This window comes from Coptis chinensis, chromosome 9 (genome assembly GCF_015680905.1).
Source record: "Coptis chinensis isolate HL-2020 chromosome 9, ASM1568090v1, whole genome shotgun sequence".
In the NCBI taxonomy this organism is placed as follows: Eukaryota; Viridiplantae; Streptophyta; class Magnoliopsida; order Ranunculales; family Ranunculaceae; genus Coptis; species Coptis chinensis.
In genome coordinates, this window is record NC_141464.1 from 54,120,973 (window position 1) to 54,193,061 (window position 72,089).

Below are 72,089 nucleotides of genomic sequence, written 5' to 3' on the forward strand. Positions count from 1 at the left end.
ATACCATAGTGCAATGACTACTAATAAGCTTTTGACCTCTAACAAGAATGACGAATCATCGAGTAACCTCTTGAGAAAATGAAGATTGTTTTGTGTTTAATAAACCAACATCAGATAAAATGTTGCAATAGTTTTGTACATCAAGTTTATCAACCAAATTTGTGCACTTCCTCAGTTCCTCTTAGCAAGAAAAAAACCTGAAAAAAGAAAACAATATAATGAAACAAAACGTTATTTACTACATGGCCATTGTGTCGAGCAACTGAATTGCTATCTAGGCATCTAATGGCTGCAAATCACCAATGTATCACTCTCATTCTTGGTATCTGGTTCTACCATTGGGCGAGCCATCAAGTCATCAACCATCTTATTTGGTTGGAAAGTTTAAACATCATCTCCAAATGACACCGGAATAACGATACCAACAAAATGATACCGTACCAATATTTTTTTCCCCAAATGACATGACTTCAATTCGCATTGAACAACAATACAATCAAATGTCCCCCACACGTCGCTAGTAAGTTCAAACCCGCAACCTCCATGTTGGTCTCGTGCCACACAAAGTGCACAACCGTTGAGCCAATGACATGACCAACGAGCACTCATGTTGCGAGCTAAAAGAAAAGAAAAATGGTCCCAAAGATTAACTACAAAAAAAAAAAAAAAAAGAGAAAATGAAGATAAACAGTTAACCACTCCCTTAATCAGTAAAAGAAAAAAACACAGAAGAAGACAATTAACAACAGTATAGCAACAGGTAGTACGGTTGTGTCTGTGAGAGAGAGTGTGTGCAGCAGAACACTTTAAACAACTGTAGTAGTCTCCTTTTAACTCCATTTACAGAGTGCCCTCTCCCCAGAACACATCTTAAACAACAAAAAGAAATGATTTTGAAACCAGCCCAGTCCTCAAAACAACACCAAAATCTTTGAATTGTTGAAAACAAGTGTTTTTCATGGGAGTTGAAATTGATCTTAACAACACCATAACTGAAGAAGATGAAGATGAAGTTGTGTCTGCATCCACAACAACTTCATCTTCTTCTTCTTCAACAGCTTCACTTGCCACTGGTACAGTTACTACTACTACTACTGGTGTGCCTGTTGTTGTTGTTGGGGTTGGTGGGGCTAGTTCAGATGTGTGTTTGGAACTATGGCATGCTTGTGCTGGTCCACTTATTTCATTACCAAAGAAGGGAAGCATTGTTGTTTACTTTCCACAGGGTCATTTAGAGCAGATTACTGATTACCCAAGTTCTAATTTCTATGATCTTCCTTCTCTTGTGTTCTGTCGTGTGGTTGATGTTAAACTTCATGTAAGTTGTCATTCTTTTGAGAAATTTGATTCTTGGTGTTTTGAGTTTTTGTAATTTTAGTTGAAATATGGAATATTTTGTCTGTTTCATAGGCGGAAGTTGCAACTGATGAGGTTTATGCACAAGTTTCTTTACTTCCAGAAAGTGAGGTAAGAAGTTTTGGTGTAAAAGATTTGTTCTTTATGCTTGTTTGAGTTGTTTTGTTGTTGGGCTTTTTTAACATTTTTGTGAATTTGAAGGAATTTGAGCTGAAACTGAAGAAGGGAGAGGTGGAAGAAGAGAGTGAAGAAGATGAAACTGAAGGGTTGGGGAAGTCGATTACGCCTCATATGTTTTGCAAGACGCTTACGGCTTCTGATACTAGTACACATGGAGGATTTTCTGTGCCTCGACGGGCTGCTGAAGATTGCTTTCCACCACTGGTAATATTATTAGTGTGCTTGGTATTGAATAATTATGGTTTGTATGAATATTGTAATGCAGTTTCAGCGTTTGTGAATTATGAAGATTATGTACTGGGAATTTTTGAATTTTAAACTATTTGATTTAGGACTACAAACAACAAAGGCCTTGGCAAGAGCTTACTGCAAAAGATTTGCATGGGGTGGAGTGGAGGTTTCGGCATATCTATAGGGGTATGTGTGTAGGAAAATTAGCTAAATAGATTGGTTCTTGAATTCCTACATTTGATGATGCTAGAGTGTGTAATCACTTTGTATCTCCATGCTTTCTTTCTGTATCGGTTGCAGGTCAGCCGCGAAGGCATTTGTTGACAACTGGTTGGAGTGCATTTGTCAATAAGAAGAAGCTAGTTTCTGGGGATGCTGTGCTTTTTCTTAGGTATAGAAACATAAATATGAGGATCTTGAATTCTTTTCGAGTATCACCTCTTATGTAGGGTTGATTTGAGCAGGGGTGACAACGGGGATTTAAGATTGGGAATCCGAAGGGCGGCTCAAGTCAAATGTGGGGTTCCTTTGCCAGTCCCTTGTACCCAGAACTTGAATGTTAGCACCCTAACGGCTGTACCAGCGGCTATATCGACAAAGAGTTCCTTCAACATTTACTATAATCCCAGGTAATATTGATGTCAAATGATAAGGTTTTTATTTTTATATATTTATTTTATTTTATTTTCATAGTGTTGTTTTTAAAGAGAAACTTTTAAGTCGATATGTTCTGACACAACAACTAGAGGATGTTGCTTGACAGTTTAATGGGCTTATCTTTTCACCTTTTTATTACTAGTGGAATGTGGAAGCACACATTTTCCATTTTTTCTTGTGATAACAAAGTAGTTGTGACAATTGAATTAATTTTGTTGTCCAAGTAACATATTATAAGAAAATGAATTGGTCACATGATAATTTAAGTTGTGGATGAGTTACACAATTTTTCTTGCATAAAGTAATATGCTTGTCTTCTTCTACTTAACATCAATTTGAAAGAGACAATGATTACTATCGCAATGGATTGGTCACATGATAATTAAAGTTATGGATTAGTTAAACAATTTATCTTGCGTGGAATAATATCAATGCACATCGCATGATATGCTTGTTGAATTTGTTTTGCTAATAAGAAAAGGTGTGGCAACTTTAAAGATTGGAATAGATCATCTGGACTTAGCGCATATTGTCTCACTGTTACGGCTGAGTGACTGAGAGCCTAACACAAAGTAAATCTAATTTGATTGATCCACTGATCAGTCTCTAATTACCTCTTAAGTGTCAATTGAGTGTAAAGACGGCAAGTGAGTGCCAAAGTTTTATTTGGATTTCAAGATGTAATTCATGCCGAATTTGCAATTTGTGGATGTAGTGCATAAAGTTCAAGACGGCGTGTTCGAGCAACAACTAGAAGATTGTGTCTTGTGGGTTTAGTCGTTTTTGCTTGCTGACCTTTTGTACTCACTAAGATTGTCAATGGTAGAGGATAGAGATCCTTCTTTACTTTCTAGCCAGTGAAGAAGAAATATTTGTAAGACATTGTTGACGCCAGTTGAACTTTATAAAGCTGAATTTAAGAAACCAGGAGACATTTTGAGTAAGAAAAAAACTCCAGTAGATTGCACCATGATGTGTGGATATACCAAGTTGGAGAACACATGACCCTAAAATAATATGGAGAAATTTGCTGAGTGTGCACATTTGAGCAAGGTCCAAGTTGAAAATGACATGATCCTAATATGGTATTGAAAGGAAGTGCTCTAGGTTAGATGAGACTATGATGATTGACCACAATGAGGATGATGATATCATGAGAGCTTAATGGCATGATGGATGATAATGAGATGTAGCAATAATTCACTTGAAGGGTCTCGATAAATCTATATTTTGTTTAGACAAGTTTTCTCTTGTTGGAAATTTAGTGCTTATGCTAATAGTTCAATGTATTTTTGTTTTCAAAGTCAGATGAATCAATTCGTTCTGACAAGTCTCTTTTAAGATACACCCCATAATCTGAGGATTTTGAGAATGTCTGTTGTGTTTGATCGTGTAACTACTATAGCAAAAGTTCCTTTCTGAGATTGGTTTTATTAAAAGTACAATTGTTTTTTTGTTAGATAACTAGTAGTACCAAAATTGATAATCAATTTGTCAATTATGATCATGATGTCATGAAGCTGAGCTTAATGCTAGTGAAACATGGTTTATGGACTAGGAACTTTGGATTGGTAACTGGTTTGTTTTTTTATATGATTGAGAATGTCAAAGTTTTCAAGAACTGATGGTTATGCGTGTCTTTCTCAGCAAATTTTTTTAGACACTGTTTTGTTTTGTTTTGTTTGTTTGTTTGTTTGTTTTTTTTACATAAATATCCATATGTAGGTTTCCTTGTTTTCTGAGGGCAATAAAGATCTACATTGACCATGTAAATGATTTTAATTTATTCTGATGGTGCTTGCGTTTCTTCTTTGAGGTTGTTTGCTTATTGCCCTTTGGTTTTAGTAATGTGAGTGACATTTACTGTTCTATTAATGTGTGGGCCATTCTGAGGTTGCAGTTTGATGCTTTGGATGGCGCATGCCTTTCTTTTTGTGGTTGTTTGGTTATAATGTGTAAAAATCACTCTTCTAACAGTGCTTCTGCGACTACAATATGATAATGCAGGGCAAGCTCTTCTCAATTTATTATACCCTTCCGTAAATTTTCTAAGAGCCTTGATCATCCAATTTCTAGTGGGATGAGGTTCAAAATGAGATTTGAAACTGAAGAGGCAGCTGAGCGAAGGTTTGGCAAGTTTTATGTGCATTTTAGTAATGCGTGTCAAAATTATGAAACATTGAATATTCAATGCTGCATTCATCAATATTTTGTAGGTACATGGGGATAATAACTGGTGTTGGTGACTTGGATCCTATGAGGTGGCCTGGTTCAAAATGGAGATGCCTTGTGGTATGTCATGCTTTAGTGCCCATCTTATTCATTGTATTTTGCTAGTCCTGTATCTGCATCTGTCCAAATCTAAAGCCCTACTTAGATTTGTTTGTACTTAATGGTTTTCATGAGTTGGACTCCATTTCCTATATTTCTAGCTACATTTTCTTCCAGGAAGTGAAAACATAATTTACTTATAATGGAATGAAATTGTGCAGATGTGGTCTGTGTCAATGTGCTTCCCAGTAAAAACTAAAAAGCAACTACTGTTACTGTTTTGCAAAAAAGGAAATAAACTTTTGATAGACTTCCTTGATTTGGGCAGAACTTTCTGTGGAGTTCGTTTCTCTTAATATTTGAATGAAAATGCATCCAGTCGTTAATACTGATGTGACATCTATATTTGACTTGTTCAATGCAGGTCAGGTGGGATGATGATATCGTGAGAAATCGACAAAATAGAGTGTCACCATGGGAGATTGAGCCTTCTGGTTCTGTTTTAGCTTCAAATAACTATATGGCACCTGGTTCAAAAAGAACCAGGACTGGTCTGCCTCCAGCAAAATCAAGCTTTCCAGTTTGTAGTAAGTTTTTTACATTCCCTTTTGAAAGTTATTTTATTGATTGAATCTAACTGTTTTTCCATTTATTGTTAACAATGAGCTTCCTTTTCACTATTTCCATCAGATCAGACTGGGTTATCAGACTTCGGGGAATCTTTGAGATTCCAGAAGGTCTTGCAAGGTCAAGAATGTTTGGGTTTTACCAGTCCTCACACTGGTACTATTCAAAATCATCACGAATCTGAAGTCAGGAGATGCATTCCTGGTTGGAACGATTCGGGGATGGCTAGGATGGGGAGTGGCATTTTAATTCAACCAGGGAGCTCTTATACATCCTACAAGGGCGTAGGCTTTGGAGAATCTGTTCGATTCCATAAGGTCTTGCAAGGTCAAGAAATATTTCCAAAACAACCACAAGAAAGAGCCCCAGTGGATAAATGGGTGCTAGACAATGGTGGGTTTGGAATAAGTGATAGGGCTCGTAGCTCTACTGTTGAAAACAGATGGTCTTCATTGATGCAGGGTGTCAATGCTCATGTGCAACATTCTGCACCATCTATGCAAGCGTCCTCTCCATCTTCTGTGCTAAGGTTTCAGCAAGCAAATACTCAAGTCTTCTATCCTAACTCTATGTATGGAACGTATAATCAAGATGGGGAGAACAGAAACGCTTTTGGTTTATGCAATAGTTCCAAAACCTTAGGTGGGAAGCCCACATCATCGTCAGTTTATCAGCCACAAGATAACATGGATGTTTTGGAAAGCTTGCATACTTTGAAATCTACTGAAGATAATAACAGGATAGGTTCTTTGCTTCCACCTGCTTCTCCTGTGACTCGAAAGAATCCAAGAGACAGTCAAAATCTGCCTACAGGTAGAAGTGCTTGTAGACTCTTTGGATTTTCCTTGGCTGGGGAAGCTGATGTAGGCAATGAAGTTGATACCACCACTCCAGTTACATCTCCATCTTTAACTGATAACTTGAACCAGGGCACTTTACCTTCTGACGTAGAGCAGTTTCAGTTCAGGCCTCCTGTCTTAATTGAAACAGTTGGACGTAGTTGCACCAAAGTAAGCATTTCTGATGCTGTAAGGCCTTCTGATACTGCATTATGTTGTACTTCATTATGAGATAAGAACTGCAGGTTCACAAACAAGGGAGTCTTATAGGCAGGGCAATTGATCTCACAAAGCTTGAAGGATACGATGATTTGATATCCGAGTTGGAGCGGCTCTTTAATATGAAAGGACTTTTAAATGATCCCAATAAAGGTTGGCAAATTGCTTACACTGATCATGAGGATGATACAATGGTTGTTGGAGATGATCCATGGAAGTAAGTAGTATGCCACAACTCTTACTCTTATCAACTATGTTTCATCTTCATGCCACAAATCTAGAGTCGCATGCATAGCATTATTTTCCCATTTTTTTTTATCGAAATGACAGGTTGATCGTTTTCATTTCTGCTTCTAATATATATTTAACTTTCACCTTACACTTAAGTTTATTTGTGCAGAGAATTCTGCAACATTGTTTCTAAAATTCAAATATATACGCATGATGAAGAGGCACTGATGGCTGTGAAGGTGACGGACTGTGATGCTCATAGTTGCTCAGAAGAAGTGGCCGGTGAGATTGGCATGTCTGATATTTTCAAGTGAATATCATAGTTTGTCCAAGAGTATTGTATTATTTTGTTCCTTATGTTAGACGATTTCCTTTGATTAATTGATACTCTGTCTTAATTCTGTCAGAATCTTGCAGCTTGCATATGAGTTAGCATTGTTATTCTTGCCCTAACATTGTTATCTGTTCAAATTGGATCTGGGTATATGTATTTTGTTCTTAGTTTACTGGATTTGTGGGTTAAGACAGTACTTTTAGAGCCCTCATTTGCTTTTTTATTGCTGGTACATATTTCATTGTGCATCTATTGAATATAGCTGCGACTAAGAGCTAGATACGTGGGCACTCCTTGGGAACATTATTAAACTGTTTTGCTCCAACTCCTCCAAGTACTAAATTTCAGACTGCAACTAGTTAGTGAAAATTTGTATTTCTAATATAATGGAGCGACTAGCAGAAAGTGCCATAATGATTTCCGTTGAAGTACAGGATTTAGGGATGATCTCATTACTTTAATATAAATACGGAGGACAGCAATCCATTGATAGTTGTCTGCCGTACATATAAAGTACTGGTTATATATTTATAGCTGCTGTAGTTTTTTAGCTACTGCATACTTCTCATATTTTACTTTTTTGAATTGTTTGCAAAGTTTTTAGAGGTTTATTTAGGGGTGTCAACGTATAAAGTATTTGTTTGATAGTTGTCTGTCTTACATATAAAGTACTTGTTTTTAGAGGTTTATTACGACACCAATCAAGTTGTAGTTTATAATCTGCGCCAGATGGATGAACAATATGGAGGAGATTATGGTAGAAAATTGCGTTTGGAATTGGGACTTCTAACATCAATAGCTTTAGCTACCCCGCCTAGAAGAGGCTGTAGTATTTTGTAGTTCTTATGATCTGTAATTGGGAATAGGATGGTACTTTCCTCCTTTTTGGAGGTTGCTTCTCTATCTAAAGTGACTTCTTACCTGATTTTATTCGAAATGACAAAATGTTGGTCTAATAGAAGCATATATCGTGTCTTCTTTCTCTAGTTATAATTTTCTCTATTTATGTTAAATCCTCTGAAATTAAACGATCAAGTATTTTGAATTGATGGTGAGTATATTAGCTGGGGCATATATCTGTCTGCAGGTTCTCCCAAAACATAGCATGTGCATGGTCTATCTGTGGCATGTTAGTCACTAATATATATATGATTACGAAATTAAAGCAGACATTATGGAGGGTTTCAAGAACATTATATTTTGGTATAGGGTTATTATAAGAACATTTAATTGAAACATATAATTGATACCTGTAGCACCAATATCAATAATTTTGTGTAACGCCATTAATCTGTCCAATGACTCAATGAGAGAGAAATACAGACAAGTCATTTTTTTGTGTAGTATTACTTCAACAATACATTCATGCAATTTGAGATCAGATATATCCTTCTGACCTACTAAACTTATTGTGTGTTGCTGTGCATTGATCCGCCTAATTAAGCCCCCTACCTCAGTGTCCTCTCACTCATGGACTACGTTGCTATTAAAATGAGGGTGCTTTGAGTTCCTTCTCGGTAGTAGTCATGAGTACCCGACTTCCTGGTCTCTTTCCTCATTGAAACCAATCGCCACTTCTATAACAGATACACAACATAAAAGAGGGCTCATGTAGTAGTACTACTAAACCAATAAAAGTCCTTCAGTTACGAATTTCAGTCGAGATATGTGAAAAATAAAGAATGGGTTTGAATGAAAGATTTATTTCTACTAATATTTTACACTGATGTAAGGACAGGTCTTTGCTCACTGCCAGTAGTGAGCTAATCATCCTTAAGAGATGAACCTAGGTAGCAAACATGATTCCCTTAAGTTTCAGAGACTGATTCCCAGTTCCCGCAGGTAGAGCAAAAGATTAAATTAAAGAACATACTGATGTAGAATCACTTCTTTAACAAACATACGTCGTCATCTTTAACCAACTCCCAAAATTTTTTATATACCTACTTGGGTTAACATTGATACTCAAACTTATTTAGATGCATAGTTAAACCAGGTTAACTAAAATAATTGACAGTCATTGTCAGATGGAGTACTCTAGCACTCCTGACGCATGTTAGACGCAACCGCTCTCGCCCAATACTTCAGTTGTTTCTTCATGTCTCCTACAGAACCATGGTCAATCCAGTCTGGCATTACTGGAGTGGATCTTTGTACAAGCCATGCTTCAGATAGATAAGGTCTCCTTACCATGTCTTCATTCCAGTTATCTGGTTTCTTGCTTTGTAAACCAGGAATTATGTCAACCACACTTGGGTTTATATCTATTTTGTCAAAATCAAAACCTAAGTCCTTAAAACCTTGAACTTCTTCGATTTCGAGTTCGCTTGGGCTCTTCGAATTCTTATTCTGACTTAGACTCCTATGCAGCATTTCTTTAGTAAGATAAGGACGTGGTTTGCCCTCCTGCTTAAAGGTGCCTAAATCCTTAGAACCCTGAGCCTCCTCGGTGTCGACTTCACTTGGGCTCTTTGAAATCCTTTGACTGAGACTCCTTTGCATGTCTTTGTTTCTGTAAGGACGCGGTTTGCTATTCTGTATCGTGCTTGCCACCACCGGTTTTCTTCGAGCTTGGTGCTTTGGAATCTCAGGACTTGGTGATGTGCTCTGTAGATTAATATTGATAAAAACATTTGAGATAGAAAGATGATTGAAACTACAGAATGACATATATTCAATCTTTACTAGGTGACACTGTTCATTGACTGAAATGATAAATCAATACATATGAAGATATGACCACAATCTGATTAGCTTGAATATCTATAAGCCTAGTGATTCTGTTCAAAGGATAGAATAGAAGGATGAAAGTTACAAAAGAGAAAGGAAGATTAAAGAGGTTGAACAAATTTAGTGGCAATGCCACTTTGAATCACAAGATAAGGCTTAAGATAGGATTCAATAACGCAACGCTGTTTGTTTATATGGTCTTCGACATTTAGAATAAGCTGATCATTTTTTATGCTGATATAGGGAAGTACTACATATGTGGGATGTGGCATACATGCCAACTCTGGCAGTACGAACAATATGCCAATATATTGATGTCTATATCCATAACACATCGAGTCTATTTCCATTTAACTACAAGTCTAAAGAATTCGGAAAACTCCAAAAAAACTTCAGAGATATTGATCATGTTTATTACCTTGGAAGCACGTAATGGAGGTAAAACGTTTGAAGAGCAAAGTGAGGATTGCCGAATCAGTTTGTTTGATCTGCTTACAGTTTCCTTCTCTTCGACATCTTTTTCCCTCCCTATGCTTAATGGTAACGATGGTGTTCGCAGCAAATTCTGACGAACCAAAGTATTCTCCTTCAAGTGATGAGAGGAATCTGAAGACCCCTTGTCTTTTATCTGAACAAATACTTCTTCCATGCTGTTTGAGGAAGGATAGGGATCAGAAGAAGATCTAAACATCCTATCTTTTTTGTAGAGCAAGTTCTGAAAGAACCAGTAGTCATCCAAGAGCTCCACAGGCTCTACTTCATCATCTTTAGTAGTTGAAGACTTGGTATGATCAATAACATCCATAACTACAAGTTTCTCATATGGATTTTCCTTATGTACGTCTCTATCCTACATGCTACATGAAGAGGTTAAGTTATATTAAATGGAGAGCACAAGAGGGAACTAGAGAAGAAGCCATGTGAAATACAGCAACAAGTGATTTGTTAGTTCTAATATTTCTCTGTGTACAGTACTACAGTATACTACGTATTAAATACATAGATAAGACTAAGTGAAGCAGTTTGATCTAATCATGAGAGACAGAGAGAGGAAGAGAGAAGATTTGTGGACAAGGTGCAATGGTGCATTTAATACAAACAACTATGAATATGTAAGGATCATTTAACTTGGATGTGAATACGTGATGATAGGTCATGCCAGCAAGCAAGCCATGTGCTTGTCTTTTGTTTATAAAGCAACTATAGAGAGTCTTTGTATTGTTCTTATTCTTACATCTATGATTAGGGGCATCAACAAATTGAATAATAACAGAAAGTTGGTTTCGTCAGGTTGGTTTGAAGCAATAGAAAAGGCTTATTAAATAAGTTTCTACAATAGACGTCCAGGATTTAGCTGTAATATCCATTCAGTCCTTTCTAGTTGTATACAAAATTCTTAGGGTGTTGCCGTGTTGCGGCCTTAAACATGCCAGAACATTCATCCTACTGTCTCTTCTTGGCTACGTATCCGTGCGACTGCACCTAATCAACCTACAAGGGTACATCAATAGCTACTAAAGGGCGCTAACACCACACCAATTGACCAATAAACACCACAGGGTTGTGGTGTTCAAGTTTGAACGCTCTATATAAGTGAAAATCTAACCCTGGAGTGTTGATTGGAGATAAAACGAGGGGATAAGGGTAAAATGGTAAATGGATTGTACATTGAGCCCCATGGACTTGTTCATACCAAACACAGGGCATGTTTAATATTTTCTGACTTTGATGCTTCATGTTGCAACCAGAGAATTTCAGTAGATTTTTCAGGACAAATCTTAGGAAGTTATTATACGCAACAAATCCATTAGTTTTAGTCTGAAATCAATGTAACAGTGATAAAACCAATATTATATTGTCTGAAATGTCATTTGTATTATTTGCCTATTGGCCAGTTCACATGATGGGTTCTTTTTAAATATAGAATGTTTTTCATGGAAGTATTTATTTTACTTTTTTCATGTGAGCAGAGGAGTACATGTTACAAAGTTCAGATCTACTGTTCTTCTTTAAGCCGCCTACTCAAGCCCATTGGACAACAATACCAGCAGTTTGATTGGTTCCAGTGTTCCATATGTCAATTATTGCACCATATTTTAATCCGTATTTTAATATTTCAAATAAATATCGGATTTAGCTAACAGACTATGGTCTCTTGACTCGGCAATCACGTTCATAGTTGCAAATTTTGTTTCTTTATATTTAAAACAAGCTTCCAATTCTGTAAGAACCAAGCGTCTAAAGCACCAAGTTGATAAGAAGTTTTGGACTTACAAGGCACATTTGGCCATTTGGGTAAGGTTCACAAGAGATATGTACTGAATACACGGGATAAAGGAGGCTGAGCACACTCAATCTTTTTTGGTGTATAGTTGAGCTTCTAGAATTTAGGGAGTTTTGAGTATAGAAACACTTCAATCTGAAATGTTGTAAAATGATTCAATTACCGATGCTATTTGATGAGTGTGATATTATCAAAATCACTTTCAAGTTCATCACAGGAAAACAATCAAAAGTGTTTCCAAGGGTATGCAATCCCGAGACACCAGAGAACAAGTCTTCCCTATGCCTACGTTTTTTTTTAACAGGTATATTCCACTTAAGTCTACTGAAGTTTCCTCTTCTGGTTACTTCAGAGTTCAGAACCATACTCTTTGCTATGTCCGTATTGCTCCCTGTAGTAGTTTTGGTCATCGTTTCTCATATGAGACTAGCTCAGTAAGTGTATTCTACTCAATAACAGAGAAGAAATGAGGCGCTGAGCTGAACCTCAGGCACTTGGGATATATCTCGCATCTTTCAGAAATCAAATTAAACTCGACACATGAAATTACTTTATTTCTTAAACAAGTCACTCACTCTCAGACAGTTTTTCAGTCACTCACTACTTTCCCAGGGATATTTTGCCCAGAAATGACATAAAAAGATCGTGTCAAAAGTATGCCTATTTCACTGTCTCCTTTCCTCTTATGGCTTTCCACAACTCTTGATTCCAAAAACCAACACGAAAAAGTTCTCACAACTTAAATCTCAATTTGGCAGCCTAAACGCCATTGCAAAGACATGTAATCACTCACTGATTTATTTATTGAATTTTTGTTTTTTTTCCTCATCAAGGTAACAAGTTTTAGACGCTCAAGCCCTTGCCTATATAACACTTGGGAACCATCTGTATCAAACCTACTGCGAAAGGAACATGTAACTGAAAGCACAAAAATTTAGCTGTTTTTTTCCCCATCTGGCACTTAGTTTTGTTTGCTCTGATATAACTACCTATGTGAGCACTACGTTTCTTTGCCTGTCCAAACCATGATAAATGAGATGTGTTGCATCAGATCGATAACAAAAAAAATTGTTCGAAACTCATGAAAGGCCAAATTTGAGCATGACAATGGTGATGTCTCTCTCAACGACTACTTCCCGATTGCCATTTCTGCCCTCTTAATATGCTATTTATACAGTTTGCTGGAGATTAAGGATGTATATTAAGTATTGAGAATAACATGGAGACTGAAAGCCATATGGAGAGTGGTAGGCTGGTAATCATGGAGGAACATGGTGTTTCAACGATAACATCAGTGACCTATCAGAAAGTGATCAAGTGATCATCCTAAAAAACAAAATAAAATAGATCTATCTACACGACTCAAAGAATTATACTATCTACACGACTGGACAAAAGGCACTCGAAAACATCGGCCTCGAAAATGATTTTTGTTTTCTTCAGAAACTTTGGAAGTTTACAACAAACCAGTCCAAGATTTAGCAGGCATTTACAGATACGAAAATAAAGGAACGAGATTAAACTTCTGATCATTCATAAAAAGTAACCCCAGACAGAAAATTCAATGATGGAACTACAACTTTATCACAAGTGATTTCTAATGAGCTCTAAAGTGGAAACACAATGGTTGTCATAGTTATGCCTGTTGATGGGGACGACGGATCAACGATCCCCTATAGTTCTACAAGTAAACTTAGAATACATCCTTCAATTCCGTTTGTAATAATAGTATAACAAAGCCTCTGATTTATAGACTACTGCACTACTTAGGAGATGCAGAAAGTTCTACACTGGTTGGGAAAACTAACAAAAATTGTTCTAACTTATGCACCAGGGACCAAACTTAGAATAAGCTGTTACAAATTTGTCAATGTATGTGCATAACATAAACCAAGTACAGAAGGATTTGCAAAAGTCAGAAGAAGTTAGACCATTTCAAAACACGACTACAGAATTGTATGCACAGAAACGTCGACAAGGCGATGATCGCCACAATTAAAGCGTATGGAAGTGATAGTCTTCAGGAAAAACTGGGATAATTAACACCACGAAGAAAGAATAATGCCATTCAAATTATGTAAAAAATTCATTGCAAGAAAAGCACATAACTAAACAAAATTAACAGTCATTTTCGCAATGGTCAGAAATCAACTTTTGAAGAAGGCATGAGGCAATGGATAAGCTGTAAAGGAAATTGTCAACATGACTACCATACTTTAAAGGCAAAAACATGGTAATTATATATATCATGGAGAGACTAGGTGATATTAATACTGGTACGTGTATCGATACCTAATATTGAGGTATAGAATATAGAACCTTCAAAAGCTCCGTGCGCTGTATCGATATAGATCCGTTGTTGAGTATCCATTACGATTTTATTTTTTATTTTTTATTTTAAATATAGTGGCAATGTTACATAACGAAGACACAGTACAAAAGGTTTAGTTGTTTTCAGAAGTCTGGGTCAGAAACACCCTTTTTTCACTAGTTTTCAATCTTAAACTCTTAAAGTAATTTCGAGAAATACAAACGTATTGAAAAAATTTATTGTGATACTCAACAACGGATCAGTATGGATATGGCACACAGGTGATAGTGCAACTAAAACCTCTTGGGGGATATAACTGAGAATCTTCATCATGACTTTATAAGATTACTTTTGATATCACCAAATGCAAGAACAGAATAATAAACACAACCCCGCGTAGCATTACACAAATTCGCCTCAAACTAATTGCAAACAATATTGAATAAAAAACTCAGATTCACTCAATTCGATATGCAACAATATCAACTAGTCATCGAAAAATACTTGGATCAATAATCCCATGAACAGAAACAATGTCATTAAAAACAATGTTAAAAAAATCCAGTTAAACAAAAAACATAACCACATAACTAATAACAAAATCAAAATATAATTTGATCTTGACTTATATAACAACAAAATCACCTATACTTTCCTTTTAATCTCACCATCTAAAAATGAGTAGAAGAACCATACCGTCCACCGCCACCCGAACCCGGCCTATTCCCACTCCCACTCGAAGACCTGGGACGATTCACATCCCCCATTCCACCATAACCACCACCTCCTCCATTTCTTCTCATCCTTTCATACCCACTACCTGATTTCGGTCTCCCATTTTCATCATACCCATTATTATTATCAGTATTACTACTATTAACTGGCCCTATATTTCTCTGCCCATTTTGCCCCACCAACTTTTCTTCTTTCCCTACAAACCCTGGCCTTAGATGTGGTGGAACAAATGCTTCTGGCTTGAAAACAGGAACAACTTCCTTCTCTCTCTCTTGGGTGGTAGTTGGTGTTAAGGTAGAAGAAGCAGTTCTACCCAGTGGACGAAGTGAAATGGATTCGGGTTTATGTTCAATGGGTTGAGTTTTGGGATGTTGGGGTTGTATTGGTTTGGGTGAAGGACGTGTTAAAACAAGCATGCCATCATGGTTGCGTAAAGAAGTTGTAGAAGAAGAAGAAGCGGGTTGTTTCTTGTTGTTGTTGGATTTTGATGAGGAAGAGGACTTTTTTTCGAAGAGGTCGTTGAAGTTAATGGAGGTGTACTTGTTGGTTCTTGCCATCAACCTTTGATGATGCAGAGTTTTCAAGGAAGAAGAAAAAAAATAAAATGGAGAGAGGAGAGAGAGATCTGATGGATGTGGGCTTTTTGTTTTTGATTTAGGCCCTAAAATAGCCCATTAAATTAATCAAGCACATTTGAGATAGCCCAAACATACAGTTGTTGGAATGGAATGCAAGGAAGAGATCCACTGAAGGTTCATTCAGCCTAATGGCAAAATGTGAGGTTAGACCACTTTGGTGATGTTCTTCAGCCACCATTTCCAGGTGTAGAGGATTGGCATATCAACATCCGAATCTTATTAAGATGCATAAAGGAAATTCCAAATAGTTGTAACACTGAACAAACTTGTTTCTACTGTGAACACTGCAGACACTCTTGGGACTTGGCCAATGGATAGTATTCTAAAAGTATTAAGCTCCCCTCAAACACTTCAGTTAGCAGAGTTATGGAATGGCTGTGCACATTGCTAACAAATTATCTATTATGATGACTAGTAAATCAAGCAAGAGGTACTACAACACTACTCACTATAAACTGAAAAGTTTATTAACTGAATCTGGAAAAGTTTTAAAAATATCATACAACACATCCATAATTTTAACAAGAAGACCCAATTTCGTTTCAAAACAACTCTAGAAGACATAGTTTTGTAACAATCACTCACAAACCCAATTCCCACGTTTAAATAGCCCACGAACTCAGTTTTTAAATCCCAATTTTAATAACCCTTAAGGACAAAATAAGTTGGCCCGACTATTTTTCTATTATTTAAATCTCACTTTTACCCTTTCCCATTTTATATATAAACGAAACTAATTTTCAAAGTTAGAAAATCACCACGCCATACTGCGCGCTCTGTTAGAAAGTTAGGAAATAGAGTTTTAACAAAATTAGAAACTAATTCCTCAACTGAAGCTTTCAATCATTCTTGAAGATCGAGTGATTTCCTAAAATCTCAACTGAAGCTTTCAATCAAGCCCTCTAAAAAGGTATATTCAATCATTATGAACAGTTTGAAATCATATTTAAAATCATATCATATAATGATTTTCAATTTTTTTTTTCATGTTGTTATGCTTTAATTTTATTTAAAAACGTGAATTTAATTTTAGTTTTTAATTTTGTTTGTTCATTAGTTAAATCAAATATGAGATTTGAGATTTAGATATTAATTTTGTTTAAAAACGTGATTTTAATTTTGATTTTAAATTTGTTTGTTATGTTCATTCTAAATTGAACATTAGTATTTTGATTTGGTTTTTGCTATGTTTATGAAGATTATATTATTAACGGGGTATGAACAATGATTGTTCATATCCTTGTTGGGTATGAATACTGATTGTTCATATCCTTGTTTGGTATGAACACTGATTGTTCATACGATTGTTTGGTATGAATCACTCTCAGTATTTTTTATTTTTTATTTTGTCTATTTATTTTTGCAGTTTTATATGGATCATAGTGTGATTGGAGTTTTTTGTTACAATGGTGGTAGTCTTTCCATTCGTATTGGGTTGGATTCTTCTATTGATGGTGTTGTACAAGAGTTACATGGAGGTCCGTATTGATGGTCTTTCCATTCGTATTGGGTGCCACCAGAACCAACTGTTATGAAGATAAATACCGACGGTGCTGCCTTTGGAAATCCAGGTCCGTCTGGTATTGGGGTTACATTTAGAGATTCTGAAGGTGTAAGCTGTCTTTATGCAAGAATATTGGGATTAATTGGATCCAACTTTAGGGCTGAATGTCGGGCTATCATTGAAGGCATAGAGCTGGCTATTAGTAGGAGATGGTTTCGGTTATGGGTTGAATCTGATTCTAAACTGGCAATCAAAGCTTACATTAGTGGGAAAGTACCATGGGACTTGCAGCCGAGATGGAGGAATAGCTGTACCAAAATTCAGTCTATTTTGTTCACTTCAATTTTTAGAGAGGGCAACTTTTCTGCAGACGTTATAGCCAAAACTGGTGTAACCCTCCAGTTGAATGAAGCCCAAATTTATGAGGGCAAACCACCTTGGCTACTACATTGGGAAGCTCCTTTCCAGATTTTCTTTAGATATTAGATGTGAAGTGAGGTACGAAATCATGTAAAAGTTGTTTCAATGTACCTAGCTCGATCATGGTTAGACTATATGTCCAAAGCACACAATTTTGTAATGTTTCCTTTTTTTATATAATTTCTACTTACCAAGCAAAAAAAAAAAAACAAGAGTTACATGGAAAATGACCTGATTTGGGATTAAAATGCTATAATATGTGTTTCAACCGTGATGAAAAAGATAACCTGATTGAATCTGATGGGGAGTTGCATTCTTTGGCTTGTTATTGTTTTGCAAAGACGATTGCAATTGTTGAGATCAGAGTGGTTGTTTGTGTCACGTACTTCGTTGATTACCTCTAGTGGTTTTATTTCTGCAAGTTCTTCAAGTTCATCAAGTTCTTCAGTTGGTGGTGGTGGTGGTGGTGTGGTTGTTGTTCGTAAACCTTACAAGTTTGATTTTTGGTGGCGTAACTTTGATGGCGGTGTTGGCCAACAATTTGCTTTAGATGCGCCTGAGTTTCACTGTAAATTGATAGAGTATTCTATTGTGAGTGGTTACAAATATGAATTAATAAAAAATGAAGAGTTTAGAGTGACCGCAGTTTGTAAGAATAAGAAGGAGCGAAAATGTGAATGGTGTATACACTCTTGTGATTCATATGGATGTTTTGAGACTAAGAAGATTAATCTCACACACACATGTGGTTTGGCATTTAAAGACTACAAATATCCACCTCTCACTTTTTATCTTGTAAAGACTCATATTTTAGATTTTGCTAGAGATAAACTATCTTTGTCATTGGCAGATATTACCTTTTTTTATAGTCGTGAGTATGGGCTTACAATTACAAAACATATGGCTTATGCGGGTAAGAAGTTGGCATTGACAGAGTTGTATGGTGATGTTGCTTCATCCTATAATGAACTCGTGTGGTATACAAAAGAGTTGAAGCGAAGAGATCCTGGGAATTGTGTTGATCTTCAAGTGAATGATGAGAATGGGAAGTTTGAAAGGGTATTTGTTGCTTTTGAATCAAGTATTCATGGTTTTAAATATTGTCGCCTGATGGTATATTTAGATGGGACATTCTTGAGATCATAGTATAAATGGTGCTTGTTGGCTGCTACTACCAAAAATGGCGATCAAGGTGTTTCCCTTTATCTTACTTGCATGTTTTACACCTAATTTAAGTATAAACATTTATTGTTCATACTTGTTTTAGGTATGAACACCTATTGTTCATACCTATTTTAGGTATGAACAATTAGTGTTCATACCTTTTCAGTTATCTCATATTTTGTTATCTTCTGTTGTTTTGTAGGATTGTTTCCTCTTGCTATTGGTGTTGTTGATATTGAAAATGAATCCAATTGGTTTCTTGATATGTTTAAGAAGGCTTTTGGGTATGAGAGGAGGTATACCTTTCTAAATGATAGACATCATGATTTGCTTGTGACCAATGCTCTTGTATTTCCTGGTTCATATCATAGTTTTTGCTTGTGGCACATGGAGAACAACCTTAGAATAGCTTTGTCAAAGACATGTGGGTTGACAAAAGTGTTGGTGGCCTTATTCAAGAAATGTGCATATGCTGCCACACATGAGGTGTTTGAGGAGCGCATGGCTGAATTGTTGAATATAGGTGGAGATACAGTTTCAAATTTTCTGTCTAGGGCGCCTTATGAGAATTGGACAAATGCGTACTTCCGTGGTTCCCGGTATGGTGAAATGTGCTCTTCTCTGGCGGAGTGCTTCAACAACTGGATAGACAAAGAGCATTATCTGCCCATTATAGCCTGTTAGATAAAATTCGCATTAAGATGATAACTATGGCATCTGAACGGAGGAAGGAGTGCAAGAACTGGAAAACTGTTCTTTGTCTTAAAATGGAATCAAAGTTGGTTGAGAGGATTGAAGAGGCTCATGCTGTGATTGTGATAAGGTCAGATGAGCATGTGTTTCAAGTTGTTACAGAGAAGCATGAGTATCGAGTAGATTTGCTTAGTAGAGAGTGCACTTGCAACAATTGGGGCATAGATGGGTTTCCTTGCCGGCATGCGATTGCGAGTATTTATTGCAAAGGGGATTCAATGTATTTATATATTGAAGTTGCATTTCTCACCACTTCTTTTAGCAGCACCTACTCTCATGGCATCACTGCAATTAGCCGCAATGAGATATGTTCGGATGTTTCTGATGAAGTGGGAATTCTACCACCAGATATGAAGAGGGCTCCGGGTAGACCACGAGTGAAGAGGATTGAGAGCACGGGTGCTATGCATTATACTACCCACAAATGCAGAAAATGCCACAAGACCGATCGACATGACCAAAATACTTGCCTTAGGAAATATGTTCATGTGCTAACTGATGATGGGGAATCTAGATCAATGGTAGAGTTGCCTAGTGACAATGGGGTATCTAGGGCTTGGCAATGTTTTGATGTGGGAATCACTAGTTAATGTTTGATTGACTTATTAATATGAATGAATTGAATACAATTTTGGAATTTGTTTTTAAAAGTTTCTTATGATTTATATCATTCATTTTATTAAGTTTTTGGTGTTTTGTACAGTTATTGAGGTATGAACACTGAATGTTCATAGTCCAACAAGAGTATGAATGTCACACTTCGAATTTCGACAGAATTCAGAAAAACAATATTTGTTCCCGACTCTTCGATTTTCGAGGTGTCACTCTCAACTTCCAAAAACCCATAAACAGGTTTAAATACGCGGATAATTAAAAACTAATAAAATTTCAAATTAAACAAAAGTCCTCTTCATTACAAAAATTCACCAATAAGATTAGGTTACAAATCTCTTTTCAATAACTCTTTATTTAAAATTACAAATGAAAATACAAATAACATTGTCTCAACTGAAAATCTATATCACCTCAAGGGAAAACAAAGCCTATCTTGAAATGTGATGCTAACGCAAACCACAAGCAGCAACCAACCTTCTTCAACACTAAACCTGTTAAGACTTATCAACTATGTTCATTTAATGAACACACCCGATAAGCAAACATGCAAATCGAGTCAACATTATAAAAATGTTGGTGTGAGTAGCTCTAAAATACAATATATACTTATAAATATATATACACAATCCATAAGGCAGTTAGTTCCTCCACCGATGAGCCTTACCTTCCAACAACTAATACGACATCCTTAAGTACAATAATTAAGGCAGGTAGTTCCTCCACTGAGGCGCCTTAGCTTCCCAACAATAGTAAGGCATTTAGTTCCTCCACTGAGGCGCCTTAGGTTCTAACTAAACTAATAACTAGCCAAGCATATTCTATACTTACCGCATTCCATGCTCAATTACAGAGTGGGTTGTCTATGCACAAGTAATTAGTTTGACCCACCCTTCTGCAAAACCATATACAATCATATATTTAAAGGTATATCATTAACCAACATATTACCATAATTATATTATTTAAGCCTTTCTTTGCGTGTCCCTAAAATCACGTCGTATCTATATCTTACCTAGTTTCCCTGGCTACCACAATTGCTTCCCAACGCCGAACATGTACATCCACATGCCTCCCCTCACATAATGAACCACTCTGTGCGTAACTACCCTGAGCGGGATGCCGCACACTAGGTAACCTTCACACGAAAGCCATTATGTAAGTACTGCCACTATTCAACATAAAATATCGCGCGTCTCATTCTAATTTTGCGAACGGAATAATCAAGCCACCATTCGGGCTTCGCCCGCGGCCATTCACCATTGAAAACGCCAGAAGGGCATTCAAAACGCCCGGAAGGGCCAATCACATAACTTACGCCAGAAGGGCCATTCAGATTCACTGAAACACCCGAAGGGCCAATCATATCACATACGCCCATCACTAGGGCCAAATCACATGAGTTGTGGTAGCTAGGTTCTAGGATTTTCATTACGTAATTTATTCAAGTGTCATACCTTTATATCTCGGAATAATTCTTATTCTATCGCATGCCAGTATATTTAATTGTACTGAAGCTTAACGTGTCTCGTTATAATACAATCCACATTATCACGTGCCAATACTATTCATTGCACGATATGCAAGTATCTTTATATCAAATCTCGAAACTTATTATTTCACGTGCCAATCATATATTGCACTACACCATATGGAATATCTCAAGCCTTCATACATACTACAATTCATTTAAGTAGCAACTCATAATAATAATCAATAATGAAATGTATTCGTTCAATATATTTATGTGAACTCAAGTCACCATCAAGGGCACGCATTATTTCAATTTGTGCACAATATAAATAGTATATAAATAATCAAAATATAAGTCCAAATATCACGTATAAATGTATAATTATTCGAGTCCAAATCACCAGTCAGGTCAAACTGATCAACCATAAAAAAGCCCAAAACTAAAGTCCATGAATCTGAGTCTATGTGTAGTTTAATTCTCATAAAAACGTATATATCTAAGTCTTATAAGAATTCCCCTCTTGTTACGTGCCAATATTTATATGCTTTACACACTACTTACGTTAAATCTTAATTAGATAATGACAAACAAGGTTATACAATCTTCCACAGCATTTTAGCATTTGATTTGTCCATACAATTTACAACATAAAACGTAGCACAATTAAATAGTCAAAAGTCCAGAATCAAAGCCCAACACCAAAACCCAAAAGTCTAAATATTTAAAGACCCAATTTGGATCTATATTAAGTCCTATGGACTGGCCCCAAACAATTAAACTAAACTGGCCCAACAACTTAAACTAATGTGGACTGGGCCAAACAATCAAATAGAGAAACTGGCCCAAGGAAAACTAATTAGTTTTGGCCCAAAACAACTTAAACTAAACAGGGCCCAAACAAAACAATCTAATTTCCGGCCGAAAGAAAACAAATGAAATGTTGGCCCAAACAACTTAAACAAAACCGGGCCCAAACAAAACAACTAAGGCCCAAGCCCAGCTAAGACTAGAACCAGGTCGTCTTCCTCCCTCCAGTGCCATCAGGCAGCAGCTCTTTCACCAGCCACCATCCTCCTCCTTCTTCCATTCTAGTGGTTTGACTCATATTGAAAAACCCCATCTTCCCATACCAACAAATCCCGATTCCCCCACTCCTCCCGAATTGAGGTCGGCGCCATTAACAAACTTTTGGGAGCTTCAATAGCCCCCAATCGACAGCACCCACTCACTCTACACTACCCCATCACCAACCTAACAATCAAAACCTTAATACAACATCAACCTCACCCACCAAAACAACCAACATAATTCATATCGATAACCCTTCCTCCACACTGGGTCGTCCACCATTACCGACCTCCAAGCTTCCAACAGCCTTGACATCAACCCAACCTCAAACCCTTAATCAACCAACAAGATTTAATTCACATAACCAAAAACAAAGGCAGTATAATAACCTGACGAAAATCCCAATCATAATTTATCTAAACAAATTTTCGTTAGTAAATAACAATCACATTTGAGTCGAGTAAATTCAAATTGTTGTCAATTCCGTTGTTTAACCTACGCAGACAATTTTGCAGACAGGGCAGGCCAAAAAAACATGGAACGACACAGACTAACTTCTCACAATTTTAACTTCAGTTTTTATATAAACAGTAAACCTTTTGTTTCGAGAGAACTTTCGATAGAAAATAGAAAAATGTAAGTGAAAGATATTATCTACTCACCTGTATTAAAAACTCGGTGAATCCCTCATCGTCCGAATCGTCGCGCTCCGACGCTCTAGCAATCAAGCTTTTATCTCCGCCCCCATTTTTATTTTATTTTTATCTCAAAACCTTATTCTCTAGAAAAATATGTATATATACTTGGGTTCGAAACCTAAGCCCAACACAGACTCGGGCCCATAAATCAAGCCCACATATCCCAAATCCAATCCAGCGAATTTTAAATAAATAAATAAATAAATAAATAAATAAATAAATATGTATTTTAAATACTGGCGTTACAGCTATACGCATCTCAAAAGAATCTCGTCCCGAGATTCGGAAGTAAATCTATACGAACAAATAACGTTGGTTATTAACTTAGAACCTACACAAAAATGTACAGAGATTAAATTTAAACATGATAACGTTGATATTAATTATTTTTAAATAATTCTAGAATATATGTCCTCATGCCACTACAAAATCTATTATAGTTTAACTGTCTATATTAAAACAAATTATTACTATCACTTAAACGCAAGATAAATATATCATTTCTTTTTAGCATGTAGTTTCTGGACACGTAGCAAACTCTACAAAAATTAATATTCTACTTAACTAATCAATAATATGGGGTAAGTTCATCCCTGCATAAAATATTATGGAGTCTTTCATTATCATGCACCAAAAAAAAATTAGTGCCCTGATACACTTAAAATAAAAATCACTCATGTCATTGATACTACAATAAAACTTTATATTTACTTTAGTCATGATATCAGAAACCCTTTTATTTTATTATTTTATTGTATCTACAAATATTATTTACTTGCATTGTTAAACAAATTATTAAGGAACTCTAACTCAACTTCATGCAACTATGATTCATCAACACGAGAGGAAGATAAACAATCAAATCTATAATACTCTCATTTCAGCAAAACAAAAATGAATCATATATAGCTATAGAAATCGGAAATATTAAATTTAGAACGACTATCAAATCCTAATTCAGGAATGCAACTGGATCAAATATAACACGTATTCAAAAAAATAATTTTTTTTCATATTCATCTATCAAAACCATATAGACTGAAACAAAACACTTAAGAATAAATACTCGACGTTCATTACTATTATTATTATTACTAATTATTTTAAACGGTGAAAAGATTCAAAAATTAATCTCCATATACAATGACAATTAAAATAAGACTTGCTACCGTATAACACAAATTTTAAAAAATTTAAGATAATACAAACCCACTTCTAATATATCACCCACAACAAGTTATATTCTCAATATAATATTTATGAACAATAAATCAAGGCATATGTTTTAAGAATACTCGAATATGCAAAAATCAATGTGAAACGAATGTAACAATAATAATCCATCATGTCATAATTTATAGACACGAAACACACTTATAAAACAAAAATAAAAATCCGTTTGTTGTTGAAATAAGATCCACATTATATTAAGACATCCTTCACAGAACTTCCAATATGGTTTATGAGCACCGATTGCCACAACTATTTTAATTAATCATTAATAACGTGACCTTAGAAAAACAATTGTACACATGTCATGTTGGCAGATCAATATTATCATCATATACACACGGTAATAGTTTATCTATATACAATAATATAAGAAAGCGTGTATACGCAAGTATACACATCTCAAAAAGAATACATGTATATTTTATTTATTTTTCTTTCTATTTCTAACTAATCACATCTAACAAATTAATCTCTTATACTTTAAAATATTATTCATCCATTAAAGTGTACGAGTGAGGCGAGATAGTTTCTCCAACACCGAGGCAATTAGTTCCTTACTTAGTACGTCACAAAGTTATCAGTTAATGCAACACATATCATGTTGATCAAATCCGTTAATAAGTAACATCCGACAAATGTAACTACTCCTCGTATGATAAGGAAAATAAAAATCATTTCATATCCATTCCACAAGTAACTAATATAAATATACACATTACACATACAATCAAATCAATAAAAATATTGACTAGCTTTATTTATGTATCACTTTTTTTTTTCCTTTGTAAAAATAAAACGACTAGCGGAAATAATTTTGAAAATAATACTTCCTAAACACTACCCATAAATCATGATTCGAGAATCACTTAGACTCACCTAAGTCTAAGCTAACCAAATGCTCTGATACCAAACTGTCACACCCCGAATTTCGACAGAATTCGGAAAAATAATATTTGTTCCCGACTCTTCGATTTTCCAGGTGTAATGCACTCTCAACTTCCAAAAACCCATAAACAGTTTAAATACGCTGATAATTAAAAACTAATAAAATTTCAAATTAAACAAAAGTCCTCTTCATTACAAAAATTCACCAATAAGATTAGGTTACAAATCTCTTTTCAATAACTCTTTATTTAAAATTACAAATGAAAATACAAATAACATTATCTCAACTGAAAATCTATATCACCTCAAGGGAAAGCAAAATCTATTTTGAAATGCGACGCTAACGCAAACCACAAGCAGCAACCAACCTTCTTCAACACTAAACCTGTCAAGACTTATCAAATATGTTCATTTAATGAACACACCCGATAAGCAAATATGCAAATCGGGTCAGCATTATAAAAAATGCTGGTGTGAGTAGTTCTAAAATATAGCATATACTTATAAATATATATACACAATCTATAAAGCAGTTAGTTCCTCCACCGAGGCACCTTAACTTCCAACAACTAATACGACATCTTTAATGTAACGCCCGTATTTAAAATACGTATTTATTTATTTATTTATTAATTAATTAATTAGTTTAAAATTCTTTGGACTGGATTTGGGATATGTGGGCTTGATTTCTGGGCCCGAGTCTGTGTTGGGCTTAGGTTTCAAACCCAAGTATATATTCATATTTTTCTAGAGAATAGAGAGATAAAAATAAAATAAAAAAAATGGAGGCAGAGATAAAAGCTCGTTGGCTAGAGCGTTGGAGCGCGACGATTCAGACTAGGAGGGATTCATCGAGCTGTTAATAAAGGTGAGTAGATTAGTTTTCTATTTCACGTCTAACTTTAATGTTAAAGGTTTCTGCTCATGTTTTCGGTTAATTATTATGTTATTAATATTCGTCTTGTCATTGTTAAAACTTGTTAAAACTGATTAAACTCTGTTGAAACTCGGAAATTGAATTTGAACTGTTGAAGCTCGAAAGAGCGTCAATGGCGACTAAAGCCCAAAGAAAATATCGTTCAGTAATGGGTTGAACTGGTATACAGTTTTGATGTTTGGCGATGTCGGGGGTTTAGGATGGACGTTGGGTTGTGTTGGTACATTATTAGGAGCCGCTCAAGCTCGAAGAACTTCGTTAATGGAGGCCATTCCATTAGAAATCGGTTATGTATGTTTATTATGAACTATTATGTTGTTGGGTTGGTAGATGCGGTTGAACTGTTAAACTGTGATTACTAATGGGTGATTGAATGTTGGTCAGATGGAGCTGTTAAAGCTTTGACAAAAAGCTCGAAGACTCGTCAATGGAGGTCGAGTTTTCTGTAAGTGGTGACTGAGGTAAGGAATCAAGTTTTTTGTATAGTATAGTGTTGGGTTTTGCTGGGGATCAAAACTCAACTGTTTCGATGGGTGGTAAGGTGCTGTTGAAGCTTGGAGGTCCATTAATAGTGTCGAAACGCCATATTAGAGGAGTGATGGAGTTTCAATTGGGTGGTATCGGTAGGTTGGGTTTTTCGGGAGGAGTCCAACCGCTGGGATGAGGGTGCCTGACGAGTGGTGGCTGGTGGTGGCCGGAATTCGCAGTGGAGGCTGCTGTTGAGGAAGAAGTAGTGAGAAGATGACCTGTTTGGTTTGTGGAGTTGGGGCTTGGGCCTAAACCTTTTGTTTGGTTGGGCCAAAACTCTATTTTTATGTTGGGCTGGTTCTATTTCTTGTTGGGGCCAGTTTTAATTGTGTTTTGGTTGGGCCGGTTATGATTTCCGTTTTTGGGCCTAAACACTAATTAGTGGTTGGGCCGGCTTAATCTTGAGTTTTGGACCAGTTTAGTTTAAGTTTGGGCCGGAACTAACTAGTGTTTTCTTTGGGCCAGTTTCTATTTTGTTTGGGATATGTCTGTCCATATAATTAAAATAGATCTAATTGGGTCTTTAAATGTTTAGACTTTTGGGGCCGGGTTCTAAGGTTTGGGTTTGGGCTCGGCTAGTTGGGTCCAAACCATTTCCTTAGTCATGAGCCCATGAGCCATGCACCTTTGCCCTTAGCCATGAACCATGGCTATGACCCTGAACCTGTTAAACATAGAAACGACAGTTTGACTTCGACAATGATGTGTTGACTTTGACTTTGACCGTTGACCATGGACTGTGGAATGTTGACTTTTTTCAGTTTTTCACATATTTAAGAATATGGACAAATGTAGTAATAAAATGTTGTCGAAAATTGTATAACCTTGTTTGTCATTATCTAATTAAGATTTGACGTAAGTAGTGTGTAAAACATATAAATATTGGCACGTAACAAGAGGGGAATTCTTATAAAACTTAGATATATACATTTTTATGATAATTAAACTACATACGGACTTAGATTCATGGACTTTAGTATTGGGCTTTGATGGTGAATGGAGTTCACATAAATATATTGAACGAATACGTTACAAGATTGATTACTATTATGAGTTGCTACTTAAATGAATTGTAGTATTTATGAAGGCTTGAGATATTCCATATGGTGTAGTGCAATATATAATTGGCACGTAAAATAATAAGTTTCGAGATTTGATATAGAGATATTTGGATATCATGCAATGAATAGTATTGACACTGGATAATGTGGATGGTATTATAACGAGAAACGTTGAGCTTCAGTATAATTAAGTATATTGGCATGGGATAGAATAAGAATTATTCCGAGATATATATGTATGACACTTGAATAAATTACATAACGAAAATCCTAGAACCTAGCTACCACAACTCATGTGATTTGGCCCTAGTGATGGGCTTATGTGATATGATTGGCCCTTCTGGTATTTCAGTGAATCTGAATGGCCCTTCTGGCGTAAGTAATGTGATTGGCCCTTCTGGCGTTTCAGTGAATCTGAATGGCCCTTCTGGCGTAGCCGAATAGTGGCTTGATTATTTCGTTCACAAAATTAGAACGAGATGCGCGATATTTTATGCCGAATAGTGGCAGTACTTACATAATGTCTTTCGTGTGAGGGTTACCTGGTGTGCGGCATCCCGCTCAGGGTAGTTACGCACGGAGTGGTTCATTATGTGAGGGGAGGCATGTGGATATACATGTTCGGCATTGGGAAGCGATTGTGGTAGCTAGTGAAACTAGGTAAGACATAGATACGACGTGATTTTAGGGACACGCAAAGAAAGCCTTAAATAATATAATTATGGTAATATGTTGATTAATGATATATCTTTAAATATATGATTGTATATAGTTTTGCAGAAAGGTGGGTCAAACTAATTACTTGTGCAGAGACGACCCACTCTGTAATTGAGCATGAAATGCGGTAAGTATAGAATAGGCTTGGCTGGTTATTAGTTTAGTTAGAACCTAAAGCGCCTCGGTGGAGGAACTAAATGCCTTTGTATTATGGTTGAGAAGCTAAGGCGCCTCGGTGGAGGAACTAAATGCCTTATGGATTGTGTATATATATGTATAAGTATAATTTGTATTTTAGAGCTACTCACACCAGCATTTTTATAATGCTGACCCGATTTGCATGGTTGCTTATCGGGTGTGTTCATTAAATGAACATAGTTGATAAGTCTTGACAGGTTTAGTGTTGAAGAAGGTTGGTTGCAGCTTGTGGTTTGCGTTAGCGTCGCATTTCAAGATAGGTTTTGTTTTCCCTTGAGGTGAAATAGATTTTCAGTTGAGACAATGTTATTTATATTTTCATTTGTAATTTTAATTAAAGAGTTGTTGAAAGGAGATTTGTAAGTTAATCAGATTTGTGAATTTTTGTAATGAAGAGGACTTTTGTTTAAGTTAAATTTTTTTATTGCTTTTTAATTATCCGCATATTTAAACTGTTTATGGGTTTTTGGAAGTTGAGAGTGCCTCACACCTCGAAGATCGAAGAGTCGAGAACAAATATTGTTTTTCCGAATTCTGTTGAAATTCGGGGTGTGACACTTAAATACAATAATTAAGGCAGGTAGTTCCTCCACTGAGGCGCCTTAGCTTCCTAACAATAGTAAGACATTTAGTTCCTCCACTGAGGTGCCTTAGGTTCTAACTAAACTAATAACCAGCCAAGCATATTCTATACTTACCGCATTTCATGCTCAATTACAAAGTGGGTCGTCTCTGCACAAGTAATTAGTTTGACCCACCCTTCTGCAAAACCATATACAATAATATATTTAAAGGTATATCATTAACCAACATATTACCATAATTATATTATTTAAGGCTTTCTTTGCGTGTCCCTAAAATCATATCATATCTATATCTTACCTAGTTTCCCTGGCTACCACAATTGCTTCCCAACGCCGAACATGTACATCCATATGCCTCCCCTCACATAATGAACCACTCCGTGCGTAACTACCCCTGAAAGGATGCCGCACACCAGGTAACCCTCACACGAAAGCCATTATGTAAGTACTGCCACTATTCGGCATAAAATATCGCGCGCCTCGTTCTAATTTTGCGAACGGAATAATCAAGCCACCATTCGGCTACGCCAGAAGGGTCCATTCAGCTTCACTGAAACGCAATCACATTAATTACGCCAGAAGGGCCATTCAGATTTACTGAAACGCCCGAAGGGCCAATCATATCACATACGCCCATCACTAGGGCCAAATCACATGAGTTGTGGTAGCTAGGTTCTAGGATTTTTGTTACGTAATTTATTCAAGTGTCATACCTTTATATCTCGGAATAATTCATATTCTATCCTATGCCAGTATATTTAATTGTACTGAAGCTCAATGTGTCTCGTTATAGTACAATCCACATTATCACGTGCCAATACTATTCATTGCACGATATGCAAGTATCTTTATATCAAATCTCGAAACTTATTATTTCACGTGCCAATCATATATTGCACTACACCATATGGAATATCTCAAGCCTTCATACATACTACAATTCATTTAAGTAGCAACTCATAATAATAATCAATCATGAAATGTATTCGTTCAATATATTTATGTGAACTCAAGTCACCATCAAGGGCACACATTATTTTGATTTGTGCACAATATAAATAGTATATAAATAATCAAAATATAAGTCCAAATATCACATATAATTATTCGAGTCCAAATTACCAGTCATGTCAAACTGATCAACCATCAAAAAGCCCCAAAACTAAAGTCCATGAATCTAAGTCTATGTGTAGTTTAATTCTCATAAAAACGTATATATCTAAGTCTTATAAGAATTCCCCTCTTGTTACATGCCAATATTTATATGCTTTACACACTACTTACATCAAATCTCAATTAGAAAATGACAAACAAGGTTATACAATCTTCCACAGCATTTTAACATTTGATTTGTCCATACAATTTACAACATAAAACGTAGCACAATTAAACAGTCAAAAGTCAAGAATCAAAGCCCAACACCAAAACCCAAAAGTCTAAATATTTAAAGACCAATTTGGATCTATATTAAGTCCTATGGATTGGCCCCAAACAATTAAACTAAACTGGCCCAACAACTTAAACTAATGTGGACTGGGCCAAACAACCAAATAGAGAAACTGGCCCAAGGAAAACTAATTAGTTTTGGCCCAAAACAACTTAAACTAAACCGGGCCCCAACAAAACAATCTAATTTCTGGCCCAAAGAAAACAAATGAAATGTTGGCCCAAACAACTTAAACAAAACCGGGCCCAAACAAAATAACTAAGGCCCAAGCCCAGCTAAGACTAGAACCAGGTCATCTTTTTCCGTCCAGCGCCATCAGGCAGCAGCTCTTCCACCAGCCACCATCATCCTCCTTCTTCTATTCCAGCGGTTTGACTCATATTGAAAAATCCCATCTTCCCATACCAACAAATCCCGATTCCCCCACTCCTCCAGAATTGAGGTCGGCGCCATTAACAAACTTTTGGGAGCTTCAACAGCCCCCATTCAATAGCACCCACTCACTCTATACTACCCTATCACCAACCTAACAATCAAAACCTTAATACAACATCAACCTCACCCACCAAAACAACCAACATAATTCATATCGATAACCCTTCCTCCACACTGGGTCGTCCACCATTACCGACCTCCAAGCTTCCAACAGCCCCGACATCAACCCAACCTCAAACCCTTAATCAACCAACAAGATTTAATTCACATAACCAAAAACAAAGGAAGTATAATAACCTGCGAAAATTCCAATCATAATTTATCTAAACAAATTTTTGTCAGTAAATAACAATCACATTTGAGTTGAGTAAATTCAAATTGTTGTCAATTCCATTGTTCAACCTACGCAGACAATTTCGCAGACAGGGTAGGCCAAAAAAACATGGAACGACACAGACTAGTTTCTCACAGTTTTAACTTCAGTTTTTATATAAACAGTAAACCTTTTGTTTCGAGAGAACTTTCGATAGAAAATAGAAAAATTTAAGTGAAAGATATTATCTACTCACCTATATTAAAAACTTGGCGAATCCCTCATCGTCCGAATCGTCGCGCTCTGGCGCTCTAGCAATCAAGCTTTTATCTCCGCCTTCATTTTTATTTTATTTTTATCTCAAAACCCTATTCTCTAGAAAAATATGTATATATACTTGGGTTCGAAACCTAAGCCCAACACAGACTCGGGCCCAGAAATAAAGCCTACATATCCCAAATCCAATCTAGTGAATTTTAAATAAATAATTAAATTAATTAATTAATAAATAAATACGTATTTTAAATACGGGTGTTACAATGAACATTTAATGCTCGTAGTTCAAAGGTATGAACACTGAATGCTCATAGTCCAACAAGAGTATGAACATTCAGTGTTCCTAGTTCCATTGTATAAACACTGTATGTTCATAGTCCAACAAGAGTATGAACATTCAGTGTTCGTAGTTCAAAGGTATGAACACTGAATGTTCATAGTCCAACAAGAGTATTAACATTCAGTGTTCGTAGTTCCATTGTATTAACACTAAATGTTCATAGTCCAACAAGAGTATGAACATTTAGTGTTCGTAGTTCCATTGTATGAACATTGAATGTTCATAGTCTAACAAAAGTATGAACATTCAGTGTTTGTAGTTCAAAAGTATGAACACTGAATGTTCATAGTCCAACAAGAGTATGAACATTCAGTGTTCGTAGTTCAAAGGTATGAACACTGAATGTTCATAGTCCAACAAGAGTATGAACATTTAGTATTCGTAGTTCCATTATATGAACACTGAATGTTCATACTCCAAGAGTATGAAAATTAATCAGTGTTCACACTTGTAAGACATGAGTTTATAATAGTTTCAAATAAGAGAATAAAGATTAAGAGAACACATGATAAACATCAATAATAGTTCACTTTCATAACAACAGATATACAGATATACATATTTTTTATTTGGCTTTCATAACAACTTATATACAGATATACTGACGCACTCACGCACATTCATACACATCAAAATATAATGTTTTATCCTTCCTCACATTCATCATTAAACAACCACTTTCAATAATTTTCCATAAACAAATGATTTTCTAGAGTCCAGCTTCTTGGTTTGTCTATTAGTAAGTGGCATGCAAGGTTAGGGCACATGCTGTGTGCTGCTTTTGCATTTGTTACTTCAGAGAAATCTCATCGACCATTTAAAAAAAGAATTTCCATCATTTTGCAAACATGGAGTCCACAATCAGTGCTGCAATTTAGAAAATACAAATCTCAGGTCAATTATAACTTTCTTAATATAGAAGTTTATAAGAATTTCAGTGAATATATAATTATGCATTTACCTATTGGTTTGTTGCGGACATTTTGGAGACTATATTCTTACTTGACTACTGAGCAAATGACTCCTTTCTGATATGAAGATTTATTTTCTCAACCAGTTTCTTCTTCTGGAAGATAACAAGAAGTTATTCCTTTATTTATGTTAGAAGATACAAAAGTTTCTTCTTATTTTAGTGTTGAAATTACCATGTCTTTTGCAATTTTGGATAACTTTTTCTCGTGGCTTAATGAGTTGAAATGTAACCATTTCTCTTGTTTTCCTACTACGAACTCCACAACTAGTAGTGTCCAATGGTTTTCTGAATATATTGGAATTGCAAAGAATTTGGCACTCAAGTCGATTGTGTCCACTATTTTTGCAATGCCTCCTTCCAGTATATTTTGTGACATTGAGTGCGTGAAATAATAAAAATGTGAGACCAACCACAAAATAGATATGAAACAATAATTTGAAATAAACAATTCACCTTTGTGTTGGCAGATAGTAGACATGTTTCTTTTTTGGTTGGGAACTTTTTGCGAAGTTGGAGAGACCACCAGTTGATGACCTGTTGAATTGAGCATTTTTTAGATTCAAAATAAAGTATAAATGAAGTAAGTTCTACAAATAAATGAAGGTCAGATATCGAAATTAAAAAATAATAAAGCATAAACATTATTCGGTTGATGTAAGGTCAGGTATGAACATTCATTGTTCATAGTTCAATGGTATGAACATTCATAGTTCATAGTCCACTAGGTGTATGAACAATGAATGTTCATAGTCCGACAAGAGTATGAACATTCATTGTTCATAGTCCACTAGGTGTATAAACATTATTTTGTTGATGTAAGGTCAGGTATGAACATTCATTGTTCATAGTTCAATGGTATGAATATTCATTGTTCATAGTCTAGAAAGGGGTACTAAAATTTACCTGATAATCAATTTCCCTATCAAACAAAAGGTCTTCTACTAGAGAACCATCTATTTGGAAATTGTCACCATCTCCCCATGCGATTGTGCTTCAAAAACCCCAAGAAATTAGGATCAGTCAAAAATGCTATTTGATGTCATTTTAAACTTGTAAAACACTTACAGTCTTCCTAGCTTTACCTGGTGTCTGCCATTTTGAAGAAATTGTCGATAAGTTGTCTATGACTTTCTTCTAATCCATCATAGTAGGGACTTGTCTTAGGGTCTTGCAGTGGCCCACTGTCAATATCTCTGACTTGCTTCCCCTTATCAAGAATTTCCTTGCCAGTGGCAAGGTGCTTTATTTTTTTGAGTGACTTCGTCTTCCTTTCTTTGGTGAAATTGGGGTCCATCTGCTTAGTTTTTATATCTCTATTGTTCTTCACTTCCCTGGCTATGAAAGTCATTTTAATTTCTCCGCTACCTATCTCAGCTTCTTTCTCCCAATCATTTGCCTGTTCTTTTTCTTTCTCTTTGGGTATAGGTGATAGAGGAATACCAAGGGAAAATGATGGACCTCTAAAGTCTCGTATACTTTTCTTCCCTTGCTGCACCATTTATGTAGACACATTTGACACCAATTCTGCAGATTCATTCGGCACCATTTTTGCATCCTCATGCGACAACATTTCTGCAGACTCATTTGGCACCTCAACTGCAGATTCATTCGACACCACTTCTGCATCCTCATTCGGCACCTCAACTGCAGATTCATTTGGCACCTCAACTGCAGATTCATTCGGCACTATTTATGCATCCTCATTCGGCACCTCAACAACAGATTCATTCGGCACCATTTCTGCATCCTCATGCAGTACATGATGGTGGACTGCTTTATCAGTTTGAGGTTGCATTTCTTCCTTATGCCCCTCTTGCCGGTCCTTCTTTTTCAACCCTTCCTTCAACTTTTCATTTTCTTCTTTGCACAACAGAAGTTCTTGTTCGAGTGTGTTGACCTTCTCCCTCAAAATTTGGTTCTCCAGTCTTATTGATATGGCCTCATCATCTTCTTCAATCGTAGGCTAGACAATCATTTCTTGATCTGAGGGTACAACGTCACTGTATATGTTCTGCAACAATTTTCTTTCCTCATTTGTTATAGCTTCAGCATCAACAATTACCTGATGAAGTTCAACATCAACAATTAGTGTTTCAAATTTGGACCATGAACAATCAATGTTCGTACTCTTATTGGACCATGAACAATCAATGTTCATACTCTTATTGGACTATGAACAATCAGTGTTCATACCTATTTGGGGCTATGAACACTGATTGTTCATAACCAATGGAGTATGAACAATGATTGTTCATAGCCAGTTTAGTGGTATGAACAGTATTAATGTTTCAAATTTGAACCATGAACAATCAATGTTCATACTCTTATTGTATTATGAACAATCATTGTTCATAGCAATGGAGTATGAACAATGATTGTTCATAGCCAGTTAGTGGTATGAACAATATTTGTTCATAACTACTTTTGGATATGAATAATACTAATACTATAGTATATTTATACATTAATACTATAGTGTGTATTTATACACTTCATATAGGTCAAAATCTACCTGATATGCTTTTAACATGTTGAGTGTTGTGTTTTGGAATTGTTCAATCAATTTCTTTAGATTCCATCTCGCACACCTTGGGAATTTGCTTTCATGATTTTCCACATTTTTTATGAGTGTGGTGTGCTCACATATCCAAAACTTCAATGTGTGTGATGAAACCCACATTTAGTGCAAAAAACATACTATACCATAAACATTCATATATGAACAATCATTGTTCATACTCCATAAATTGTTATATAAACATACAAACATATATTAAGGAGATGTAGTTGAAGATACTATACCATAAACATTATTGTGCATCCATTAATCGTTTTTATCTTCTTTTGTGCTTTTTGGCTGCAGCAATTAATTCGTCATGTATGGCATTGGGCAAAGACAACTTTCTTAATGATTCCATGTCTTCTACAGCCTTGATTAAGGGCCAAGTTGCTCTGTAATTTGCATTAGCGAAGAAGCAAGTAGTGAACATGTAAAGCGACATCAGCCTTGAGAAATCTTCAGCTTTGCATGTTCCTCATTTGTCTCATTCAAGGTCTACAATATTGCATCAATAAGATCAGCCTTGTTGATTATTGATTTCTCCCCACCACCCAAGTACTTTGATATGAATCTTGTTTTTTCTATCTTTGTCACCAATACTCTCCGTTGGATTAAAAAACATTTCTGTTACAGGTGGCCCAAACATTAGACTTATCTCCTCAGAAGTCAGCTTTAGACTTTTTCCATCTATCTGAAATTCATTAGATTTGTTATCATATTTGTCCAAGAGATCAAATATTTCTTTGTTGGGCTTGTTTACGTTATCTTCTACAATCTCCTCTTCCCACAATGCTTTAAACATCAACCATAATGGTGTCTTCTTCATTGCATCAACATATTTTTCTAGAATTTTCTTTTCCTTGAGAAGTTTTACTAGATTTATCATCTAGGAGAAGCTGCTTCGTAGTTGAGGTGCCGGTGCCTTAGTCGATACTAGTTCCTTTCCCTGATATTCCTTCTCCTCTTCTTCATTCTTCTCTTCTGCCTTCTTCTTAGAAACTATTTTCTTTTTGTTATGAACTACTTTGCTGCTTGACTCTTTATTCCTTTTCTTGGTAGGAATGTTGCTCGATGCTGGCTTCTTTCCTTTAGTTGCAGATTTCAAACATGCTGGTTTGTTCTTTGATTTGCTTTTCATCCCTTGGAGTAAGTTCTACAAATAAATGAAGGTCATATATCGAAATTAAAAAAATATCAAAGCATAAACATTATTCGGTTAATGTAAGGTCAAGTACGAACATTCATTGTTCATAGTTGTATGAACAATGAATGTTCATAGTCCAAATAGGTATGAACATTTATTGTTCATAGTCCACTAGGTGTATGAACAATGAATGTTCATAGTCCATAATGTTCATATTCCTGTTAAATGTTCATACACCCATTGTAATATGAACAATGATTGTTCATACTCCTTGTCCAATAAGAGTATGAACAATGAATGTTCATAGTCCAACAAGAGTATGAACATTCATTGTTCATAGTCTACTAGGTGTATGAACAATGAATATTCATAGTCTAACAAGAGTATGAACATTCATTATTCATAGTCCACTAGGTGTATGACCAATGAATGTTCATAGTCCATCATCAATGTTCATACTACTGTTGGACTATGAACACTAAATGTTCATAGTCTAATAAGAGTATGAACAATGAATTTTCATACATATATTTCCTAACATTCAAATCCTAACATGTAAACTATGCAAGTTACCACGAAAATCATAATAGTGATATGAACAAATAATGTTCATATCTTTTTCTAGCAAAAAATCACGAAATTCAATAATTATAGCATGAAAAATATAATTCAACATCATTTAAATGTACCTGTAATGGTAGTTCATCTTCCGCTTCATCAACTTGTTGTGAAAATAACACAAGTTGTTAGTTTACTTCATCACTTTCTGTTTCCTCACTCTCCTGATTTTCTTCTTCAATATCACCTTCTCTTCTGTTTTCATTCACCTTCTCTTCATTTCTTTCCTCATCAAAAAAATGAACAACGTTTTCAATGGTATTTGATAATTCTTCTTGGTGTTCTTGACAATAAATCTGATTTTCAAGTCTTAGATTTGTGCAATTTTCAGTGTTGCATGTGTTATCTTAAGTTTGCAACGGTGAATTTGACATTTTGTTTGTTTTGATGGAATTTTGAGATTTAGGGTTTCGGTTTGTAGAGAGTTTTTTTGTTATGTGTTTTTGAAATTTTCGAATAACGTATCGTATTTGATGGTGGGCACGTATTAAAGGGCAAACTTGAACTTTCTCCATCCCTTTGTACTATGAACAATTAATGTTCATAGTCATGAGCTATGAATATTATTTGTTCATACCACAATTGGACTATGAACAGTGATTGTTCATAGTCATGAGCTACAAATATTCTTTGTTCATATCACAATTGAACTATGAACAGTGATTGTTCATAGCTAAGATCTATAAATAATGAGTCTTCATAGTCCATACTGTGCTATGAATTTGTTCATAGTCATGAGCTATGAACATTCTTTGTTCATATCACAATTGGACTATGAACACTCATTGTTCATAGCTCATAGTCTATACTGTACTATGAACAATGAGTGTTCATAGTCTATACTGTACTATGAACAATGATTGTTCATAGTAATGAGCTATGAACATTCTTTGTTCATATCACAATTGGACTATGAACAGTGATTGTTCATACTTCAGTAGCTATGAACACTCATTGTTCATAACTATAAGCTATGAACAATGAGTGTTCATAGTCTATACTGTACTATGAACAATGAGTGTTCATAGTCATGAGCAGTGATTGTTCATACCAAAATTAGACTATGAACAATGATTGTTCATAGTCATGAGCTATGAACATCCATTGTTCATAGCTTCAATAGGGATGAACACACTTATTTGTTCATACTCTAGTAGGTATGAACTATCATTGCTCATACTTTACAATAAGTATGAACAATGAGTGTTCCTACTCCAATAGGTATGAACAATGAGCTTGTATGTTTTGTATATGAACAATGATTGTTCATACTATATACACTGGGTCAGGGGTATACTTGACTTTTCATCTACCCGGTCCTTGAGAGTGATTATGAAAAAAGCTTGGGTTTGGGAGTGATTATTTCACTCAATTTGTCCTTGAGAGTCACTCGTTGCCTGTAATAAAAATAACAGAGGACCAATTGATTGTATTAATGTTAAAATTACAATGAATTGTTGAATTAGTACAATTAAGCATTAACGTATTTAAAAAGAACGTTTACATGCCTTCCCTGACAAAGAAAAAAAAATCATATCATCTCCTCAATTTCTACTCTCTTCCACTCATATCATATCATCTCATCTCCTTGGATACTACACATTCCACAATGTTGATTCCTCTTTCCTTCGTTCTTTAAGCACCTCCTTGTTATTGTTAGAGCCAGGGAATGGATGACTACTGACTAGCACCTCCTCAACTTCATCTGTTATTCTTCTCCTCTTTGTGCCATTGTATGCTGCTATTGCTGTGAATACTAATATAGGAATGCCATTTTGGCAAAGGCAAATAGGAAGCAAAAGATACCTTGGAGGCAGAACAACCTTTGTTGCTGATGCTTCCCTTTTTTTCTCTTTTTTTTAACCACCTCCTTGTTGTAGTCACCAGCAACGAGTCACTAATGGATGACTGAGTAACTTATCAACACTCCACCGTAATGCCACGTCTTTCACTAAACACTTCTTTAAAAAATCTTGCGCTTCACTTGAAAGATAGCTTGGTATTGACGACAGTTTGTCACTATAACCAATACGCTGCAACAGACTATTTACTGGAGTATCGCAATCAGAATTCCATGGTTTTTGTCCAGTTAGCATCTCTAAAACAACAAGTCCAAAAGCCCATATATAAGAAGGAGGCTCATACTCATTATAACGAATTGATTCTGGCACCATATAACGTGGAGTTCCCCTTATGCTAATTCTGCCATCCTTGTTCTTATTATCAACCTTCTTCCTAACCCTCTTCGCGAGACCAAAATCTGCAATCTTTGGCACAACGTTAACCCTAGAAGAATCTGATGGAGTAGGGACAAGCAGGATGTTGTCGGGTTTTATGTCGCAATGCACATAGTTGTTCTGATTAACATACTTAATCCCTTCAAGTATCCCCTTACTATAACGATTAACTTCATATTCTTGTAAGCCAATGTGATAATTACCATAATACTGTCAGATTCGATCACCTAAGGATCCAAACGGCCCATACTCCATAAACAAATTGAAATATGCGTTCCCGTTCTCGATAGTAACATATTCGCCAAAAAAGCCAAGGATATAAGGACAGAAGCCTTGAAGATGATTGTATATGTCACTCTCTCGCTCAAGCGAACGCACCTTTGTGAGTATTGTTGGGATATTTGGCCTTTACAAAGCCAATGAACATTTATTGTTTATACATGATATTTAATTAAATACACAAATCTTATTATTATGCATATAGGTGAACTAATATCATATGATGAAACCATAAGTTCCATAGGTAATAAAATTAGAACAATCAAACATATGAAGAGTCATGTGTGAGAGATTTGATTGTATCTATTTACCTAGAATGGGGGAAGTCGGCAGGGGCGATCCATGAATTTTAGGTTGGGAGCTATACTTAAGTTAAACTAAAAAAAAATAAAAAATAAAATGTAACAATGTCTCACCAAAAACTATATAGGCATCATCTTCGTTTTCATTTACGACAAACATCATACCAAAAAGTAATAATTTTTATTATACTATTCAAAATGAACAAAAACAAATGTCTTCACATAGACACATACACACAATAAATCTTGATAAGTATAATAAAAGACTTCCAAAAGTTAAAACATGACACTAATGAAATCATGACTTGCGAGGTTTCTTATCAAATTCATCTATTACTAACTCTATATCAACTTCGTTAGGAAACTCCCTTTCAATGTATATAACCATGCAATCCGCAAGAAACTCGTCATCCATCTTATTACAGAGTCGTGTTTTGACAAGTTTTATAGTTGAAAAGGCTCGTTCAGCAGTCGTTGTGGAGATAGGAAGAGTCAAGACAAGACGGATCAATATATCAATCAAATGATAAATAGTTGACTTTCTTGTTTCAACTAAAGTTCGACATAACTCAGAAATGGTAGACAATTTCTGAAAATAAGGATGACAAGTCACATCAAGCTTATAATGTTGTAGTTGCCTTCTCAAAATAAGTATCTCCTGCTTCGTGAAGTTTTCATAATAATATTTCTCGGCGAGCTTGCAAATATCATCAATATGAAAGTGCTTAAAAACATCTTTCGGGTCCAAAGCTGAACTAAGAGAAAGAAGCTCCATTGTCTCCTCAGAGAATCTACTCTTCAACTCCACTAACTGGTAATCTATTACAGCATTGAATATATCAACGTGGTAGTGGTGCTCAATTGTAATACAATCATTCTGTTGCCAAGAACGACGGGTACCCATCATATGACGAGAGCTCATATTAGGAATATTAATGCCATGCTTCTTGCAAAAAGAAATCACATCCCCAAGGAAACTATCCCAACTTGTTTCTCAAAACTTTTGAAGAAGTTCCTTCGTACTTGAGACTAAACCCATGGCATTTAAAATGTCTTGAGACTTCACTTGCAAGACTTTACATAGTACATTTGTGATTCCCATAGTCTTATGCAATAAATGAAACATAAAGACAAATTCAAAGTCTCTCATAGCAACATAAGAACCTTTAGCTTCCCCACGCATGGTGTTACTAGACCCATTCTTTATGATGAGTTCAAGAACCGTACAAATTGCATCATCCATCTCCATCAAGTTACAAATGGATTCATAGTGAGAACTCCATCGAGTTTCTCCAGCTCGTTGTAATGTACAAACTTGATTAGCACCTCGTCCACTATTAAGCTAACCAATTGCTAACAAGTTTTCAATTTCCTCTCTTTGAGCTTTCTCTAACTCTTTCTTCCTCTTAGGCAGAACATGGAGATTAACAATAGATGCCAACTTTGAAAAGAATAACCAAACATCGGAAACATCTTTAGAAGCCGCAACTAATGCAAGTTGTAGTCGATACACAAAACAATGCACATAATATGCATAAGGACACTCCTTAAGAAATAGTGCTTGTAATCCATTCCATTGACCACGCATATTACTAGCGCCATCATAACCTTGGCCTCTTATATTTCCAATAAGCAAATTCTTACTAGCAAGAACTTTGGAAATCTCTTTTTTCAAAGTTAATGCACAAGTGTCTTCAACACTAACAATAGCAAAAAACCTATCTCTAACAAAACCATCACGATTAACAAATCTTATAATAATTACCATTTGCTCTCTATGTAAATGATCTTGTGCTTCATCTGCAAGGATACAAAACTTTGCATCGCCAACATCCTCACGTATTTTCTTTCACACATTTTCTGCAAATATATGCAAAAGTGCCTTTTGAATACCATGTGAAGTATACATGGCATTTTCCAAACAATTACCTACTATTTCAGCAACTTTCTTGTTCAACAATTTTGAAAACTCGAACATGGCAAGGAAGCTTCCATAATTCTTTGATTTCTTTGACTCATCATGGCTTCTAAAAGAAAACCCTTGTAGTGCAAGCATCCGAATACATTGAACAACATTTCGGAGTAGGATCCGATTATTTGCAATCGCTTCATCAGAAAGTCTATTGATAACACTATCTATATGTCGAGAAGGATTCATTAGATTCTCACAATATAATGTTGCCGACCTATGTGGAGAACAAATACCACCTTCATGTTTCAAAAAAGAACATTGCTTCCCACTGTTAACTTTCCTCCAATTTTGAAACCCATCAATGGTGAATACCGAATGCTTCGGGGGATTTATTTCAAAGAGAAAACAATAGAAAAAATATGCTCTATCCTTTTGGAGTGAGTACTCTAGCCAAGGAAATAGTTTGTACCAATTAGTGTTGAATCGACGTCCTTGCTTTCCAAACATAGTCAATGGATAATCTTTTTTGTTCTCATGAGCCGGTCGACAAGGTCCCATTCTAAGACAAGCTACTCGGACTTCATCACGTTTGTTAAGTGGGTATTCATATATAGCAATACATTTACTCGGATCACCTTCAAATGGAGAAGTGACATCAATTTCAATAGGTGTAACTTCTTGAGCTTTGGAAGAATGTTCAACTCCGACTCTTTGGACTCGAGAAGAAGATTCAACTCTTTCAATTTTGACAACTTGAACTTTGGTAGGACGTTGCTCATCCCCATCAAGTTTTGAAGTATCAAGAATAGATGTTGAAGTTTCGCCACTTTCGGGTTTATCATCTTTTCACTTATAGAACGATAGAAGAGTTAATGGTTTTTTGGGCGCTTGATGATGCGACATTGTAACCTAAGATATTAAATAATTATCAATCAATACATAGAGAAAATAATTATTATTGAGCGTATCACATCATCCACACAATACAAAATTTCTAATGCATAAAAACAAAATCCAATTCAAACAAATAGTTTTATTGGTGTTACTAAATCCCTAGACAAAAAAACGAATTCATACAAACAATTTAAATAAATTGGTATCTTAACTAAACTAATGTCTAATGCAGAAACATTTAAACAACTAAACAAATATCATAATAAGTTAATAAATTGAGAATAATTGAACTAAATTTTTTACTTTATGAGAATAATAAGAGTTTGCAAGAGTCGAAGAAGTGAAGAACCGAAGAAAGGAATAAGAAAATACTCCCAAGAGGCCAATAGCGAGGAAGAAGAACCGAGAGTGTGACTGTGTGAGATACTACCCGTCACTCAAGAGTTACCCGAGAGTTCAGACTTCAGAAGTTCAGAGTTACCCGAGAGAGGAGAGTTTCTCTCTGTGACTATGTTCCTGTTCGTTGGTATTTCTAATTTCTTAGTTTTTAAGTTACTGGGCTCAATGAGTCAATGGGCTGGGCTAAATTTGTTGGCCTTAAGTTTCCATTTTTAAATTTGAACACTACTACTTTTTTTTTTACCAAAGCTTGGGTGTGCTGCAGCACACCCCCGCCCCCTAGATCTTCCCCTAGAAGTCGGACACTTCACATATAAGACTGTAATATACATAACTGCTATATGATAGGATGATGATATCTCAATCATTTGAATATGACTCTAAGTTTGTATATTGGTGTAGTCATATGACTGACATAAAGGGGATCAAAGTGAGAACACACTATAAATTCGTTGTTAAGGTTAGTGTGCAAATCTCACTATACCAATTAATCCCTAAACTTGAGGAATTGTGAAAATTCATTGTGTCTCAATTGTTAAGGTTAGACTTGACATTTTGGGTAATAAATGTAGGACGTCTTGAATCACGAATTCTAATAAATAATCAACCACTCTACGGAGTTATGTATTAGGAAATTGTGACATAACTAAATGAGCTCAAACTTGGTCGGTATAAGAAATAGTTTCTTAATGCTCAATTGATGTTGAATGTCACATTGGGTCAATTAGACATGGCCGGGTGTGACAGTGAAGAACAAATTCCCAATGGTCTAATTGTGAATATGATAAAAGGGAAAATGATAGTTTTACCTACGAATACAATTACGACAAGGTAAGTAAAAATAAAGCTTCTTTCTGGTTGGTTATCAAAGTTTTTTACTCTCGATGCTATTGCAATATAGTTAGAATAGAAGATTCGTTCCACTCCTAGTTCTTTAGAATTCTAAGTTAACTACGATTATCAGTCTATCAAAATCAATGAGAGTAACGATGGAAATTATACTACGATGGAAATTGTACTAAACAAGATACGATAATTCAAACTACGGAATTACTAATTTGATGATATGAGAAGGAATTAGGGCGATTTGATTCCACCTTAACTCGACTTAATTTACTAACGAAGAATTGTCGTAATCCGAATTGAAATGCTTTCGCATAACAATTTGGTTTTTCTAATCCCTAATTGTTCATGGTAATCTCTACCAACTAACAACTAGCATGTGAAACAATCAAACCTATTCTCATGGTGAACTAATTGTTTTCTAGAATGGAATGGAATATCACGAACCATTCTACGCTAACAAAAATCAAGCTTCATCAAGACTTCTTCAAACCCCTCTAATAGAGGTTTTAGCCTTGAATCATTATGCTATCATTAATATATAAATCATAACAAGACATGATAAAAAAGATTATAAATTTACTTATTTGATTTAAAATGGAAATCTAATCATGCAAGATTAAATTGAAACTAGTAATGATAATTAACTAAATCTATGAATTGAAGCTAAAATGATTTAATGAAATGAAACTAGATTTATGAATAACTAACTAACTTTATTGATCTAATGAATAATAACAATATTGATTCAAAACTGAATTCAAAACAAGGTAATAAAACTAATCAATGGACTCTAAACTAATTTATTTTCTAATCTAGGTCTAACTAATCAACTCCATGCTTAAGAGTTAAGTCTTGTGTCTTCAAATGGAGGAGACTAGATCCACTTTTTCGTGCATGGGCTGAGGAGCCATGTTTTGGGCCGGAAAATCAAGCCCAAAACCCAATTTCTTCAGTCCACAGAGGTCTTTTCAGCTAGATTTGATTTCAACAAACTTTTTGTCCACTTTTGCTCCTCTGATTGGGTCAAGGTTTGGACCAGTGGAAAGATCTTTCCAAGACAATCGTTTTGACATAAGGTAGGCCCAATTCCGAGATCTGAGTCCAAAGATACGGTCTTCAGAAGTTCTGCTGACTTTTACTTTTCAGTTTTGACCGGGCTTTAAAAATATTTTTTCTCCTTGAATATTGGCCTCTAATCACAGAACTTCTTTGCAACCCACCCTTGCTCTTTTATCTCGCAAAAGTGACACATTTCTGCACATAATTGACTCCAATGCCTGAAATACATAAAAGAACGTAATCAACATTAACTCTTATTTATTACTCGCATAATTGGTCTAAAAGTATTATTGTTAAGGGGTTAAAACTACAGTTTTAGGCTCTTATCAGAATAGACATGAGGTAGAGGGACTTAGATATAATTAATGGTAGGAAAGGACTTTCTTGAAAGTTCCAGAGGCCTTATTGTAAATATGGATTTGTTAATGGGCACTTTCCATATTAAAGAGATATATATTAAAAATGTTTTAGTATATCAAGTATAAGTACTTGTATGACAAGGACTTGTCCTCTTTAATATAAGACTTGGAATCCTAAGCGGATCCCACTACACACACACTTACGTATTTTCAAACTTTATCTATATAAGAGAATGACTTTTTGGTGAAAGGGACCATTAGTCTTTCCAGAAAAAGTACAACTAAAAGTAGGAGAAAAGCAAAAGTGTTTTGTGGTGTGTTGTGTGGTGAATACTACTAGAAGGTTAAAGACTAAGTTTTTTAGATTCAGCTTTGGAAAGTTTTTCTTTATTGTCAATCTCCAATTCCGTCTTTGAAGGTATTTTTCTTTTAATTCCTTTTTGATCAATAATAGATTAGCATGTTGAAGATGTAGGATTAAAGTAATCCCAACAATTGGTATCAGAGCGGGTCATGCTATAATCTATTTTTGATTAAATAGAATAATCAGATCTGAAAATTTTATATGAGGTATATGTGATCAGCTCCCAAATGTGCATTTTATTACCTGTATTTTGCTGCATTATAGCATTTCTTACGCTTAACGAAAAGGCAACTCATAGCTTTTTCTACCTTTTTTAGGTTAAAGAGTATTTCATACCACTTATCATAAAAGCTGCGTCTTAGCACTAAAAGGAGCATTAATCACGCTTATTATGAAGACCAGTAGCTGCTATGGAAAAGTGCTGAAAAAGTCAAAGTCAACAGTCAAAGTTCTCAAATCAGAAGACCAAAGATGGAGGCCCTTATTTCAAATTATGAAGACTTCCTCCCTAAACTTACCTTGGTCAAGAAGGCACCTAAAAGTAAAAGCAAAAGCAAAAGTGAAAGTCGTGAGGTGTCTAGTTTGTAATGAAGAAGGGCAAATCTATAAATGGCAAAAGTAGGGGTATATATACAAAAAGCAAAAGAGAGAGAACTCATCCATTGTCTTAGAATCCGAACCATTTGGTTTGTTTATTTTCTTGTATTGTTTTTCAATTCATGTTTTTAATTTTTGTTGTTTTATTTTATTTCAATCAACTTGTTATTTCATTTTCTTTATTTCAATCAAACTTGTTACTTGTTCTTTGTTTCAATCTTCAATCTTGTTTGCTTACTTTTCTTTCAATATTTTAATCAATCTTCTTTTCATGTTTTCAACTCATTTAAATCAAACAATCAAAGCTTTCAAGTTCATTAGCTTAGAACCATTCAAATCAGACAATAGTCTACCTTTCTTCTTCCTATCTCCCTCACTCAAACTCTAAATAATTTAGGATGAACCTCAACCCTTTTGAAGTATACTTCCACCAATACTAAAACTTCAAATGGCACCGCCGTCATGGATTGAAGGAATGAGAGTGATTAGTTGAGAATCTAAGAATGGAGCATCATTCTCATCTCTCTATTTCTATTTTTTTTTTTTCAATTTTTTGTCATTTTATTTTTATTGTTTCTCAGTACTGTCTACTATTTTTACAAATCAGGTTATGGGACAACAAGGCTGGAGAGGAGCTAAAGACACCGGCAAAAGACGATAGCCATTCACTAGCGCGGGCGGGCGACTGTGCGGGCGTGGCGAGGGCGACCGCCTAGCCACCTCTAATAAAGTGTGTGCAGTTTTTTGGTAGTCCAGTTCATATGTGACAAGCAGTTGTACTCTGAGATTGGATTTTGTAATAGAGTAGGAGAAAATAGTGGAACTTGTTTGTAATAGTTAGTGATAAAAAGAAAAACGAAAAAAAAAAAAAAACTTGGTTTTTGATTGATTTCTTATAATGAACAGGAGTTAAACTTGGTTTAAGTTTAATACTTATAAAGGGATTAGAGTTTTAATTTTCTTGAGAAGTTCAAGTGTGTGAGGCAAGTTATGGATCATAGCTCACACACTTTGAATCAACTTGGTAATCAACACTCTAAGTCCATTTGATTCTAGTTAATCTAAGTGATTAATCTAAAACTAGTTAATTAGATTAGTATATAATCTTAGTTTAGTTTTAAGTTTGAGCCCTTGAAGGCAAAATTGTATAAATTGTCAAAAACCCAACTTGTGGGCTTTATAAGTGGGCCTTTATTGTAACTTAAAACAGAGTAAAGCTCGAAAGGTTGGGCCTGATTCTCAGATCAAGCGCTAACTGACATCACCTTTTCCTCAAGCAGCGTGTAAGCACGGCTTGAGAGGTAAATTCTAAACCTCCTCAAAGCCCAAGTAAGAGGATACTTGTGTGTTCAAGCACGCTTACGTGATTGTTTGAAATTTACTTTTTGCACTGCAATTTACATTCGCACATAAGGCTGAACCCGAGCCATAACAACCATTGGGAAGTCATTACCCACTGCAGGTAAATTGATGTTGCTTGATTCTTGAAAACCCTAGACAAAAAAAAAAAAACTAAAATCAATCAACTAGAGCCCAAAGTAGTCACGCTCCTCTAGAAAAGGACAAAATATAGCCACGAGGATTTAGAGTAATCAGTTACCAGATTCTGATAGACCAACTACCTTCCTCACTCCCCTCCCCCAGATTCATCGTGAGTGAGATTCTTGGCAGCACACCACTTGGTGAAGTGACTGCCTACTCTTCTAAGACGTGTAGTAGAGCCATCCTAGTCTCGCGCCCAACTGTTCCTCTGAACAGGGCATAATAAAATATATACTAAAAGCAAAGTTTTCAAAACTTCATACTTGCAAAAATGAATTTCTATTACTTGAGTATACATTGCACCATTTGCGCATGTTAGGATAGTTTTTGGGTCTTGCTAAAAGTGTATGATACTGAATTTAGATAATTTTAGTATTAGCAAGAATAAAACTTACTCATGTAGGAGAGTTCGTTGACCTAGACAATCTCCTGTTTCTAGTCCTCCATCTCATAAGATGGCTGACGAAGTAGTGCTTGCTGAAGAACCTCTCTCCAACTTCTACACACCGTTGCAAGATAGGCCTTCATCTTGTATGCGACTCACATTGCTTACGAACAATTTTAGGATTCCACCGAACGTGTTCAATCTTCTATCTATCTTCCTGGTAAAAGCCCAAAAATGTAGTTTTAACCCCTTAATAATACTACTTTTAGACCAATTATGCGAGTAATAATAAATAAGAGTTAATGCTAATTACGTGCTTTTATGTATTTCAGGCATGGAACTCGATTATGTGCAGAAATGTGCCACTTTGGTGATATAAAGGAGCAAAGGGTTAGTTGCTAAGAAGTTCTGTGATAAAGGCCAAGATTCAAGGAGACAAGCCTTAATGAAGCCCGGTCAAAAGCTGAAAAGTCAACACGAAATAGTGCACAAGTCAGCAGAACTTCCGAACACCATATCTTTGGACTCAGGCGTCGGATTTGGGCCTACCTTACGTCACAACGACTGGCTCGGAAAGAGCTTTCCAATGGTCTAAGCCTTGACCTAATCAAAGGAGTAGAAGTGGATGAAAAGTCTGCTAAAGTCAAAGCTAGTTGAAATGGGCTCTGTGGACTGAAGAAATTGGGCTCTGGGATCAATTTTCTGGCCCAAAACATGATACCTCAGCCCATGCACGAAATTGTGGATCTTGTCTCCTCCTTTACATAAAACAAGACTTAGCTCTTAAGAAAAAGATAGTTAGATAGCTTAGAATAAAAAGTAGCCATTAAAATAGCTTGTAGATCTAGTTTTTGAATTCAATTAGTTAAATTAATTAGTTTCATTCCTTGTTTTAGATTAATTCTTTGAATCATTGTTCTTCATTGATTAGATAAATAAAATAGTTTATTCTTGTTCATTTTGATTTTGTCATTTAAATTTGTAGATCTAATTTCAATTCTTGTTGTTATTCAATTCTTAGTTATTAATTAGATTTGAAGTATTGTTTAATCAAAATTAGTAAAGTTCAAATCTTTATATTATATCTAGTGTTAATTCAATGGGAAATGATAGCTTGATGAATCAAGGCTAAACCTCCATTAGAGGGGTTGAAGAAGCCTTGATGAAACTTGATCTTTGTTAACTTAGAAATCGTCGTGAGAGTTTATTCCACTCTAGAAGGTCGTTGATTTATCATGAGAATGGGTGGATGACCTCACATGCTAGTTATTAATTGGTAGAGATGCCATGCATAATTAGGGATTAGAACTACCATTTTGATATGTGAAGCATTGCAATTTGGATCACAACGAGTCTTTGTTAGTTGATTAAGTCGAGTTAAAGTGGATTCAATTCCCTTTAATTCTTTATCTAGATTCAAACCCTTAGCATCCTGTCATTTCGTTATTCGTATTTTGTTATTTGAATTCATATCGTAGTATAAATTCCCTCGTAAATCTCTCATTGACTTTGGATAGACCATCAATTGTAGAAAACTTGAATGCTAAAGGACTAGGAGTGGAACGAATCTTCTATTCCAACTCTACGTTAATAGATTCGAGAGTAGAAAACAAATATTTTGATAAGTAACAGTTCAGTTTATAGTTTTACTTGTGTTTATAGTTTCATAGCTTTATTTGTGAGTAAGACTATCTTTTTATGTTTATCAAATGGCGTCGCTGCCATCTTAGTACTCTTTAGTATTGTTTTCTTTAGAATTGATAGTTTTTCAAAGTCCCATAATCCACCCACCCTTGTCTGGATTCTCACTTTGGTGGTCTGTTTCAGCTTTGCAAGTTTCCACGAAAAATTACTTGGAGTGCGACCTGCGCCCTGGGCTAGCCAAAGTGGAGCGCACCCAATGCCCAAACTCCTGGAACTCCACCTTTTGGTGGAAATACCACCGCCTACCAAGGCCAACTTGGAGCCCACCTGCGCTCCTGCGCTAGAATTCCAACTTTTGCTTGAAAGCGTGACTGCTGCTACCAAGGCTAATTTGAGTGCCACCGCGGCCACACTGAATCCTAACTTTTGCCTGATCGCGACCTGCGCCCTGTCTAGGCATATTAAAGACGGCTCGCATGAAACCGCCCGATTTCCACGGTTTTGTTTCAACAACCATTTTTTCAAAGTTTTCGTTTCTAACTTGTTATATACACTGAGCACGCGTAAACAAGACGCTATTCATAAGCGAAGCAAGGAGGCTTTCAGGTACTCTTTTCTTCCACACCTCGCATCTTCTGTTAGAGGTTCATACTAGCATATCAGGATTGTTTAGAGTGTTGTTGTGTTTCATTAAGATTGGTCTTAGCCTTGCATGAGATTAAGGTTAGGCCGAAGAAAAACGCCTAACGTAATTAATCGACAACGACAACAAACAAGTCTTTCTAGTATACCACTCACTACACCTCTAGCTAGCATACCACACACCCACACAGTAATGGTTAAAGAGAGTCTCCTCTCTCGACTTTTTACAAAGCCTTGAACGATAGCCCTAAATCTTGCATCGCTCTATCCCGGACCCGATGTTTCGAATCCCCAAATATATTTAATTTGTTACCCGTTTTTCATGGGTTAGACCATCAAAAGCCCTATCAGCACATGCGTAGGATTGACCAAGTTCTTACTACATTCCACCATCCTACGGTAGGTGCTGAACAAATTAAACTGAGGGTATTTTCCTTCACCTTAGCCCGATAAAGGCTGACGTCTTGGTTAACTGCCCAAGCGCTAATTCTCAATGGACTCGTGAGGGCTAAACTTGTTCAACTATTCATGGAACATTTTACCCACCATCAAGACCGATGAAATGCTTTCCAAGATTCATTTCTTTTCGACAAAATCCTCATGAATCATTTTCGAGGCTTGGAATCGTTTCAATCGATCTACTTATAGAGTGTCCACATCATAACCTCGCGAAGACACGTTAGTTAGGTGCCTTTTTCAAGGGACTTCTACACCACCATAAAAAGTCCTTGACATAATGAATGGGGGTAGTTTCTTAAGTAAAGGAGCCTCGAGAGGCTTATAAATTTTAGAAGATCAAACTAAGCTTAATAATAATAACTGGTAGTGACGATATCTCCTCCCTTGGCGCTAGTTCTTCTACAACAATAAAGGCCGCGGTATGTTTGAGATGAAACCCGATCCGAACTTAAAAATTTAATTGAATCTCTAACTAAAAAGGTAGAGGCTATTTCTGTTCAACAAACGCCTATCCCCGTCATGACTGTGAACTCCAATCCATGTAATTTCTGTTTGAGTCCAGAGCATCCCGACTCCTATTGTCCTTTTGCTTATGAGCAAACAACAATCCGCAACAAGATAATGTTTGCTTGATTAATAGTTTTCCTATTCCTAACGCCCCTTGGAGACAACATCCCAACTTCAGTTGGAGAAATAATCAACAAGTAACACCTCCAGGGTTTAATAATCAAAATATTAGGCAAGCAAACAATTATAACCGAGCTCAACCACGACAAGGACAAGGTCAGGGTAATTATAATTATAACAACCAAGCGCAACCACGACAAGGTCAAGCACAAAGTTAGGGTAATTATAATAATTATAACAATAATAATTATAATGCTAATAGAGGTATCGTTTCGGTAAATAATAACTACCAAAATCTACCCATTAATAATCAACATGACATAGTTCTTGTCACACAACGTAAAGCTAACACTTTTCCACAACCGGATCATTTCGATACCTTTATGCAATCTCAATAACAAATTTTACAAGCCATCTAACTTTCTTTACAGCAGTTAGCTCAAGAGAAAGTGCAACCCAAAGGTGTGTTTCCAGGACAAGCAATAGCTAATCCTAAAACAACAAACACCGCCTTTGAGGTAAATGGTAATACTAGTATGGAAAATGAAAACGTAGGTGAGCTAAATGCCATCTCCACTCTCCGTTCTGGGAGAGTGGTTGATAACAAAGTAACTATGCCTATAGTTACCCCACCAGTTGTCCCTACACCGCAGATTGTACTAGATACCGTAATAGAAACTGAAGAGCCTACCCCTGTAGAGGTACCAGTTAAACCACAACCTAATAAACAAAAAGCCAAGGTTAAACATCATGTTGATCATTATGCTAAATATAGAGAGAAACCACCGTTTCCCCAGAGATTAGCAATGTTAACTAAGGATGACGAATTTCGATGAGATTAGGGAAGTTTTCAAAAATCTAACGATAAACCTTCATTTCTTGAAGCGATAAAAAAATTACCTCACCATGTTAAGTTTCTTAAAGAGTTGTGCACTACTAGGTGTAAGACAAATATTCCTAAAGACGCCTTTTTAACTGAACAATTTCCAACTTTAACGGAACACAATGGAATCGTTAAGTACAAGGACCACAATCGCCCTCTATCTGATAATGCACCTTAGGAGATTCCCACACGACGACCACTTTACTAGACCTGGGGGCGAGTCCGTATTATCTATACAAACAAATAGGTCTATAAGATATGCAACCTACTAAAATGACGTTGCAATTAGCGGATCGATCAATTAAATATCCTAAGGGTGTGGTTGAAAATATGCTTGTTAAGGTCCAGGATTTCTATTATCCTGCTGATTTTGTTATCCTCGATACAGAAGTCGCTAACGACTCTGTTCCGATCATTTTAGGGCGTCCATTCTTGGCGACTACCAACGCACTTATAAACTGCTGCGATGGGTCGATGTCCTTGTCTTTTGGCCATCTTTCGGTTGAGGTAAATGTTTTTAAACTAATGAAATAGTTACCAAATTCGTCTATAAATGGAGAGGTTACCATGATCGAGAGCTTAGCTTAAGATTACTTTAATAACACGTTTCCAGAAAACCATATGCATAAATTCCTTTCTTTTGGAAGTTCAGATTTTATCGATGACTCCTACATAGAGGAAGTCAGCACCATCTTCGAGTCTACACAAATCGTAGACCCTTCAGTTGCTCCATATACAGAGTTTGAAGACCTGCTGCCTAAGCAAGTATTCATTACTCAAGATGAGGACCCTCTATAAGCATTTATCGATATTCCTCCCACCCCGGTGCTTAGACCTCTTCCTCCTGAGTTAAAGTTTATTCAACTTGATCCGGATGGTAGTCATCCGGTAATTATATCTTCTCTGTTATCTAAGGAGGAAGAGACACGGTGTTTAATAATTATGAAATAAATGTGTTTTCATACTTTTGCGTGTTTTGCAAAGAAACATGGAAATATTGGTTAAACCTCGCAATAAAGCACGAGGAACGGCGATATATGAATTCTCCCAAATCCACGCTGAAGCATCAAACTTCCAAAGCTCCTACCTCTCGAACCAGCCTCCGAATGCGAAAGAAAGCTGCCGCATAATCGTATGCATTTAACTCTACGCGATAGGCGGAAGTTGTAAAACCGCCCAAAATACCGGATCGCCATCGATCGCACATGGACCCACTATGTGGGGCTACAAGATTGATGAGTCATCAATCATGGAGCATGTCAAGACAAAGATAACAAATTATTGGTGCAAAGTTGACACCTTGCATGTAATAAATTAGATTAGGTGTTAATAGTGAGAAAAAGGCAAGGTGTCACTTTGTTTTAATGTGGTAGATAAAAATGAATCAATGTGGTTTGATAATTCACGTGGGAGGAAATGAGATTTCTCTCAAATGGAGAAGAAATTAGACAAAGGTGGGGACACTCCATTTACTCCCTTGACTTATTTTCCACCCATGGCATTATTTTAGTTCCTTAGTGAAAATGAGAAGTTAAGTTTTATTTTATTTGCAAAAAGCTTGTAATAGTTTTAATGGAGGAACACTTGTTCTTCTAGTTCTTCTAGAAATATATAAGTGAGTTTGGTTGTGGATTTTCTTCTCTCTCTTTTTTTTTTTTTGAGTTTTAAGTAGTTCATAAGTCCTTGTCCCAAGGATCATGAGCTAACTTCCCTTTGGGGAGTTAATCCAACTCATGTGAGGGAAAACATTGGTTGTGAGTTTGGTAGGTTTTAGGATAAACAACTAACACTACATCCTATCCCAAAATGATAGTTGGTGTAGTGTCTAGTTAGAAAATCAAACAATGAGCTTAGAGATAAGTCATTGTTTGTTTTCACTTTTGCTAGCATGTATGAGCTCTTAAGTGAGCCATGCATGCTAGGGATCAATTATATTTTTCCGCTAGGGACTTGTCTATGAGTTTAGGAAGAATAAAACCTATTTCAAATCAACACTAATGGTAGCTCACATGAGGAGGATTAACTCTCCAACTTCTCTTCCAAATTTCTATTTTTAGTATCAAGTGCATGTTTTCAACTTAATGTTTTCTTAATGTTTAAGTAAGAATGATAAAAAAATCTAACATTTATAATAGACCCTTACTCCTTAGTTCCCTTTATTGTAACATCCAATTTGTAGTTGTTCTATACTTTAGGTAGTTCAATCCTTATTCTAACTCTACTCAACGAAGATCGTGAGTAAGGAACCTTGATTTCTTTTGCTTCAATTTAGAGAGTTCTAAACTCTAAGTGGTCGTAAAAGCAAATATCAAATGGCCCACGCTGTTCTAAAAGCCATAGAACTTGGGCTACAAAGTTTAAAGTTGCATCAAGGGGAACCCCCATTCTCTTTCTTTTTTTACGCTTCATTTGTTTTACGCTTTTTTTTTTTTTTTTTTTTGATTTTGCCTCGTAAAACAACCTCAGAATCCAAAAATTTTCGCTCCACCTTCGTACCAAAAGTTAGGACTGGGAAACATCATTTCAGCAAATTATAAGACATCTGTGAAAAATTCAAGTCATTCTCGAAAAAGACCAGCGCGGCGCCAGGAGTCACAAGGCGCTGAGCTGGACCCGCCCCCTCGGTGAATTTCTTCATATCGCCATTTTCAGCCACCAAGATCTCCTCGATCCACCTTGATCCTTTTCCAGGCCCTAAATATTTGGTCCAAGATCGAAAAATTCGATAATCCTTTGGGATTACTCGCCGAATTTAATCGAAACGCCCTGTTTATATCTTTGGCTTAAAACGCCGAAGCTACAGGTTCCAATTTTCAGTATTATTGTAATTTATTTATATTATTATTAGTATGTTTTTCTGCATGAATGCCATGTATATAGTATTAGGAAAAATTTATGGATTATTATTTAAGCTTTAGCCTCGAATTATGCATGAATCAAGTTCGTATACCGGTAAATATTTATATACGATTACACGGACATGAATTGCATATGAATGTATATTTACATATTAATGGTATTGTATTGCATGGGTATATGTCTTTCTACGTATAAATGTTGCTTGTTAAATGTTTGATATTTCTCTACGTATACGTACACGGTATTGTATATTAAGTCGATTTTGTCAAGAAAGAGGAGAACATTCCAACGAGGGTTAAAATCTTAGTTGGGTAAGTTGTTTCTAAACCCTACGGGTAAAGTCGCTCTCTATAGACATTCAATCTCAATGAGTATTGTCGAAATCGATTTATTATGCAATACAAGAGTCGATTTTAGTTTAGGTATAAAACTTTGCATGTTTAGTTTTGTCATCTATTCTCAGATGTATAATCGTGATTCGTGATGCTAAGGTATTTAGATAATGCATGAGTGATTCAAATTCAATTATTATCGTTGATATACATTTACGTAATATCGATTTACAAATTAGCGCATATATACGACATTATCGATGTATATTTGCCCCAGACGTATGGAAATATTTATCGATGACACAAGTTTGCCTATTCGTGATAGCTATAATGAGTAGTAGTACCCTTCACATGCTAATCGCACCTAGTATTGTATGAGTAGATCGATTTGTATGTTTGTATTTTAAACCTTGCATAAATCTTAAAAAAAAAAAAAAAAAAAAAAAATTAAATTAAATTAAATTAAATTAAATTAAAAATTAAATACCACCTTTGCATAAATTTTAATTCCATAAATCTTAATCATATTCCAATGGTGTCTAGGAAACTTGAAAGATTGAGGTTACTTAATTAGAACTGCGGCTTGCACGGAAATCCTCCCCTCATATCTATCTTGTGACTGGCCGTTGGTTTATGCACACGTATTCCTAGTTTCATCGCTATGTTAGCAGCAGCTTTTTAGGCATATGTTGTTCAACCCTAATGCTTAAGATAATAATAAAATTCGAGTCCTCATAATTCCTTCCGTAGTTAGATCTAATTTTATGCTTGCATGAGATTAAGGTCCGGTTCCACTAAAGAAATTGAACAAACCTATCGCCGAAAAAAACGACGATAAGCAATTCGCGTAAGTTCTCACATAAAAATTGTTCTTCTTCTCGCTAATTACCTTCATCATAATCCTTCGCCGCCATCAACTTCTCGCCATTATGGCCGACGATCCTCCACTCAGAGAAAGCCCTCTCGGACTTCTATATCGCATTACAGAAGGACCTTCTTCCCCGATTAAACTTGAGGACATTGTCGGTGATTTTCGTGATCCCACCAAACGCCTTCAGTTTGTTACCAATATATCATGGGTTGGAGCACGAAAACCGCATAATCATCTTCGTAGACTTCAACAAGTGGCAACAACATTTCATCATCCAAATAGCCTCTAAGGAACAACTCTTGCTTCGATCGCTTCCATTCACTTTAGCGAAAAAGCATCAATCCGCTAGCAGACAACAATCACAATCCATAGACACATGGAATAAACTAGTTCAAGCTTTCATGCTTCAGCTTTTTTTACTCGAAGAAAACAACCAAATGCTTCGTAAAAATTCAATTCTTCCGCCAAAATCCTCATGAATCCTTTTACTTTAAAGCATGGAGTCGCTTTTATCGATCTTCCGTTAGAATGTCCTCACCACCAACTAGAAAAGTCGCCCTTGTTCGCTCATTCTTTAATGGTCTCGTCTCGATCATCAAAAAGAAACTCTTGATATAATGAACGGAGGTTGCTTCATGGACAAAGGAGCTACCGGCTTATACTTTTCTTTGAAAAACAAGCTTAAAAAAGGTACACACCGGGTAACACCGAGCCGCCTAGATCATCAAAGGATACCGCTACAAAAGCCACATCTATTTTGAGGTAAAACCCGATCCCGAAATAAAAAATTTGATAGAATCCCTAACTAAAAAGTAGATGCACTTGCAGCTCAAGTAAACGATCAACTACCAAAACCAATATGAACGCTGACACCGCCTCCTTGTGTCCTTTGTCTTAGTCCCGATCATCCCGATGCATATTGTCCTTTGTTATATGCTTCCCCTACTCAACAAGCGGAGGAGGCATGTGCATTCAACATTCCCAATGCACCGCGGAGACAACATCCGAATTTCGGCCAAGGCCAAAATAACCAACAAATGGGGCTCCTCCCGGGTTCGCTTAATCAACCCGCTCGACCTACCAATAATTTTATTCCATACCGCCAAGGAAATAATCAACAATACCAACAAGGTCAATTTCAAAATAATTCCAATGCTAATTATCGCACCAACCAAGCCTTGTTCCAAATTTAATCCAAATCCCAACTATAATCAACAACTTCTAAGCAATAATCGAGAACTACTACCTGTTGCAACAACCTCGCGCCAACCATTACGATAGGACAAATGAGACTTTCCCCGGCTTACATGAACCAACAAATTCAAATTTTAACGCCTATCCAACAATCACTTCAAAGAATTGGCGCAAGAAAAGAGTCGAAGGCGTGTTTCCCTCGCACAAGCGCCCAAACCCTAAACCAAAAAACACAGCCTTTGAACTCACCAATGCCCCCTCGTACAAGCACCCCAACCAAGGTGAGGTGCATGCAATCACTACTTTACGATCCGAAAAACTGAGACAATCGATACGATGCCGATAATCAACCAAAAGAAAAAAAGAGAGGTTCCAAGGATTCTAGTTCTAATAATGAACCTATGGAAGATTCCCCGATACAACAAAGTCAACACCTCCAATGTAGGAAACAAGCAAGTAGACCCTTTGCCAAATTCACCTCTAAGGCACCGCTTTCCAAAGACGCTTTAGCAAAGAATAAACCCGATGACAATTTTGTCAAATTCGAGAGACTTTTCAAAATTTAACAATCAACTTACCTTTTCTCGATGCCTTAAAATTACTACCAAAACATGCAAAATTTCTAAAAGATATGTGCACCACAAAAAGAAGAACTAATGTTCCTCAACAAGCCGCCTCACTCAACAATTTCCCTCCATTACCGAACAACAATGGTATTGTAAAATACAAGGACCCCGGTCGACCAATAACGGTTCCATGCACCTTAGGTGACAAATACACGGCCATCGCGCTTATTGTTAGACCTAGGAGCTAGCGAACTTACTTCCATATTATTTATTTAAACAATTAGGTCTTCATGAACTCAAACCTACCACCATGACTCTACAGCTTAGCGATCGCTCCATAAAGTATCCAAAAGGAATTGTGGAAAACGCCCTTGTAAAAGTCCAAGATTTCTTCTATCCCGTAGACTTTGTTATTTTGGATACGTAGTTGCTTGTGATTCCATTCCTATCATTTTAGGACGCCCGCTCCTTGCCAATCGCTAATGCTCTTATTAACCGGCCGAGATGGTTCCATGACCATGTCCTTCGAAATCTTTCGGTCGAGGTGAATGTGTTCAAGCTAATGAAACAAATTCCGTGAGCCCCGACATTGATGGTGAAGTCAACAGATTGACAAAGATTCCGCAAGAGTATTTCTCAAACTCTTTTCCCCGAGGATGAAGTGTACCAATTTCTTTCCTTTAGCTTAATTCGAAGTTTGAGGACGATGATTATACAAACGGCAAATGAGTTATTAGAGTCAATATCATTAATCGACCCTACAACAAAGGATGTCTAGTAACTTGATGATCATCCCTCCTCAGATACTACATGGATGATGACCTTCCTCAAGAATCTTTAATACCCACTCCCACCCCTCGAATTAAAACCACTTCCTTCGAATTAAAATACGCATGCCTTTGATGTCGATGGTCGCCACCCGCTTATTATTTCTTCACAATTAACCGACGATCGTGAAGCTCGCTTAATTAATGTCATTCAACAACATCGCTCGCTATTGATGGTCCCTCGATGACATTAAAGGCATTGAACCTAATGTGTGCACCCATCGTGATACACTGAAGAAAATGCTAAGACGCCGCGGAACCACAAATACGCTTAAACCCTACCATGAAAGATGTGGTACGAGAAGAAGTGTTAAAATTACTAGATGCGGTATTATTTACCCTATCTCCGATAGTGTTTGGGTGAGTCCCGCATTAACGAGTTCCAAAGAAATCGGCATTACAGCTTGTGCGAAATGATAAAGATGAATGCATTTCCGCCAGATCCCAAGAAATGGCTTAATATGCATCGACTATCGCGAAACTTAATGCCGCCACCGTAGGATCACTTTCCACTTCCATTCATCGATCGATGCTCGAACGCTTAGCCGGGTCATGCCTATTACCGCTTTCTTGATGGTTATTCAGTGTTATTTTCAGATAGTCATAGATCCCGCCGATCAAGAAAAACAACGCTCACCGGCCCATTTGGAACATTTGCATATAGATCGAATGCCTTTCGCCTTTGCAATGCACCCGGTACTTTCCAACGCCGCATGCTTCATATTTTCAGTGATATGGTTGAACGGTTTATGGAGGTATTCATGGACGATTTTCAATTTATGGAGATTCTTTCGATAGTCGCTTATCAAATCTTGAAAAGGTCTTTACACGCCAGGAAGAGAAAACCTTGTTCTTAATTGGGAAAAATGCCATTTCATGGTTACTAAAGGAATAGTTTTAGGACATATCGCTTCAAAGGACGGAATCGGTAGACAAAGCTAAGATAGAAAAAATTGCTTCACTTCCTATACCAAAACTGTTCGAGACATTCGCAAGATTCTTAGGACATGCAGTGTTTCTATAGAGATTTATTCAAGATTTCAAAGGTTGCTAGACCTTTAACCAATCTCCGCTTAAAGATGCCGCTTTTGATTTCAATTTCAGTTGCAAACAAGCCTTTGAGGTATTAAAACCGCATTAACTACCGCCCTATAATTCAACCACCGATTGGTCTAAACCTTTTGAATTAATGTGTGACGCAGTTTACTATGCTATTGAGTCGTACTAGGGCAACGCCGAAAGATAAGCCGGTTGTCATTTACTATGCGAGTAAAACCCTTTAATGAAGCTCAACGTAACTATACCACCACCGAAAAAGAGTTTCGCCACCAGATACGCCAAGTAGATAAGTTTCACTCCTTACCTAGTGGGTTCTCCAACTATTGTCTACACCGAACTACGCGCACTTCGCTATCTATTAGCTTAAAAAAGATGCAAAACAAAGGTTGATCCGATGGATTCTCCTTTGCAAAGAGTTTACTCTCAAATTAGAGATAAAAAAAGGTAGCTTAAAATGTGGTTGCGCACCATTTATCAAGACTTGTCGCGATGTTGATAATCGATATCGAACCTATCCGCGGATTCCTTTCCGTGATGAACACTTGTACTTCTATTTTTTCGCCCCCTTGGTACGCGACATAGTAAATTACTTAGTTACCGAGGAAGTTCCTTTATCTTGGTCTCAGAATGACCGGAAAAGTTTTTATCCACCGCGGAAATTCTATTTCGATGATCCCTACCTTTTCAAGTATTGTTCGCACTAACTAATCCGGCCGCAGATTCCCGACCGGGAACACAACGATGTGTTATCCTTCCGCCATGAACAATCTTGTGGTGGTCATTTTAGTGGTAAGAAAACCGCGCCAAGGTTCTACAATGTGGTTTTTATTGGCCAACACCGCTTTAGAGATGCACATGAGCATTGCAAAGCATGCAATCGCTGCCAGCTAGGTCGCATTACTCAACGCAATATGATGCCCTTAAATCCCATTCTAATTGTGGAAATCTTTGATGTATGGGGCATCGACTTCATGGGTCCATTTCCAAATTCTCATGGCTTCCTATACATACTTGTAGCAGCTTGACTATGTGTCAAAATGGATTGAGGCATTGGCATGTCGTATTAACGATCATAAAACGGTAGTTTTGTTTGTAAAAGAAAATATTTTCTCGATTTGGTGTTCCAAAAGCTATAATTAGTGATGGGGAAAACATTTCTGCAATAAAATTTTTGAATCATTAGTAAAGAAATATGGAGTCACGCGACAAAGTGGCAACTCCGTGATCATCCTCAAACCAAAGGGTCAAGTAGAAGTCTCTAATCGAGAAATAAAATCCATTTTGGAAAAAAACTGCCAATCCATCTAGGAAAGATCGGTTCTACGATTATCCGATGCCTTGTGGGCATACGTAATGCCTTTTAAGACACCTATAGGATGTCTCCGTGATCGCCTTCGCTTTTGAAAACCTTGTCATCCGCCGGTGAACTTGAGCACCGCGGCCCTATGGGCCATCAAAAGCCTCAATTATAACACTAACGCGGCGGGCTTAAAAGAGAAAATTGCAGCTTAAACGAGCTTGAGGAAATTCGAGTGATGCCTATGATCTCTCAAATCCTATAAAGCCAACATGAAAAGAGTGCATGACAAGCACATATTGCGAAAAAGAGTTCAAAATCGGTCAAAAAGTTTTGATGTACAACTCAAGATTACACATTTTTCCGTGAAAATTAAAAACTCGATGGTCCGGTCCTTTCACTCGTCTCTCGCACACCCCCTTATGGGCTATCTCTCGTGAAAAACGAAATGATGGTAGCGAATTCCAAGTAAATGGCCACTTTAAACATTATCATGAAGTTGCGCCTCCGTGATGTCGAAGAGACTCTTCTCAATGATCCAAATTTTACACATGCACTAATAGATTCGCCGGTGTATTTCTTTCCATGTATTTAAACAGGAAAAGTATGCCATTAGGGTAGCCGGCCCTCTTCTATTTTCTTTTCTAAAATTCCCTAGAGTGTGTGGTTGCAAGTCACCGAACCTTAGTCCACAAAAACTCTAATTCAGAACCGAGTATAAATGTCTTCTCGATAATCGAAAGCAAACGTGCCTCCGTGAAAACAAATGGGTACCAAAAATTTCAACTCCTTCTTTCTTTCCCTTTTCTATTCTCTTCCTCGCTAACTCCAACTCATCATTTGGTCCAAATCTCACCCATCTCGAATTGGTAATGGTCGTAGTACTTTTGCTCGAAAAGCCGACGTTTAAAAGGATGGGGTGGTGTATGAACCGCCAAACTCCTTTCTCGTCTGTGTCTTGATCTTTTATCCGAGATGAGCCGGTATAAGGTATATTATTGTCCGACACCAGCTCAACAGATAAACTTCGCCGCCGTCCGCCGCCCCGCTTGTTCTACAGGATCGGGATTCGCCTTTGAGGATCCGACACATTCGCCTAGGATCCGACGCTAAAAGACTCACATTCGCCTTGAGGATCCGACGCTAAAAGACTCACATTCGCCTTGAGGATCCGACGCTAAAAGACTCACATTCGCCTTTGAGGATCCGACGTTAAAAGACTCAACATGTATATACACGCTTTTTTTATTAGCACCAAAGATGGTGCCCAAAGAGAGTCCAAAGAGAGATATATGCACCATCGGATATTTCATAGTTCAGACGGGCAATGGATTCCCCCGTGCCAACCCCATTCAGTTTTCTATGTGATCGCTTCGGGCGGTTTGAGGCTATACCATATGTACTAAGGGTAATATTATTATTAGACCATTGCACATTGGTCAAGGATGGTACCGCCCTAAACCCTAGCCCCCAAAACATAAAGGATAAGCCACAACCGGGTCGATCGGGTTCACCCGCAGCCGACATGAAAAGTTGCCCGAAAGTTAAGCCGCTTTTGTGATGTGTTGTTTTATTTGATTTCCGTGTTGTTGACACGCTCTTCTCGACTTGTACATTTGTATATAAAGGATAAATAAATAAAACCAAAAATTGTTAAAAAAAAAAAAAAAAAAAAAAAAAAAATTTTGAATGTGATTTTTCATATTCTAATGGATGGCATTTTTAATAATCGATCGCTTCGATATCTCATCGGTAAAATTCGAGTTGAAACGAATCAATTTCCAAGTTTGAAGTTTCGAACATTTCGACATAACAGAATTTCTGTAATTCATTTGTACTTGGGCCAAAATTTTGACCCGACCTAAAACCCAAGATCCGGTATTAAAGCCCACGCCACAAGCACCCACGCTGCCCCTATTTTCTTTCTTCCACAAAAACGGATCTTGGTCCCCAACATAAACCCCGCAAATTCTCCACCACCATCGAATCGACTACAAGACGCTGGTCAACCTCCACCAAACTCCACCCCTTCCTCCAAAGAAGCACCTCCTCCACCTCCTCTTACTATTTGCACTATCAAAATTCAATTTAAACCGCTTATGGCAGCACGAAGACGAATTACAATCGAGAGAAATTTCAAAATCTATATAATTCCTGGATGTTTCACCCATTTTTGATGAGGAAATTGAAAGTAGAGAGTGGGAATATCTTTTGCATCAATCCCAGCCAATATTCAAGATTTGGTGTTGAAATTTTATAACAATGGAGGTTTCCGGGTGACGAATTTTGATTACGGGCGGATGGATGGAACGTGAACTCACGCCGAGTTGATTTCAATACCGCTAGAGATACCGACATTAACTCGATAGCCCGACCCTCGTTATTGTCGAGTATCCACCACGAGGGATTTGATGTTTGACACGCTTCGGGGAGTACAACATCGCTCGAATCAAGGTACCCAAAGATTCGCCGCACGTAACCAATTAGCCGCCACTCAATGGTTGGCGACAACGCCATTGAACTTCAAAGACGCCCGACGCGGAACAAGACTTTCTTGCACCTCGCCGTGGATCCTACAGAGAGGAAGCACACTTTCTCAGATGGTCCATTTCCGGGCCATATTCTTACGACCGCAAAACAAACAGTCACCTCTTGTCAGACTTGTTACTCAAATTTTATGCTTAATTTAGTGGTTCCAAACTACTTTTCATTGAAACAAGGGCTTTCGAGAATTTTGGAATTTTTGAGACTTGTGTTTTGGACCATCGGGACCCAAGAGCTAGAGATGACATTGAGCATGATAACGCATCTCCTCCTCCCCGCCTTCACCACCAGATCGCTTTTAACGAAGATACCATGCTACTAATAAATACTCCTATGGATGCCTTGAGGAACATGAATTCTAGTATGCGCAGGATGTTTCTTCGCCAGAAGAGATGATTACTTCCCGCAATGAATTCCAAAGAAGAAATGAGAAATCGCCAAGGCCAATTCCAGAGAATGATGATGGCTAATCAAAGAATTCCAAGATCGGGCTGTTACAAATATAGGCCACATTCCCCGCCCAAATAACTCAATTAAGTTCGTCGTGGGTCAAGACGAGAAACCCGGTTCATCTTCCGCTAACCCGAGGATTCCCAAGAGTCTGTTTATTTTCTTTGGTTTAAAAATGACTATGTCATTTATTTCCCTAATGCATCGCATTTTTATTTTTTAGTGCTAAATTATTATATATCGGTTGATTTCTCATAATTTTGTATCTCCATACGGTTTAAATGAGAAATTATTTATGTTATGCTAATATAGTACTTTCAAAAATATGAGTTTGTTCCTTGATTCATCGGGCCTACTCTCACAAGCCCAACGGTCGAACCCAACGGATCGATCCAAACGGTCACATGCCCAACGGTCGTCGAACCAAGTTATAAATACAACTCTCCTTTCCTCTTTCACTCATTCCCTTCTCTCAATCTTCACAACTTCTTCTTCACAAATTTTCAATTTCTTGACAATAATGAATAAACTAGAGCGATGGGAAAAGGAGCAACGCGAATGGGCTATCACATTAATTGTGATGACAAGGTTTATCATCATTCTCTTTGTCACTCATGCATAAAACACGATGCAAAGATAACTAGATCTATGTAACCGCTTTTTTTTTTCTTTTTTTCATTTTGTATATTAGTATGGTGTGTTAAATAATTCTCACACATTTGTAATGGTTACGATTAAATGGAGAAGTTCCGTGATTATTAATTAGTTGTGTCTATTAGTTGTCTTTTTCTAATATATATATATATATATATATATATATATATAATATATATATAATAAAAAAAAAAAAAAAAAAAAAAAAAAAAAAAAAAAAAAAAAAAAAAAAAAAAAAAAATATATATATATAATAAATATATATATATATATATATATATATATATATATATATATAATAATAAATAAGTAAATAAATAAGCAAACCATAACAACGAAAGGCCATCCAAAAATCAACAACAAAATCATTAATGGATACACATGGTGTTCAGAGAAAATCACGACGCTTACAAGGTACACATAACACTTGTCACAGATGCACCGATTATTCTATCCATATTCTATTACCGAAGTTATGATCATCAATTCTGAAATTACGCGTAAGTTTAACTACCCCGCGGAAACTTTCCTCCGTGATTTTCTAAACATTCAACAATCTCATTAATTATATTTGATATCCGACATGACAAAGACTTCACCGTGGATCCCCTATGATGCCGCTCATAATCACATGGGTCATTAACTACACTTGACTCCGTGATTGGCTATAAATCTCTTCTTTTTTAGCCATTCTTATTCATACAATTTTCACTATCCTTCCCTCAATAATGGCTCAACCAAGAAAAATAACGGCAGAGAAAGACTACCTAAAATCTTTCAAGAGGGCCGGTTTTCTCCTTATTTTGACATCAAAATCATACGTCGAGGATGGGACGCTCTTCTATATCATTCAACAGCCTAGTTATTCCCGAATTGGTTTTGATGTTCTACCAATTTAGCGTTATGAAGATGGAAAATTCTACTTCAATGCCTATGGACAACGCTTTGAATTGAATAAGGAAATGATCTCCCACATACTTCAAATCCCAATAAATAAACCAGAGTCCCTTTTTCAAGAGTCATCATTTGATTCCGCAAAAACTTTACTACGAAATGCTACCGATCTCATGGCGACGTGCGACGCTCGAAAATACACATCACATTGTTCTTCAACGCTTTTTGAAACAGAATCAACGTGTTGTGCTCCAATCGGGTCGGGACATAATGTGTTAGGTACATCACACCAATCTGAAGTCACAAAGCCTCAAATTCACCTACTTTGATTTTGCAAACTCAAAGAGATGACTTTTTGTATGATCCAACACCTCCGAACGTAATCACCAAGAAAACAAGAAGGTCGCACTTTACCCACTTTGGTTACGCAGATTATGATGCGCTGGTTATCCAAAAATTTCTCCAGACACCCCTTCAAAAGAGCATATATAAAGGTACTTCAAACAGACTACTCCGCTGGTTTTGACCCCTAATACTCGATAGATGAGCGTAACAACCCAAGCTCAAATTCTCACCATTTATTTGATGAAAATGCCATGGTGAATATTATTAATCCCATGGAAGGCATTTAAACTCCTTCATCGTGGTTTGAGGGAACTACACGCCGTAATATCATCATCACAACTCTTCAGATTTCCAAGATCGCCAAGCAACTCATGATGTCAAACAGAAGAGATCTTGGAAACTCATTCTCAATCCTTGCAAAATCACGCTCCCTAATGGAAAATCAAACTCAGACTCTCTCACCCAAGGGGACATTCAGATGCAAAATCGCCAACAAATAGAAGACCTAAACAAATTGTGCAAAATATGCATCTCCTAGATCAATATCGTAATCCATGATATTACTAAGTCAATAAGTATATAATCATATATGTTATTACGCTTTTTTCGTCGTCATACTATGTATTTTATCTTATCCTTTTGTTTTATTTTGTATGAAATGCTTAGTAGGATTGTCATCATTTCCATTGTGACTAATATAATTTTAACATGTGCTACAGAGGGTCTATTTTCTTACATACTCATTTTTCCATCCAGCTTGCCGCATCTAGTTTATTACTTCATCCACTATGGCATCTTCATCAAACACAAAGATCTTCATCATCCATGGTCCCTCCCAAAATCATTCCCCGAAAGCAATCCTTTCAGCCTATGATGGATTCCAATGCCTATGGCCATCTTTTCCATGATTACATCACAAACATCGGGTGGTCTTCCCTAATTCTTCAACCCCGACCAAACTTATTCTCCTAGTTTGGCTGCATACTTTTATGCTAATATGGATGACACACCAAAGATTCAACCATGCGCATGGTTTCTACTTAGACGGATTCACAATCCGAAGTTGATGACACACCTCATATCTTTTCTCAACAACAACTTGCTCTATCTTTGACCTCCCATATCACTTAACCACCGCATCTTGGCAAAGACATCTTTCATAATTTTACCGCTCTTTTCAAGGCAAGCCGCTTTCGCATGAATTTTATGGTGATGGTCTTGAGATCAAACGGAAGGAGATGGCCATGTGCCATGGCTAAACATCACCATTCCATTAGCAAGCATGACCATGAACATGGGGACCGCCATGTTATTTGTAATTCTAAACATTATGGGAGATTGGCATTTTTCTATCGCCAATGAGGTCGCTTTTATGCTGTATTCAAAGCACTAGCTCGTGGTCATGCATTATTTAACATTTTAGGTCAGGTTGTTCTCCAAATTAAACGAGCTCTCGCGACTTTTCAGATAAGTATATACTTTTACCACCACCGCCATTTAATCATGAAGACACATTTCCCACAGCTTTGCAGCTACTTTTCATGATCGGGTCAAGGTGGATTCCATGTGCCCAAAGAAACGTAATCATTCGCCATTGAGGTTTCATTAATGGAAGCCGCCCCGCCGATACCGAGGCATGTTTCGATGTTACCCAAAGGATGAAAAGATGAAGACCAATTTGAGAGAACTGAGACAAAGAATGGGCAGAAATTTTGCGCATCTATTATCTATCATGGCTGATGCTAAGGAAATGCATTTCCTTAAAGAGGACGCCGCAACCTTCACGCCCCCCGATGGTAAACTCGAGTTTGCCATTGTACATATATCTAGCTAAACCTTTTGTTTGGTGTGCTATTGTTTTTCATGTTTCATATGCCGTGGTTTATTATATCGCGGTGCTATGTTTAGTGTGCTATTGAACATTTTCTTGTTCTTTTTCCTCAATAATATATATTATGATCTCCAACCTCCTGCTCCAAAGAATCTAGCCCTAATTTTGCTCACTGTTCTCGTGTACTTTCTCTTTTAATTATTGATCCTTCGAGGACTAAGCATCATTCTCGCTTTGGGGTGCTTTAAACCTATAGCAAGAATTAGGCATCTTGTAGCCTATATATAGTTTTTATTTTCATATTAATAATTGTACTTAGTGACAAAGTCTTGTTTCCTTTTCAATGATGAAAATTGTCTAGAAATCTCACATTAGTATCCTAATTAGGATTTGTTTTTTTAAGAAATTTTAGATAATACGTGACGCAATAGTTTTATACATCTTTTCATGAATATTCATGTAATCGAAGTATCATTGATTGTACATAGCAAGAAGTTTCGAAACAACGGTTAGTTACTTAAACTATAAACCCCGTGGAGAATCTAACCAAAAGCCTTGATATGAGTGATTTGTGTGTGATGACACAGAGGAGTAGTTTTTCCGACAGAGGAAATTACGATCTACTTACTTGATCACCACCAACCCTAGGCGAATTTAGGCCTTCTTTGATCGACATAGCTAAAAATTCTTACCTGTTACAAAATATTACCGCTTAGTCACCTTAATCAACCTTTCATCAAACCTTTCACTTTCACCACAAAAAATTTCTTTACCCATCTATTAAACCAAATAAAAGAACCTACCTAAGTGATGAGTATGAGAAATAGGATGAAATGTGGAAAGAATAAAGAGAAAGACTTGTCCCAAATATAAGTCGGCCATTTGCTTCCGAAAAGGAAAAAAAATAGAATCATGTTCTTAAAAAAAAAAAAAAAAAAAAAAAAAAAAAAAAAAAAAAAAAAAATCGTAGTATCCAGCTTAAGAACAAGGTTGGAAAACTCAGCTTAGAAGAAGGAAAGGAAAAAAAGGATTTCTAGTATAAATATATGAAGACCCTATTCTCTCATACTCAGAAATTTTGATTATCCATTTCCATTTTCTTGTACACTATCACCTAAGCCCCACAATACCTAATAAAGACCTCTAGCCCAATTAGGGAGTAGGTGGTGTGATAATAAGTAGTAGACGGATTGATCGACATCGCCCTCCTCCGACCGTCATTGAGATAAGGAAACGGTGCCCACCGCACACCGGAGTTAACAAAACCCGAAAGTGGAAAAATTTTGAGTGAATATGTGTTTCAACACATACCGCGGAGAACCCATTTAGGTATGCTCTCCAAGGATCCAAAACAACCCCTCGCTAGTATATTTCAATGAAAAGTTCACTGCATGAATAATCATATGTAGATGTTTTAATTATTGAATACATATTAACTTGAGTTTCAAAGAAATAAATCCTCGCTCCCCGCTAAGGAGATGTATGGATATCCGAGATTAATTTAGGAAACAAGTTTCACACCGAAGTCGCCAGAAGTATAAAATGAAGTTTGTGAGTATCTTTTCTCGAAAACTCTCACGAGGTTATAACTCGGCCCACTAGGGAATTCCTAGTGGTTTAAGGCCTTGTTGCATATGGTCAATGCAATCGCGACTCGCTAAACGAGAATTAGTTTAGACTACACATTTTTGGCCACTTATCTATTTTAGTGTTCTTCTTTGCTTCGAGGACAAGCAAAGTGTCGTTTGGGGTAGTGTGATAAGCACCCAAAAGTGTATTATGAAACCCCATTGAGACATATAAATTTGGTTCATTATGTGTTTAATAATCATGAAATAAATATGTTTTCATACTTTTGCGTGTATTTGCAAAGAAACATGGAAATATTGGTTAAACCCGCAATAAAGCACGAGGAACGGCGATATATGAATTTTCCCAAATCCACGCTTGAAGCATCAAACTTCCAAAGCTCCTACCTCTCAACCAGACTCCAATGCGACAAGAGAGCTGCTCGCATAATCGTATGCATTTAACTCTACGATAAAGGAAGTTGTAAACCGCCCAAAATAACGGATCACAATCGATCGCATTAATGGACCCACTATGCGGGCCACAAGATTGATGAGTCATCAATCATGGAGCATGTCAAGACAAAGATAACAAATTATTGGTGCAAAGTTGACACCTTGCATGTAATAAATTAGATTAGGTGTTAATAAATGGTAGAAAAGGCAAGGTGTCACTTTGTTTTAATGTGGTAGATAAAAATGAATCAATGTGGTTTGATAATTCACGGGAGGAAATGAGATTTCTCTCAAATGGAGAAGAAATTAGACAAAGGTGGGGATACTCCATTTACTCCCTTGACTTATTTTCCACACATGGCATTATTTTTTAGTTCCTTAGTGAAAAATGAGAAGTTAAGTTTTATTTTATTTTGCAAAAAAGCTTGTAATAGTTTTAATGGAGGAACACTTGTTCTTCTAGTTCTTCTAGAAATATATAAGTGAGTTTGGTTGGATTCTTCTTCTCTCTCTCTCTTTTTTTTAGTAGTTCATAAGTCCTTGTCCCAAGGATCATGAGCTAACTTCCCTTTGGGAGTTAATCCAACTCATGTGAGGGAAAACATTGGTTGTGAGTTTGGTAGGTTTTTAGGATAAACAACTAACACTACATCCTATCCCAAAATGATAGTTGGTGTAGTGTCTAGTTAGAAATCAAACAATGAGCTTAGAGATAAGTCATTGTTTGTTTTCACTTGCTAGCATGTATATGAGCTCTTAAGGAGCCATGCATGCTAGGGATCAATTATATTTTTCCATTAGGGACTTGTCTATGAGTTTAGGAAGAATAAAACCTATTTCAAATCAACACTAATGGTAGCTCACATGAGGAGGATTAACTCTCCAACTTCTTTCCAAATTTCTATTTTAGTATCAAGTGCATGTTTTCAACTTAATGTTTTCTTAATGTTTAAGTTAATGATAAAAATCTAACATTTATAATAGACCCTTTACTCCTTAGTTCCCTTTATTGTAACATCCAATTTGTAGTTGTTCTATACTTTAGGTAGTTCAATCCTTATTCTAACTCTACTCAACGTAAGATCGCGAGTAAGGAACCTTGATTTCTTTTGCTTCAATTTAGAGAGTTCTAAACTCTAAGTGGTCGTTTTATTTTCTTTTGGTTTAAAAATGACTGTGGTCATTTATTTCCCTAATGCATCGTGATTTTTATTTTTAGTGCTAAATTATTATATATCGGTTGATTTCTCATAATTTTGTATCTCCGAACCGGTTTAAATGAGAAATTATTTATGTTATCACGAATATAGTACTTTCAAAAATATGA

At 36.4% G+C, this 72,089-nt stretch overlaps 7 protein-coding genes across 7 annotated transcripts; 3 read left to right on the plus strand and 4 right to left on the minus strand.

The window, feature by feature from the left end:
- The first annotated feature begins 608 nt into the window (after positions 1–608).
- Positions 609–7,117, plus strand: LOC147476712 (auxin response factor 15-like). The gene is made up of 12 exons (XM_086581845.1): positions 609–1,318; positions 1,411–1,467; positions 1,558–1,740; positions 1,869–1,953; positions 2,068–2,158; positions 2,232–2,396; positions 4,432–4,551; positions 4,641–4,716; positions 5,120–5,282; positions 5,386–6,332; positions 6,407–6,597; positions 6,781–7,117. The coding sequence occupies exons 1-12, from the start codon at positions 959–961 to the stop codon at positions 6,923–6,925; spliced, it is 2,583 nt and encodes an 860-aa protein (XP_086437971.1). The 5' UTR covers positions 609–958; the 3' UTR covers positions 6,926–7,117.
- Positions 7,118–8,818: 1,701 nt separating this feature from the next.
- LOC147476713 (uncharacterized) lies at positions 8,819–10,838 on the minus strand. The gene is made up of 2 exons (XM_086582621.1): positions 10,094–10,838; positions 8,819–9,552 (listed from the first exon to the last, which is right to left on the minus strand). The coding sequence occupies exons 1-2, from the start codon at positions 10,478–10,480 to the stop codon at positions 8,983–8,985; spliced, it is 957 nt and encodes a 318-aa protein (XP_086438747.1). The 5' UTR covers positions 10,481–10,838; the 3' UTR covers positions 8,819–8,982.
- A 3,919-nt stretch (positions 10,839–14,757) lies between these two features.
- LOC147476714 (proteophosphoglycan-like protein) lies at positions 14,758–15,667 on the minus strand. The gene has a single exon (XM_086582622.1). The coding sequence runs from the start codon at positions 15,560–15,562 to the stop codon at positions 14,942–14,944; it is 621 nt and encodes a 206-aa protein (XP_086438748.1). The 5' UTR covers positions 15,563–15,667; the 3' UTR covers positions 14,758–14,941.
- Positions 15,668–17,867: 2,200 nt separating this feature from the next.
- On the plus strand, positions 17,868–19,415 carry LOC147476715 (uncharacterized). Its single transcript, XM_086585802.1, has 2 exons — positions 17,868–18,648; positions 18,934–19,415. Exons 1-2 carry the CDS (start codon positions 17,868–17,870, stop codon positions 19,413–19,415), a joined length of 1,263 nt encoding a protein of 420 aa, XP_086441928.1.
- A 26-nt stretch (positions 19,416–19,441) lies between these two features.
- On the plus strand, positions 19,442–20,074 carry LOC147476716 (uncharacterized). The gene has a single exon (XM_086585803.1). It carries the CDS (start codon positions 19,442–19,444, stop codon positions 20,072–20,074), a length of 633 nt encoding a protein of 210 aa, XP_086441929.1.
- Positions 20,075–40,701: 20,627 nt separating this feature from the next.
- Positions 40,702–41,307, minus strand: LOC147476717 (uncharacterized). Its single transcript, XM_086585804.1, has one exon. It carries the CDS (start codon positions 41,305–41,307, stop codon positions 40,702–40,704), a length of 606 nt encoding a protein of 201 aa, XP_086441930.1.
- A 438-nt stretch (positions 41,308–41,745) lies between these two features.
- On the minus strand, positions 41,746–42,561 carry LOC147476718 (uncharacterized). The gene is made up of 2 exons (XM_086585805.1): positions 42,297–42,561; positions 41,746–42,203 (listed from the first exon to the last, which is right to left on the minus strand). The coding sequence occupies exons 1-2, from the start codon at positions 42,559–42,561 to the stop codon at positions 41,746–41,748; spliced, it is 723 nt and encodes a 240-aa protein (XP_086441931.1).
- Between the last annotated feature and the right edge of the window lie 29,528 nt (positions 42,562–72,089).

Excerpts from the sequence above, each read along its gene's own strand:
- LOC147476712 (XM_086581845.1), top strand. The coding sequence starts at position 959 with ATGGGAGTTGAAATTGATCTTAACAACACCATAACTGAAGAAGATGAA. Across the intron at positions 2,397-4,431 it reads AACATTTACTATAATCCCAG|GGCAAGCTCTTCTCAATTTA; the intron begins GTAATATTGATG and ends ATGATAATGCAG. Across the intron at positions 6,333-6,406 it reads TTGGACGTAGTTGCACCAAA|GTTCACAAACAAGGGAGTCT; the intron begins GTAAGCATTTCT and ends TAAGAACTGCAG.
- LOC147476713 (XM_086582621.1), bottom strand. The coding sequence starts at position 10,480 with ATGGATGTTATTGATCATACCAAGTCTTCAACTACTAAAGATGATGAA. Across the intron at positions 9,553-10,093 it reads CTCCATTACGTGCTTCCAAG|AGCACATCACCAAGTCCTGA; the intron begins GTAATAAACATG and ends ATTAATCTACAG.
- LOC147476714 (XM_086582622.1), bottom strand. The coding sequence starts at position 15,562 with ATGGCAAGAACCAACAAGTACACCTCCATTAACTTCAACGACCTCTTC.
- LOC147476715 (XM_086585802.1), top strand. The coding sequence starts at position 17,868 with ATGGGGAGTTGCATTCTTTGGCTTGTTATTGTTTTGCAAAGACGATTG. Across the intron at positions 18,649-18,933 it reads ATTTGTTGCTTTTGAATCAA|GATTGTTTCCTCTTGCTATT; the intron begins GTATTCATGGTT and ends GTTGTTTTGTAG.
- LOC147476716 (XM_086585803.1), top strand. The coding sequence starts at position 19,442 with ATGGCATCTGAACGGAGGAAGGAGTGCAAGAACTGGAAAACTGTTCTT.
- LOC147476717 (XM_086585804.1), bottom strand. The coding sequence starts at position 41,307 with ATGGGTACCCGTCGTTCTTGGCAACAGAATGATTGTATTACAATTGAG.
- LOC147476718 (XM_086585805.1), bottom strand. The coding sequence starts at position 42,561 with ATGAATCCTTCTCGACATATAGATAGTGTTATCAATAGACTTTCTGAT. Across the intron at positions 42,204-42,296 it reads TGCCATGTATACTTCACATG|ATGAAGCACAAGATCATTTA; the intron begins GTATTCAAAAGG and ends GTATCCTTGCAG.